We start from the raw sequence: 69,917 nt of genomic DNA, 5'->3' as shown, positions 1-69,917 counted from the left end.
ATTTATGTCATGTTTAACGCAATGTGTTTGTAAATTTTGAAAACGACTCAAATTTTTACACACGTCTGTATAAATTGTAGCATCAGTATTTAACACGAGTATTCTGTGTTATATGTACAATAGATCTGTTGTAACTAGGTTTCTACATATCAAGTATTATTGAATTCCTTTAAAAGCGTAATACGTTTGTTTATTTTGATATTTTTGTCTGTTTTGTACATAATTTTACAACGGTCTATCGGTCTTTCTCTTACCTCATTCCAATTCTCAAACTAACAATTCGATAGAAAAGCGAGACGCGCAGCGTAAGAAACAAATTTCTTACTACGTCAAAATGCATAGAGAACATTATTCTTTTATTGAAAGTTAAAGAATTCCCTGACTTATACTTAACTGAACTAATTTGTTACGCCCTATGAAATCCTTTACATACATGGAAACATCCAAACATGCATGAAATTTTATGACTCTATAAACTCATATTAAAACTACTTTCAAATGTTCGACTGGGAACAACTTTCTAAAGTTTAGCGAGCCTTATCATTTCATGGCATTGCTTTTACGTAAATGTGTTTTCCTATTTTAATTGATAAGTTCAGCAGGCCCCCCTGAAAAAATAATGTTCTTAATGACGTCAGCGGTATGGCAAAAAATAAAAGTAGCCACAACATTTTGTTAATTAATATGGTTTCTAAAGACAAGGACGATTTAACAAAACGAGCATTGTTCAAAGCAACACCAAAAGAAGCAAATGTATTTTAATAAACATTTTGTCGTTTTCTTTTAAACAACATGATTTCTTTACCCGTTGAACTTTTAAAGATGTATAATGCTCAAATCTGATATTAAGAAATATTGATATTTTCTTTACATTCCTTTAGTAAATGTAAAATAAACATGTTTTGATTACACACAGTGTATATATTTTGCGTTTTAAACTTCATACATTATGAATAAATACAGTATAAATACATAGTGTCATTAAAAAACTGCCAGTTCATTAAAAAATGACCAACTTCACTAGACCGGTAGTAGGGAATGCAGCTTCCCATGCACAGTTTGTGCATTTCCTTTTCATGTAAGACATTTTAAGTAGGAATATTTTCGTATTTTCGTAGTAACAGATTTCTGCAATAAAAAATATTTTACTAAAAGATGAACATAGTACATCTTTAAATCTATGTTCTTGTGAAGCGCATTGTATAAATATCGGACAGAAATATAAGGCCAATTCCAAAAATACAGAACTTACTACAATCAGCTCAAGCCAATGAATGGACCGAGGCCTATCATTAGATGTTAACAGGCTGACTTATTATATAATCGGTCGCTATAGTAAATTAAAGCCATCAGTATTGTGTGCTGATTAAATGTTAAGAATATTGTTGATAATGATTTTGATTATTATTTGATTTGTAACTGCTTCTGAATTGAGCAATCTCTGACAGGTGTTTATTCTTACCTTTATAAAGTAAAGCAATATATAGTAGATATCCTGAGTATCAAATATAGCAGTGTTGTGTACAATAACCAAACCTGTGACATTTCGAATGTCATAATTGTGACATAATAAGTGTGATTTATTGAAAAATTACTGTTTAATCAGGTGCTCTTTTGGAAAAAATGAAATTTAAATCAAAACTGGAACAATTTAAAATAGTTACGGAGTCAAATTATTTTACAGTACATCATTGAAGATTTCTTGGAAGCAATGATGACAGTCATGAAGACCATTTTGTGAAACTCTGTGAAGAATTATACAAGAACCATGGTTATTATTTGGTCAAAGTAAGTGGCCTTGAAATATATAAGGAAATACACTTTCAGAGTATGCTTGACGGTTTACTAATTATGACATTTTAAACATGAAAGTGAAGCAAGATGACTATCGAGGTCCTTGTAAGAAAGGACAAGTTTGATTTTTCATTTCGTTAATGATAATATACATGGACATTGTGTTTTGGAATAGACGAAATATTTAAGAGCATTTCCAAAAACAAAGAACATTCATTCCTTTGTCTACTTTTAACGGATATTTGGTATCAAAAATGGTTTCATTCATTTGCAAGAATCCGTCACGGTTTTCAACATATGTATTTATTTCATGAAATATGAAAAGTAGATTACAAATGACAATGTCGATTATATTGCCAACAATAACTAACTCGTATTGTTTTCTAAATACCATCAGAATAACAGCCATTTAGGTTGTAGAAATGATTTTAAATAAAGGCAAAGAGAGTTTATAATTTTACACATGTTTGGTCGTCTTTCATGGTAAACATTTATACTTCAGAGTCATACTATGCATTGAATCTGTACGTTTTCGTTCAAAAATTAAATATTACTATTTTAATATAGTCATTATCATATTTTTGTTGCTATTTGTTTTTATTAGAATAATTTTAAGTAATTTTTATTTCACGGGTTATGTGAAAAGAGACGTTTCGATTCCCACATAAAGATAGTTAAATTTGAACAGGAATTTGATTTTGCAAAAGTTTTTTTCTCTTATGACAATGGTTGCATTGAGATTTTTATTCCCATTTAACAAAAACAAAATCACTTCAATTGTATTATTTATGATAAAGGTCTTAAAATCTGCTAACATTATCATCTCCATATTTCCATGCATCTTTAGTCATCCTTTTTGACAAGTGCATATATGTTAAAATTTACGATCAGGATTCAGTCAAGCTATCACCTCAAGGGACATGTTTGTTAAATTTAATATTTAAATTCAACCAGATATAAAGTACATTTTGATACACGTCTTTGCAATAAAAATGCTCCTTGGGGTCTGAGTTAAATATGTTGCATGAATCTCAGCTATCTTTTGTTAATACATTTGATATTTCACATAAACATAAATCAGACAAGGAAAGTGATATTAGAAAAAACTACTTATGCATACTCAAACATTTTGATTAGATCAAGCTAAATTAAGTCTGATAAATATTTAATGGATAGTGTTTTGTGCGCCGGTATCTAAAGTCAATACAAAATCAAAATAATGTTAATATTAAATTTTATTTGATATTCAATGATTTTTTTCAGTTACACATCCATGTACATCTAGGGGATCATAAGCTATTACCGTTACTTTTTATGATAGTAGCGTATTTTGTTTGTACGTTATCCGTGTAAAATCAGACATAATTCCTCATAAACTTTGGACCACTTTACGTTTCATTGACTTCTTGAAAAATGTTCATGTAAAGAAACAATTAAGATTGTATAGAAGACTGCGATATATAATATATCTTATGTAGTTTTCTACATTATATTCCTATCTGAAATAAGAAATTACACGACGCCATGACACGAAAGATCAAGAGGTATATGTAAAACAGTAAGTAATTGGTCAACATTTATGACACTAATTTCTATAGCAGAAATAATTCCGAAACAGTTTATGTTATGTTAAAACAGCACGAAATGAATGTATGCCTTTAACGACTGATATATTGTTACATCTTTATTCTCAACCATATTTAAATGTAAAATATTGAAATTAATGATTTGCGAAAAAAATTGAAATATGTTAAATATACTGTGTATATCATACGTTTAAGGCTAACGGTTAAAACTCGTGCAAGCACAATGCCATTTTATAAGAGACATCAAACCAAAATGACTCAGAAAAGATTTCAACTGCATATTCTTCGCTATGATACATGTTGACCGATTTCCAACTTATCTTCAAATTTGATAGTTGTCTTTCCGCTGAAACTTTAAAGTGACATTATGCCCATCAAGTATAAAAAGAAACAAACAGGTGAAAGTCAAAATAGGTTTACATTTTGCCATATTAATTTCAAATTTCATATTCTACCTGTTATGAATATTCAATAACCCACATGGTGGTGTACGGAAATTTTATTAATATCCTTCAGAATACATCGGTAATGCTCAGTTGATAAAAGGGCGATGTACTCTTTTTATAGTTTAGGCAGTTTATTTGATCCTAAACATTTCTAACTATCAATTATTGGTTAATCTACCTAAAAAGTCAATATTTTGACATATATATCTAGTTCAACTCAAATTGACCATAATGTCACTTTAACAAAGAGGTCGAAATAAACATGTACGTATATGGATAAATAAAATGTTAGATACAGTTTTGTCAATTTTATCAATATTTTAAAATATGAGAATAATGTGGCACAAAAATATAGTTATAATTCTTTTTAATGAAATAACTTGGAACAACATCGTCAAAAGTATAATGTTTTTGTTGGATCAAAACTGAAAAAGCCCGTTAAACGGAAGTTTGTTTCTTTTTTTACAATATACGAAATCGAAGTATTCTGGACAGAATAGATGATAAAGCTCTTCAAACAAACCTATATAATAAATCTCTATTTCTTGATGTCTCTTCAATTTCTTGATGTCTTTATGAATTATACTAGATATAAAGTATATACATCATGTTTGCATTTTCTTTCTGTTTAAGCATACCATACTGAGATTCAGTGTCTAGGCCAGAATTAATCGATGTTTTCTATGTATGAAAAGAAGTTTGCTTAACGCACATTTAGTCACGTTTAACTAATGGCATTCATAGACTAGTGTTTTTAATATATTTTGATAAGAAGGCTTCAAAATTCCTCATCCCTGTTTGAAATTCTACAAATATCTGAAATGCCAAGTTTTTCTTTTCTTGTTTAGGGCACACATACTACTGGTATTTTAGTTTGAGGAAATTTTAAATGCTGCTGTACATGGAATGTTACATACTTGTCACATTAAATGTTCGTAAAAATATTTTGGTGATGGATTTGTTGTTGGTTTTTGTTGTTGTTGTTATTGTTGTTCTTAATTCACACTCAAACAGCATTCATATGTTTTAAAATTGTTTCCAGTTCATCTTTTAACAATTATTCCTTACGGTTGTTATGGATGAGTGATTATGCGGCACTTTCAACCAGCGTCATATAATATAACATTTTAAATTGACCTACTTATAACGTTATCTTGCTATTCAAAATTTAAACAAATTCACATAAAACACACATTAACACGGCACTACTATTATTCTATAACTCTGAAATTATGTTGCGTGTTGTTCACAATTTAGATTAAGTGATATGTATGCGAGTCATCAGAAAAAATATTATGCGTGTCATTTACATTTATATGATTTATCTCAAATTATCTGTCTGTTCTGGAAAAGTCTGTTGCTCCACTATTTACTTTAATTGACACTTATTGATATTTATACAAATCTTTAGGTTGTGCTCAAAATAATATATAATATTTAACCAGACCACGATGTTCAGAAGCCTTACGCATATCTTAAGCAAATCGCCGAAGCATTAAAATTTACATATTTATAATAATGCGACTATCTTAGACATAAAGTATGGGTAGGCAATTTAGGCGATAAGGAAAATTAAAGTTTAAATTGTAGTAAAATACCAAAATGTGTCAGTTTCTCTTACTTTTTAAATAATGTAAAGATTGTGCAAACTTGGAAGATGTATTTGAAATTATTGTGCTGCATCTATCTGTACTGAAAACTCTCCCACAAATGTTCTAATATCATCTAAATATATGTTAAAATCTGGAGAAGACTGGCTCTGTTTGACATTTTCTTTCAACATTTCTGTAGTTTTTTTCCATAAATTTCTTTAATGTTTTCTGTCTATGGTTTATCTGTTGTTGTTAATCATCTGTAGCTTGAAATTCTAAGATGCTTTGCATTGCAACCAAACATTAGATCCAAAGCTTAAATTGTTGTCGACTCATCAGATGTACAGTTGTATGCATATACTACTGTTGGAGTATGGATCTTTCAGTCAGATTTCATCTCCAATGTTCCTAACAAAGCTAGTAACGTTTATTTATATCTTTCAGTTAGTCCGTCAGTTAACCATGACGTGGTTCACCGATGTTTGATTTTTTAGTCTTTTTCATATTAGTAATCTTTCATTAATTCCGATAGTAAATTGCTCATTGTTCTTAATGTACGGCGTTTTGAATTTCTTAGTGTCCAATGAAATGTTTATAGATAGCTTCTGTCGTAGTTTTCACTGAGTTACAGTTGGAGGCCGTTATAACAAGTATGTCGGACATTCCTGTGGCAGTTCCAAGTGCCAAATAATCTATGGGTGACATTACCAAAAATGATTGTCCCCATCCCAATACATTTTGGCCAGAAAAATAAATATTTCTTTAAGTAATGCTAAGGTCCTTTCTCTTCCAGGATGTTCAACATTGTCATGTCGTCCGCTAAAACTTCATTGCATACTAGTATATCATTTCGGAATGACTAGTTTTTCAGTGTTGTTCTCGTATAAGAGTCTGAATAAAATGCCTCGTCTTACTCTCAATTGTTCGCAGTTCTTTAATGGTCGCTACTTATTAATGATGACTCTCAATCTGACTTCTCCTAATTTCTTGCATGTTACCGAATCTTTTGTTCATTCAAGTACAATTGGTAAAGTCTCTATATATAAATTTACTTCGTGTTATTGCAAATAGTTTTCACAATATTGTTTTTAATTTTGATCCCATTTTTTTTTCGTGTGTGATATTATGGTCAGAACAAAGTGACATTTGCGTCTTTGTTGTTTACTCCGGCTCTATATTAAATGCTCCTTAAGTCGAGACACAGCCTTTTACTGTTGTGTCGAGCTAGGCAGAAGTCAAAACATGGGTAAGCGGATTATTGTCTGTGAGTAGTGTAAAATGCAACGATTTTGTTAGAACATTTGCACTATTTGCTTATTGTATTGACTTATCAAGATCAAGTAAATTTCAAAGAGTGTTTTGTCATTAACTTTTTGTCTCTTGATGAAGGAATAATTTATTTTTATACAATGTCTTCAATCTCCTTACGCAATCCCCTATCACAAAACCGGAACAAATTTACATAAAATAAACATTAAAATGGGTAATTACAATATATCAGACGTCTTATTATTAACTTTAACCGTGCTGCTTGCATTTTGGACTAAATTGACATTTATCTCATTCGTGCTGTATGTCTTTTTGTAAATTTATATTCAGGAAGAAAGTTTCAGGCCGGTTCGCTGCAATGAAAATGGATAACATTTAAGACAACTATAGAATAAATCTTTTGTAGAATTTATACGTTTGATAAGAAACCAAAACATTAATATTTTGCAACTAAGATAAAGCTTTATTTCAATTCATATATATTTATGTTTCCCCTCATCGGTAAGAACATCAAGAAAAGAAATGTTTACACTTTTACATATGCTGACAATAGTAACAGACGTTTATATGATTTACCTTGAATTTTGTAAATGGTTTAAGCAAAATGATATTTTTCAATGGGTAACAATATGAATATATAGTGTTCATGTCAATCCACTTCATCGTGATATTGTATAAGTTTTCTTTATGTTGTAATTGTATTGTAACTTGATGAAAAGATAAATATATTAAAGCCAAGAATATGTACTCTAAATTATAATATATAATTATGTAAATATGTCTATAAAATTTTAATTGAATTGATGCATTATGAATTTCTGTTATATCATGACATAAGATAAGAAAGAAAGTATAAGATTTTATTATCAACTGAGGAAGCTTAATAAAGCGAAACATGTTTTGATACTTAATTTGTGTTGGTTTTTTGATCCAATTATTCTATATGTCATATCATAAATAATTTAATAATTGATAATTATTGAGTATTTCATACATGACAACAAACCACTAGAAAATTATATATGAACGTTGTCTGTCAGAAAGTATAAGATACTACATGATCCGATATTAGGTATCTGTATATATAGCAGATATTAAGTTGTTATAGAAAAAGAAATATTCATCATGCTTCTGTTCATACTTAAACACTTTGAATTATATTTACATTTTTTGTCAAAAATATATCTGAACATCAAACTATACATTTTCTATTACTTTCTTTAATATTTTAGAATTTACCTTTTATAGACCAAGTCACTTTATATGTGTTATTTGTGCTCGTACTACCAAAGATGTAGTGTCACTAATTTGCATAAATACTACAATACGACGATACGAACTATAAATTAATAAGCTTGTCTTATAAACTCATGATTTAATGCACAATAAAGTTATTTTACAAATGACCCCGTAAATTATTTCGCTACATAAAATTTGCTTCACATTATTATCAATGTATTTGTTTTATACTCACTCTTTCTTATTTTTTTCTAATAACTAAGTGTTATGATTCATATGCAAAAATTCTGAACAGGAAATGCTTGGTTTGTCAAATTCAACTTTGTTAAATCTTTTGAAATAGCCACCTTGATTAACATACTAGTGCCTAGCATATTATAAAGTTTTGTGTTAATGTTTGTGTCGACATGAAGCATACGTACTACCGACGGTGACTCAAAATATTCATAAATTTACGGCTTCAGCTTCACTGTATTTACTGCCTTAACTCATAAATTTACGTTTTCAACTTTATGAATACACGATTACAACTTCATGAATTCACGTTTTCACATTTTTCAATTTCATAAAAGTCAAGATTTCAACCTTTTAAAATTCATGAAGATGGAATCGAGATTTCTTGAACCTTGAATCGTAAACTTATTCAGATGTAAACTTATTCAGATGAATCGCAAATTTATTAAAGTTAAAGTAGTGAATTTAAAAATTATGGAGTTGTTGCGTATCCATTAAGTTTATGAATTATTACTTACATTTATTTATATTTATATTTAGATGCATCAAATTTTAAAGATGTTGCGAAGATAAATCTTTGGTACAAATCTAAAACAAAAATGTTCCGGTCTGTTCTGATAAATATGTGAAGTTAAAATGTCACTATGTGCACTGCAGAAAAATGACTAGATGAACAAGAACTACGTGGAAGCGGGTCTTTGCTTTAATTGTATAGATAAGCTAGCCTTTGGGGAAATTTGGGGAAAAAATATCATTAAGATTGTGATAACTTATCGAATTCAGCAGTTTTGTACGGAATTTGTTTAAATTTGATTGTAATCTAGTCAAATTTGATTTACTATGCGAGCAAAATAAGACTACTAAAACAGATTGAGAGTGTGTCTATAGGCTTTTAACTTCCCACACAATCGTGCACAGATAATAACTTAAATTTAAAATTAAGTAAGCTTTCAAATGAGCAACAGTATTCCCTAGATGTTTTATATTCAAATATGTTGCATGCTTTGAACTATTAGAATTAAATCAAATGTAAATTGTTTCACTTGAGAGACGTGCATGAACATTTGGTTTTACCTTATATGTATTTTAAAATTCATGACATATTTCTTAATGTGTCTGCTTGCTAAGTAAGAAGACTTGAAATTGGACAAAAAGGCTAGAGTTTAGTTTATTAAACATTAAATGTTTGGAAACATTTCAACAAAAATAACTTACATAAAAAATTTTGCCAAATAAAATGTTACTCGGCCTCGAATTAGTCGATGAAGCTAGTAAGAATATTTATGTCACGGTTTACAACCTTTCACTACTTACGGGAGAGGACTTAAGAGGGCCGAATATCTCAGTCGGTTTAGGCTGCGGTACGGTATTCCGAGAGGTCCTGTCCAGCTGTACATTTTTCTCACCCTGAGACATGTTCCAATTTATTTTCTTTAGCAAATTGATTTTATGGAGAACTGAATGCTCGTAAGAATATCTATTTCTTCCCTAATAATATGATTAAAGTTCTGTAGATTTGTGGTTAATAACTTTTATTTAAAATCGAAAAGTAAATCATTTAAAGAAAAAACAGTTAATATTCAGATGAAATAAGATATATACAACCTCACAGTTAAGGTCTTTTAGATTTAGCTATGGAATTTAGAAACAAATATTTTATACTCGAAAGCGATTGATATAAGTTGCAGGAACTTGTTTCGAGCTTAAATAAATATGTTAAAACCAAATCTGTATAGAGTAAAATCTGGCATATAGTTAAACATAACTTTATAATATAAAGCTTCCACTAGATAAGGTACACATAACGTAAGGATAATTATAAACTTGATGACACTGTCGAATAAAAATACTTTGAAAAACTGTATGTGTTGAACTTTTGTATTTATAGTGTCATTATGCTCATCCAAAAGTAAACTGTGGGTGCACAGGTGAAAGTCAAAATAACATGAAATTTTGCCAAAATTGTGTTAAATTCTATATTTTACTATCATGGTAAAATTTTCAATAATCCACGTCACCCACGGTAATTTCTAAAATGCCGTTCGGAGAGAGTGGAGCATTCGTTTTTAATTAACGGTTTTTTTTATATTTTATCCTAAACATTTTGTCATTATTGGTCAATCAACATTATAGAAGTCAATCTTTTGAAATATATTACTAATTCAGCTCATCTTGACAGCAGACAAAATTAGCATAATGTGACTTTATTACGATGTTATAAATGACTTTTTATTTTGCTTCTGAATAAACGAAATACAATGTTAATGAAAACATTAGATAAAGATATAAACATTAAGCTGTGTTGTCCTTGGCAAATATGAAAACTTTAAATATTTAAATGCAATTTCAACTTTATGTATACGTAAAAATAGATAAATAACCATGAGGCACTGAAATCAATAAAATTTATACGATAATGTTAGACCATTTTCAAACTTCAAAAGCTAGATAATAACAGTTCATCCGATATATATCGCATATATTTCAGAATATGTTTTAAAACACTTAACATGAGATCGATGTTATAATAAGGAGGACTTCTGTTGATCAGACATTTGCTATATCCTATCAGTAGTTGTCAACATGTTTCTTATTCTTTCTTCTTTTCATGATAAATGATAATGTTTTTTTCCTCATGATCAAATAACAATATGACCACAACGATTTAATATTATTATTTTCATGCGTTTATATTCTTAAAATATTAGTATATCTATATGCACTGGTTTTCTTGCATTAATTTGATTGTGAAATATCATTATTTATTATTAGCTCTTAGCCTCCTGGCTGTCACTGATTCTACCGATTCAACCTTTGCAGACCGAGACCAGCCGGTAACAATACTAATTTACTTCAGTATATAAAAACATGGCATTTCATGGTACGAAACGAGAAACAATATCACATGATAAGTGTTATGAGTGAAACTACGACAAATAAAAAGCATAATAAAGTTAAATCTTACCATGACTTTAATGATGTTTGTAATAGTATGGCACATGCAGCCGTATCAGACCGAGACCAGCCGGTAACAATATTATAGATTACAGTATATAAATACATGGCATTTCATGGTACGAAACGAGAAACAATATCACATGATAAGTGTTATGAGTGAAACTACGACAAATAAAAAACATAATAAAGTTAATTCTTATCATGACTTTAATGATGTTTTGTAATATCATAATCCATGAAACCTTTGCAGACGGGGACCAGCTGGTACAGTCTTTCTCTGTTGTCTTAATTTAGTTTAAGACTTTCTCTAAAAAAATGATGAAAAGTGTTGTACTAATCAAACAAGGAAAATGAAATTTTAGATATTGAGCAATGAAAAGATAAATATGATTTTATGATATGATCGTACATTCAGTCATAATATAATATGTAATGTAATATATGTGTGCATTTGAAACCTACGTCTATGTCTGTTTATCAAATTGTGAGAAGTACAGAGAAATGTCAATAGATGTGTTAAACGAAACATCAACATGAAAGTTAAAACTTCTGAATAATAAATAATTTATTTTGAACACTAAAATCCCTACGGTGCTGAGCAATATTTTGGTGGAACATAGAACATAAAATAGACAAATTTTTTTCAATAATGTAGTATGTGTACATTTATAATATGGTTACAAAATAAAGTTTGATGCAGCTTCGTGTGCTTATCTGATACATTTTGTGGATGAATTTTAGGCAGACATTTCAATAGGGTATGGTGTCATGTCCAGAGTCAAAGCTTATATTTTAAAATACAAATTCGTCCATTTCCGCATTAACTTCCTTTAATAACAGTTTCAGTTGAATGTTGGATTAGTAATCTTTCTTAAACTGATTTTTTCCGCAAAGAATTTAAGATTATATGATTAACTTATGTAATTTAAATAAAATCAATGAATTATACAGCACATTTACGTTTATATCAGTCCTTTAATTTTATTTCATTTTGTTACCGTGAAGAAAGGTTTGCATTTTAACGGCATTTAGACTGCTCTAAATGACCTATTAAAGCATGAACAAAGAAAAATATTTGAATCTTTAAATTATTTCCAGTTCAAGTCTATCTGAATGGCATTACAGTTAATGAAGTGTTATCATCTTTTTTCAAATAGATTTGGCTTGTGAATTGTGTTAACATTTAATCACTATTTTAACAAGATTATTATTCACTAATTTTCATACACGGAATGTAAGCATTTCATGCAAAAATTAACAAAATAAACGTAACAGAATGTTTTTTGTCTTAAGTGTCATATTGCATTTAATTCGTGGATATACAAATTAAGGATCTGGCTTTGCATGTTTTGATACTTATAATTAGCGGCGAAGAGTTCGGATTTTTTACGTGTGCGTATGAATTACAATTCAATATTTATATTCCTAAGGGTCTATCTTTTTCAGTAAGAAAATACATGTATCAGGCTAATACATCTTTATGTATACGTTTGGTTTGTGTAAGTAATTGCATCATTAATTGGTATCGACCCCACACATAAGTGTGTAAAATGTATATGCTATTTATTATTACCTTTAACATTGTTTGTGTTTTTTTTATTTTTTCTGACATTCAATCTCAGGAACAGCGCTTCCCAACAATCCTATTCTCAAAACAGCTTAAAAATAGCGATGTAAAAGAAAGAAATATTTTTATTTTGTTACAAGTATCCAGCTCAAAGTTTAAAAGTAGCTTTGGATTATAGAATTATCAATTAATGCAAAATCACAAATTACGCGGATGAATATCATTTTAATCAATGGAAATTGCTCGGCTATTTTCGCAAAGCTACCAATTATTGTGATCGGAATTAAACGCGACCTACATTAGCATTTGTTATTTATACTTTCTGAAAAAATAAAGAAAGGATAGTGACTCTTGAGCTGGGACGAATTTAGCGCAGTCGATGATCGATAATCAATTTCTGCTATAAGTAACGGTCCTATAAATAAGTTAAGCAATCAAATAATTTAATCCACGTAAACAAAGCGCTGTTTTTAGCCACAATTCAGCACGTACATAAACAAACCTGACTGTCGAGTAATGAAATATTATATACATGTCGGACTGTTTGGGCGAGAAGATTTTTGCTAAGTTATTTACATCAGGTTTACCATGAACAAAATATCTCTAAACTAATAAGGATTACAAACACTAATTTAGAATAACTTGGTTTGTTTCAAACAGTTTTCTTATAACTTCCTCTTGGTTCAGGGGTAACACGTTCATATAGGAAGCGAGGGGTCTGGGGTTCAAATCCCAGTCAAGGCAATTCATGTTGTTGTTTTTTTTAATTAACGTATTTTTAGCGATTTAAACATTCTTCCTTAAGGAGTTAGCCACGATATGTAAGGATAAAGTGTGGCTGTCATAAAAATGTACATAAATGATTTCATAATACAAGTTAGAAACTCTGGTCATGCAAAATTCCGTATCAAACTCAAACTGTTATATCAAAAATCAAAACGCAGTCGCTGCAACTCGGTGCCTTGCAAAGATCAGAAAATACGACAGAGCTAGCAGCCCTTTAATTGAAATAATAAATGCTTCAACTCTTAACCACGTGCCGGCCTTATACATGCATATATGAATACTTGGATATAAGAAATTTTGTTTGGTACATAAATTATTATTTATAAAATTTAAATATTTATGACTTAATTGTGGCATTTTAACAACATTTTCAATTCAATAAGAAATATCCTCGTTTTAATTGATTGGTCATTCGGTTAATAAAGGTGCCTCAATTAACATTTCACGTAGCTTAAAACTAAAACTGTCTTGTTCAATATTAGAGTGTTCCATATCTATGAAGTAACCGATGTTTGCCTTATCGCATTTGAAATGTATTATTTTTTAACATAAGTTACACACGAAAAATGTATTTCATGAAGTACTATCTTGTCTTTTGTCCCATTACAGAAAGAAAATGAATTGTACGGAATTCATTTGCAGCAGGACAATATCAAGACTTTCAGAATAATGGTTTACATTTTAGCAATTCCATGATATTCAATAAGATGCGAAATGATTATATCAAACGGAAAACATATTGTCAAGCATACGGTAACTCTTGGCTTGTCAAAGATAGATCCAGCCATGCTATTTTACAGACATCAAATGTATGATTGTTTGATTTTACGTAATGTTTGTGATTAGTCTGACATGTCTCTTACAAATTAGAATATATTAATGCATTTGCTTTGGTGTTAAATCAGTTGTAAAACAAACTTGTTTAATGTTGTCATGCCTGTAATTATGAGTGTAATACGTGTAGTTGCTTCAATTGATAAGTAAAAGAAAAACAACTAACAAAATCATTACTCATTTAAGTAAGGTAATTTTGTAATAACGGAATTCGAAGTACAAATGTAGCATCTACAGTAAACCTTCCTTAACGGAATAATTCGAATTGAGCATCCAAAAAAGTGTTATGTTCGTTACAAAATGTCCCAGTTCGATTATTTATAACAGTAGTAAACAATTTTGACATACAACTAACAAGAGTAATACCTCTTTGAACGACTTCGTGACAACCTTTTTGTGTAAAGGGGTTATATAACTCTTTGTCCATTTCTCTGGGAAATAACCCGAATCTAAAATAATATTAAATAAAATTCAGATATGAGCGAATAAAATATCTATATTTTCAATAAAATACTCGTTTACTAATCGCTACCATAAGCTTTGTTACGCCTTAGTGATTTTACAGCAGTTAAAATTTCACAATCTGTAATTGGCTGGTCTAATTCTGGAAAAAATTCATTTTATTTCATAAAATCATTATTATGACAAAACTGATTAGCCTCCTTATTGCAACAAGCAAATAAGTCGTTATTTATAGAAGACAAATATTCACTAAATTATTCCACTGTAATATTTTTTTCGAAAATTCTTTGATATCCTTTTAAATATTTTCAAAAAGTTTTAGGTTTACCTTTCTTTAAATTTTCTATCTCAGACATTTTCTTCCTGAAATGCATTTTTTCCCCTTTTTTTTAACAATACTTTTATAAAATGACTTATTTTCACACAATCTAATTCTAAATAATTTGTCCTTGAGATATTAAGCCACCTTAAAGATTCTAAATGCATATTTAGTACATTCTTAATCAAACCAATCAACATGCTTAACACACCTTTCTTCTTCAAAGCAATGAACAATTTTTTTTTTAAAAATAGAATATAATCGGTCACTAACATTTCGTAACACATCTGTAAAACTATTAAGTGCACTATTGATAAATATTGATAAACAATGGTGATAAATAAAAAGCTTTTCAGAAATGAAATAAAAGCATTCCTGGGCCATAATGAGCCTTTTTATTTCAAAAGTGGTATTAACAATTTCTGTTTCTTTGCTGCAGTGCTAATATTTCGTCCGCGTCATGAACTGCAAGTCTTCCGCTTTTACGGCGGGGAATAATGTTTGAAGAATGCAATTTAAAGAATATTTCATAATTAACCTCCTTTTGTTTCCATTCATATGTAATAACATAAATGATGTTCATCTTAAATTGTTTTACGATTTCTGTCTGGAAGCAGCATGGATATTCGATACAGACGCCATGTTCTGTACTTCAAACACATTTTCTTGATCAATTGTGACATTTTGAAAAGAAAAGGAAACAAAGTCCTTACAAAATGTGCATTACACACAATAATTCTCCGCACCTCTAAAATATCTAACAATTTTTTATTTGATTTAAACAAGAAAGAATGTGGGTAGCACTTAATTTTTTCAAATTTGGTTTATCATTCCTCAGCGAGGACCTTGGTTAAAGTACACGGTTTTTTCAATTTGGATAAAGGCTTTGTTTAAATATAGAACGTTTCATAATAGCCAAATGTTTCGCCATGCGCCATGCATTTCATTAAATAATGGAAGAAAACAGCAGGTGAAGCTTTTTTCCTTTATTTTTGGTAGAAATTTGTAATATTCACATATAAGAATATAAGCATTTAAGATATTAGCATTTACAATACATGCATTATTTAATCATATATACTTTTAATGGGACAATAAACTGAAAAAAAATCTTTATTACATGAATAGTTAAAGGGTATTATCATGTAGAAATGGTCTTCAACGGCTCAAACTAGATTCCAATTCAATTCTGTTGACGCATGAATGTTGAATATCAGTCTGTTGTTTTGTTTTGTCTGAATCAAACAATGTTCCATTAAGGCTAGCGCGTTTTCCATGAGAACAAAAAACGCGAAGTACGACTCTACGATGGTTACAATATGACAGTACAATGGCGAAGAGCGCCAATACGATGGTGACAATACGACAGTACGATAGCGATCGATGGTCCGTCTTTCTGGCGTATTGTCACCATTGTACTGTGGTACTTTCACCACCGTACTGTCGTATTGCCGCGCTTTTCGGTTTCAGAGAAAACGCTCTGGCCCTAAATTAAAAAACACCATAGACTCATACATGTCCGTTCTTACAATGGCATTGAAAAATGATGACAAAATTCAGATACATAACAATGATAAATATGTCAGTACCGTTAAAACATATAAGATGTTAGTTTAGATGTTATTGCTAAAACATCTATCATACGATCTAGGATTTATCAAAGGTCGTTTATTTTCAAATTTATCCAGTACTTAATGATAAAAATATTAAAAAGATATATACATGTTACCAAGAAATGTTACATTCAAGAACCAAATCATCTAAAGATAACTTTCATTCCAAAATCAATCATCCATCACTCAACTTGAAAAACCAGTTCAATCAACCATAACAAAAGGACAAAAGACAGTCATGAACACATAACACCACAATAGATCCGGTCTGGCCTTTAAGGAGGGAATTACCGTAAACATTCTAAAAAGAGAACTTTTACATTAGATACCAAATAAACATACTTCGGGCAGTATTGCCTACTATAAGATGTGCATTGGGTTCAGAATTTAAAGGACAACATAATTCTGATTAAAAATTTTTGCCAACATTTTCGGTCATTTTTATTTAGTTCCCGTGTATAATCATGTGTGTTTCTATTTCTAAGTAATGAAAACATAACAGAAAACATGATAATTTATGTGTCAAGTAAAATGTTAATTATTAGCATGTTTAGATATTCTTTGAAAAATATGTGTTTTACATGTCTTATAGTAATCGGGTTGTACGAGATCATCAATAGAATCGTCCCAACATTGTAAAATCTGATCTTGTTCTCTGTTAAAATAAACATATTCGTATTGTAATTGAAATTTAAAGTAGTGTCTGCTAAAACATAAAGGAAGCCCCCTCACAAAAGGAAAGCACGGATGACTTCACCTCAATTCTGTTTAACGTGTATATTTATCGGAAAATTAGTTTTATATCAAAAGAGACGGGGAGTCATAATGAAAATGATGACCTGCTTAAATATGTTCTAAAGATATCCCTATCAACGTTGTAAATATAATTATTTCATAGTTTCTAGACCTTTCTGTTGTATCAGAGTTAAATCTATAAATTCTATACATCCATACATGCACGATGCGTTAACTAGGGAGCAGGTATAAGTTAACCGCACCCCAGTTACAGTGCAATGCCTGTCAGCCTTACAAATAGAGCAAACTCGTTGATTGGCTATATTCTATCTGGGGTTTACTTATTGCGACGACAGGGAAAGAGATAACGATAGAAACGTCATATTTAAATGCCAGTTAGGTACATGTGTTACTTTTTTCTTTGGTTTCATACTGTGACAACGGGGATCGTGTTTTTTACTCTTGCCATTAATACAAAAGAGAAAGGCCATCAAAACTCTCTGCAAATTGTTTTATACCCGGGTGCTAGATCCCTTCGTACAGACAGCCTTGTGTTTCGATGCTCTTTCTATTGCATGTTTTACTTTAAAAACATCTCATTAAAATTTAAAAAGATAAGCATTGTCTACACATGCTTCTCATTTGTATGTTATCTTCTTTTTCATCCGGCAGTCGTCCCTGGCAGACATGCTATGTGACCAGTAAAGGTCTAAAGTTGCTACGTAGAGAGATGGAAAGAATTCTTTTCAATCCCTAACATTAGAAAAAGAATTGATTAGTGTAATACATGTACCTGTGTTTGGATTAGATTAGGTAAATATCGTTAGTAAAATCATCAAGAAATTAAAAGGGTCAGTGCAATGAAGATATTTTTAATACGTATTATGAGCAAATATCCCTTTTCTGCAATTGATGTTTATATTCCTGTATTTATGAAATAATTTTATCGCTCAATAACATCACTGTTTTGAGTTCGGATGCGACGAATTATATCACGAGGGGGTAGCCCGAGTGATAAAATGATGAACATCCGAAGGACAAACAGTGATGTTATCAAGCATACACTTTCGGTTCTTCTATCAATGCGGGTCCTGTTAGAAATTATTATCTTACACAATATTGGATTGTACGCTTGTTTATAACATCATTCAACCGGAACTTTTTAGTACCATGACATGGCTAATCAAGTAATTATTTTACATATACATGTACCAATCTTATCAATGTTTATTGATTTTGTGAAATGACAAATAGTGTGACGTGCATTCATATGTGTTACGTTATTTATGTGCCAGGTCCGTGATATAAAGGGTGAATTCTTAAACAATCATCTTTTTCATGCCATTTTATGGCAATCTTATCCACAAATATATAAAAGCATCCTTTGTGTTTTTGTTAAAAGCTATTTTATATAACTTTCTCATTTTACCTTATTGTCTATGAACTACTACCATGCTCTTTTTGCCCTACGCAGATTGTGCAAGCACGAGACAATATTACCTCTTAGCAACGGACGCGTCGTAAACGGTTTATATCTAACGTATATGTATCGTAATGAAGTGAAACTTACTAAATCGTTTATATCAGTTTATAACATCATCTTTAAATACATTGTCGATTATTTTATCCAGATAATTTCATTCCAGACAGAATCATACGTCTTTCTTTGACAAGTGCTAATTCGAATATATTGTATTTCATGATAATTCTAAATTAGTCAAATTGTAAAATCATGTTGTCGTGATATTTGAACATGCCACACAAATGTTCCATAAACCAATGGCACATGGGCACAATAAATGAAGAAGTCCGTCAATACATTTTCTAGTAATAGGTGAATTTTGTTCTGGAACCTGATTTTGCCCGAGTGGATTTAGCTTGGATAGGGTCTCACGTGGTGCGGTTTCGTCAGGTGTGATCCGTTCGCATCTAATGAGATCTGAACTAGTAAAATCGACGAAAGCAAACAAAAAAACAAGATAAAAGATACTTCTTCAAAACCCTTTTATCAAGTACCTTGCAGGATTTGAACTAAATATTTGATCGTATCGTAATCGATACGAGTGTAAAGCAGTATTTTTTCTCTCGGGTCGTTTTGTACATGTTTTTTTTTTTCGGCGCACCAACACAGTATAGCCCATATAGCGCCAAAACAGGAACTATGATTTTGGCTTACCTCGGGGTTCAAAACAACCTCACCTGCTGGAGCTAAGAATTGCATAGACTCTAGTTATGCGAACCCATTTAGTCGCCTCATACAAACATGCAAGGATTAGAAATCTTATTCCTCAACCATTAAAGGCAACACCTCGCCCAGAAATAATTATTATTGAACATATCTAAAGGCACGTTGGTTAGCAATAATGCAATAAAACCAATAACTGTTTGTTGTTGACTGACAACATTTTTAAAGCAGAGAAACAACGCAGTTAGAGTTCAAGTAAGCTATAGGCTATGTGATACAAGGGAGACAAATTTAGTTTATTGACTGTCATGTATTTCAGAACGGACTATCTCCCTTTTAAATTATTGTAATTAGAAAAGGGAATCATCCAATTTTGAATATTTACTATAATTGTAAAACGTATTTTACAGAAATGTGGTAGTGAACAATAATCATTCTCGTATTTTGTAACAATCAAACTTTATACATATTGTTCAATAGATATCCGGACTATCAAGAAATTATGATTCTGTCAGAACGTATACAGTACAGACATTGAGAATATGTAAATAAATTTCTTTATAATACTTACAACAACAACAACAACAACAACAACAACAATAATAATCATCATCATCAACACCATCATAATAATATAATAATAATATGTTTATTTAAAGAAGGTAACACATGCAGGTATACCATCCTTAAAAAAATAAAATATCTTACCTTCTAAAAAATAAATGAAAACACACAAAAAAAACAACATCATCAAACCATAACAACAACTATTTCATTTGTCAATTTATATTTGGTCCTAAAACATAAGACATAAAACATAATGTGATTGTTTTGACAAACGCTCCTTTTAGATATAAACACCATTCATGCAATTTCCATTTGGATGTTATTAACAAATGGACATGAATATTAAGTATTATAACAAAATGACAGAATTATAAAAAAATATGTTTTTTTATCTTCAAGATATGTTGTGTATATATATTAATTTAATAAAAGTTGACTCTCGATTGCTTGATTTCCGCAAATGTAATTTTACTAGGATTCTAAATCATGTGATATGTCTTTGGTTATCTAATAAAACTAAACTAATAAATATATATCAAACGATATTTCTGGTACAGATCAGTATAAAGTTATTTATGTTTATGGGTACATCCTCGTTTGTGTGATATCATTAACAAATCATGTATGAATCAATTTGCTAATTTCTCCGCTGAGCATTGACAATAGCCTAAGGTTACGATTGTTTCAGGACAATCTGATTGCGTTATTGTACTGATATGCTGTTCTCCCTCGGGTATAGGCTTCATCTGACCATTAAATGAATTACTGCTCAAATATAAAAGTGTGTTTATAATACTGATTGTAGTTTCACTACGGCAACTACGGAAAAGGATTTACATCAAATAAACAACAATTTCATAGCGCTATGAATAAGATAGCATATTTGAATCATGTTGTATAATATTTGATTAGCAAACCACAAAGCAACACGCTTAAAAATAATATTTCTTTTTAACTCAATTTATTTTTTGTGAGTTTTAAAAACAAACTTAATTTCAAAAACATTATTGTGATATTATTGTGTTTAACTAATATTTCAATTTTAATTTCAAAGTTATCTTCTCGACAATTTACAAATACGGAGACAAATGGACACATAGAACTAAAAAGTCAGACGAATATATAATGGTTACCATGGAGTTGCCATTTATGTACTTCTACCTAACTATTCATTTGATAGTTGCAATGAAACGTGACTTAACTTTATCTGATTTAAGTGAGCTTAAGAAAATTCAAAACATGTTTTGTGAAGGACAAAATACATGCTTGTATCACCCAGCCATTCCGGAATTTCTTTTGGGACAGTCGGACACGACAACGATGGAAACTTCCACAGATTTTGCCTCAATTTGGAGTAATTTACCTGTAATACCACCCGTACGACCGGGTCATGAATGTTGTGAAGAATGCTCATGTGATATTGACAATTGCTCCACTACTGGTTCTTGTTGTATTGAAGCAGTAGAAGAATTATGGCCAATTAAAGAGACAGACGTAGTGATGTCTTGTGTGTATCCGCAGCTACGACCTTATAATTATATAGAGTTAATCTATCCGAACGTTGACACACTAGTTCTAATGTATACAGAATGTCCAAGGTTTAACACTGTAGATTTAGAGACTGTGAATAAATGTGAACAATCGGATAACTATCAAGACATTGAAACTAAAATCCCTGTTACAGATAATACAACTATGATCATTTACAAAAATCGTTTTTGTGCACTTTGCCACAATGTTTCGGTAACCACCTTACACTATTGGGAAGTTACACTGGAATGTTTAAGAAGAATATTAAAACCACGAAATATCGGCTCAGTTATTACTACAGTTTTAGAAACAGAGAGTTGCAATCTAAAATATTTTAGGCCACAATCTCTTGGCATTACAGGACCGTTTTATCAATGTCAAGATGTTATTTCACAATGCAATGTTACAGGGCATTGGCAGACGTATAACTCTGTGTTAGAAGCAGCCTGTCTAGCATATTCCACCATCTACAATTTCAAATACAGAAATGTATTCTGTTACTTGTGCAATACAAAAGACACCATTGGTGTCAACTACTGCAGTAGAACACCGCGGCCACATGTTTTTGTCGATTTTGTCGCGCTTCTGAAATTTCAACCCGAACTTAGTCCTACGACGCCAGGTTTAGAATCTCAATTGACATGCTCACAGAATCAGCTGTATGATCCTTTGAAGGTAAGCAACTTTATGATGATTCTGGTTTAAGCCTGGGTTATGTGTATGTTTAAATTTCACAATTTTGGCTGGTTGAGGATTGAACCTAACGATCAATTGTTATTTGTTATTAACAGTTTACAATAAAACGTTGAATTTTCTTTTTATTGAATGCATATATTTCATACCAGTCATATTATTAATAATAATATTAGTCATATTTTTACAGTTTTAAAATTTTTGGCGTAGATGATTGCTTGTTCTTTGAAACGCGTTAACATTATTAACTATTATTTACCTTAATGGATAAATGTGTACATACCTGGAGTACTGATATATTTGCATATAATTAAACTGATTAACATTGATAGTTCTCATGTGTTTTACATGTATTTTACCAAGCGTAACGTAAAGATATTCATTCAAATGATGTTTTGTAGACACTTTTACTGCTGATTTGCACATAATTACACGACAAAATGAGCATATTTACCTTGAAAGCCGAACATTAACGACATTTTAGTTTGATATTAATAATTATTTTCTTGTATTTGCAATCGTCTTCATAAATCATTGTTCATTTCCAGAATCTTTGCAGAGACATAGAATGTTTATTCCCGAGGACGGTAGAAAATGGGAAGTGCATTAATCTTGTTGATAGTCTAGCAGGGATTGAGTTTGGTTTATATCTGAGGATGACACCTTTACAGGAATCTGAAGGAGATACCTTTACAGTACTACGGACTATTGCAAAAGAAATCAAAGAAAAAATAAACTCATTGATAAATAAAACCATTGAACACAAGTGTATGTTTTCTTTTAAGGTATATACAAAAATAAACTTTGTGAATGAAGGTTACCCTCTAAATAACAGTACACAATTTGATGTACAATATTTTGTTTTATACGTTGAAATGTCGTGCGGACGATTAAGTACCATAAAACCAGATACAGTAGACAAACTGCTGTCATTTGACAACACATCTCTCACAACTCAATCTCCATTTTACAACGGAACTGTCAACAGATATCACGTTCAAGTAGATCAGTACAAGAGCAAAGCTGGTTCTGTTACACGTGATCGGTTTTATAAATATGTAGATGATCTAAATGAAATATTTGTTGAAGATATTCCACCAAAATATAAAAGGTACCCATTAATAGTACTTAGTGTTCCTTACATGTGTCCCTCGGTTCAGATAAATAGTACTGAACTTAAAATTGTTGGATATACTGAGTATATTGCTATTGAAGAATACAATACAACTGTTGACTTAAAAGAAATTAATATTGAAACAAATTCCGGCGGGGAATCATTCTCAATTCGTATGTGCACAAGCTTATTTGACCGTATTGTTCAACCGTTCAATGCTATGAAAAAATCTACACTTAAACCTTTACAGACTACTTGTGGTGAAGAAACATTTTCTGCCAAAACCATTTTAACTTTGGTTTGCACAACTATAAGTATTTTCTGTTCAATCGTTACTCTTTTAGTTTACCTAAAATTTAAAAAGTTTAAAACGCAACCTGGAGTAAACAACATAGTTCTTTGTCTTGCCTTGATAACTGCACAATCTCTGTATCAATTTGGCAGCGGACAGTCGTGTAATGTTTCAAAATTATCTTGTCAAGTTATTGGTGCATTTGTCCATTTCTCCTGGTTGTTTCTTATGTTTTGGATGAATTCCTGTTGTATTCACATGTTCCGTGTGTTCAGATTAAGTCAAACAAAGATTGCTGTGTTTAATGTTCAGAAAACAACAATGGTTTATGTTTCAATATGTATTGCATGTTCTTTATTCATCGTAGGAACAAATGTAATTGTATCGCAAATTAGCAGTGATGGACTTGATATTGGCTATGGTGGCACATTATGTTACATAAGTCAAGGGCACATGGTAGCGTTCTTGTTTGCTTTACCGGTAGCTGTTATTATTCTGTTAAATATTATACTTTTTACTATAGTTATATTGCAGATGAGGAAAACTTCAAAAGTTCAAAATGATACAAATAGACAACAGTTTTTACATATTTATGCCAAACTTTCGACTTTAACGGGATGCACTTGGGTTTTCGGTTTTTGCAACTACTTTCTAAACATCGCTGCTTTCGATTATATATTCATAATCCTCAATGCTTCTCAAGGGGTGTTTCTCTTCATTGCATTTGTTGCTAATAGACGGACACTGAAATCAATACTTACGGGAAAGGACCACGAACAAACTGTTAATAAAAGCGCAATGAGTAACATTAGAGGTAATACGGATTCATCATCATTACAAAATTAAATACAATGTATAGAGAAAATTGTATTATATGTTATGAGGATAATGAGCATATGACCTTAAATGATGACATTACAGTGAAAAAAACGGTCTCGCACGCGAGACAAAATCAAAATTTGCTATGAACACGGAACATGAAAATGACAAAAGAAGGCGAACGTGGATTTTGATTTATTGCAAATTTCCGTGTCTTTATTTGACCTATTTTTAAATTTGTTATTATGTATTGTGATTTCTGAAAGATTTAGATTTAAATCATCAATATTAGACTGGTGTCCGTATCTTATGATATCAACGTGCAATTTGTAAAAAAATGAGGGAGGAAAACTGTACCAGGCGTACTTAAACCTTCGACATTATTTTTACTTGCAAGACATCCCTCTACATAAAGATTTATTCACTAAAAAATGCTTTACCAGTCAGTTTTATTGGTATTCTCTAAATTTTGTAGTAATGCTCCGTAAGGCTGTATTAAAATATCAACGTGTTCATAACATCATGAGAGCAATATCAACACTCAATTATTAAACATTTGATTAATTGTTCTAAACATAGATTATCAGTTCTATTTATCATTCATAGCCTTACATTTATCATTCAATACAGCTTTTATGTCAAAATGAAATAACCGATGGTATCATTCAAATCTTACTCATTGGATGACAGTGAATTCCATCAAGGATTAATCAACTAACGAGGAATGTTTAGAAGGTTTTGTAATTATTTACATTTAATCATTGTTTGACAGATATCGTGACTAAATATCACCCCGAGATATATATTAATTGTCCTTGTGTGTGGCATGTATGTGATTGTTGTTGTTGTTGTACAATTTATTTGTTACATTTTGTCAAGAACTGCATACAAGGAAACTATTTAAACATTGTTTTACTAAAACTGTATATATAACATAACTAGTACTGTAAATATCTTATTTCCATATGTTTTATAATTGTACTGGAAATGAGAGAGACATTTGACTGTATATAATGAAATAAAATGAATATGAGAATAAAAGAACAAGTCATTTAAAATGTTTAATTTTTGTTGTTGTTTTTCTTCTGTGATAAATGCAAATAGTCATTGCCAGCAGTAATAGTCTTCCATACGGTGTAAGTTAAATGGTTATACATGTAATTTTTATTTCAAGCCTTTCAACATACTTAATTCACTCAAAAGAACAAATAAAATCAAAACTAAACAATTAACATGATTTAAAGACCTCTCATTTTATAAACAGGTATCTTACTAAAGTGTGTACATGTACGCAGTGAGGAAAGAAAAAGGTTTAGTGTTGCTTAAAAAGTAGCAAAGTAGTTTATTATGATTTAAAATAGAGAAAAACGGGATCGATAACGACAAAATTCCAAATGATATAGGTTCGGTTTGATTGCGTCTGTTCATGGACAGTAATGGAAAGTGCGGGCTACTGCCCATACCCCCTATCACCGGCTTCGGCAAAATTCAACAATCAGACATGAAGGGGTTTGGATAAGTACTGACAAAGCGGCGTTCGGCATGCAGATGATGAAAAAGCTTGAAATGTACGTTCTACGGTCGTAAGAACATATGACAGCAAATTTTACTGAAATTGACAAGTAATCGTTAAAAATACAGTATTTAGAAAAGAAACATTTTAAATCCATTTAATACAAGACGTAATTACTTTCATTTGCTTCTAGTAAACCTTACGTTAGCTCATAACGTTGTGGAGACGAATAACGGTTTGCATTTGTGAGAAAAGATGTAGATATAAATACTAATAGCATAGTTATCATTTTTTTCCAAATACAATATCAGAAATTTGCTATGATATGAACATAATTATATTTGTTACATATTTTACATCTGATTTGTGTCCATGAACTTTATGGGCATATCTCGTATTTACACTTCAATTTGATATACATGGAAGTGTTTTAACTTTTCCGATTCGACTGATTTTAACAGATATCAGTTTTGTCCAATAATATATGCATCCGTTGTTCAATCGCTTCTATATCCTGTTAATTAACTATTTATCCACACTTATTACATTAGCGAAAATAGTTTTAGATAAGAATTATGGAGATCTAAATAATACAATTTCAATTTTGAAACATAAATTAATTTCATCATAAAATAGAAACATGAATTTAATCCCCATCCCCCATCCCGCACCCATTAAACATATTCGACGCCATTAAGAGCTAACGACAAACACAGTATCAAATGGTCCCGGAAATAAAAAAAAATATTTCTAGGCTGCTAGGTTATTATTATGAACAACTTTGGTTTCAACCTTTGTGGAGTCCTGTAATATACTTAATCTACTACATTTTAGCCGTAACTTTAAAGTAGAGGATTCTTCAACTTATGTTACAATACCAATGATCTTTTTAAAGTCTGAAAATAAGGTTTTGTGTTTCAAGTCATAATATCGGTCTCGTCAGCCTCGCGAGAGTGAAAAGACGACAAAGGAGCGCGGTTTTCTAGTACTTACTCTTGCGCAATGCTCTTTATACAACAACTAAACTTTGATGGTAGCTCCTATTAAATGGCAAATATTAACGTTAATCAGGTAACAGAATATCCGTGCCTATTCACATACTTTCACTTAAATGTCATTTAAAATAATGATAATAATTTTTTAAGATATTCATGTGAATCTGTATGATTTTCAGTCGCAGATACTCTAAATATTTCAAATAATTTGCACATGAGATGACCGATGGTTTGGGGAAAAATCATTCAGTTGTTGTTGTTGTTGTTGTTGAGGGGTGTTTAAGTCGCATTCCATATATAAAACAGAAAGTCGCAAGTTCATGCGTTCAATCTTCCAAATAAAATTTCAAATAATTCTTGTTTATTTTGCAGATCTGTCGCAATTAATCATTTTATACTGTGTTTACTAAGACACATTCTATTTATATACCAACCACTTTATGACCAGGATTTGCAAAATAATGTAACAAGCAAGCGTTCGGGGGTTAAGAGTTGTATAAAACGGGGAAGTGAATTATAAGGTATGATTTTCATTTAAAAAAAAAACAATAATGTTCTTTTACTTATTGTAATTTAAATACAAGTAGCAAATGCTTCTGGAAATAGCCCGCTTAATTTAGGCTTGTGAACTCATAAAACACTTTATGCCTGTCTAGATAGTAATCATATATGTTTGCATGTTGTTTGCATGTTGTTTTTGTTATACATGTATTTGTACTTATATTTTGCGTAGTTTAATATGTTTAACCATGAACAATTAGTAAAAGCAAAAGTAAAGAGGATTGTTTCGATTTAGTAATGTAGTGTGTTTACTTTGGTGGTAACAAAGCTAAGACGAAAAGTTTATAAATATTCACATAATACTGGTGAAGTTAATTTATTTGCAGTGCACTTCAAAAAAGGTAAATCATGCGAGTGTGGACAGTATTGTAATATTTTATTGACCAAAGTCTTTACAGTGAGGCATTGTAGCGTATACATAGCTTTTATCTGGCACCCCTATGTAGTTTTAAATTTTATATTGTCCATTTAATATCAACCATATTTGAATCATTGAATAGGCGCTCGTTGATAAAAGTTTAAAAGGAATCAATACAATATACATGTATACTAGCCAGTCTGTTTATCTTGTAAATTACCGAACTTGGTAAAAAAAATAACACGGTCACAGTTAAACGGAATAATAATTTCTGTTCTTTTTATTTAAACGCAAAATATCGACAAGCAGCATTATAGTACAAAAATTTTAACATCGTTCATTTATAACAGTAGTGGTGGAGGTTATCACCGTTGTTGTCATTTATAAACATTTTTTGAAAGAATAGAAGAATAGAACATGAAGAATTAATGAAGTACTTGCGTCAGTTCATGATTTATTATTGTTAAATATTAAGTGGTTCAGTCTAACAATTTACAAACAATCATACTTGCACTATTAAAGTAATATTTTTAATAGATACGTTTTAACAAACTTCATAACATCATCCGTTTAAGATATTTGTTCAACTTTTTATCTGCAAAACTTCATTAAACTTTGCTTTTTGCCATTGTAAACGATAGCATTTTATTTGTTTAAAATGCTCTTCTATTTTGCTAATTAGTGATTTAACATTTTTTAAGTTTAAATGATTTTTCTTCGTATCAATTAATTAATTAACACTAAATGTAAAGTTATAAAAGTGTTTTCAAAACCTACTTTCCAGGTGCTTAGAAATGAATACTTTTCTGATATCTTTATTGATTGGACTTGCGGTTCACGGATTCCTGATTGAAGGTCAAGAGTTAACCGATTACCTTTGGGATCAGACTAAAGATGAACGCCAGGCTGCCCTAGATTCCGTCTTCGTCAAGGCTATAAGTAATGTAACGCTCGATCCCGTTGAATTTGGTATGATGCTTCTTATATACAACATACACTGGCTTCCCTTAAACTTTTGATATACCATCAATAAAAATATTTTCTTTATTGCATTCTGTTATTGTCGCTGTTGTTGTTGTTGTTATCTTGTAACGGGCTAAAATAGCCGTTTGTTGTAATTGTTAAGGGAAGTTAAATTATGATATTTAGACATATGTACTTTTTAAAATGTCTACATATATAACCACACGAAAATGATGAAAACAACGTTCTTTATTTGCTCGTAGGGTAGGCTTGCCTTGCCTTAAATGAACACCACAATGCTATATAGAGTACTCAGTTACTTAAATTAGCTTTAGAATAGAGCGCCGATAAAACACCAGGGCTAATGTAGCCTTGGTATTTATTATTAATATTTGAGACGCGTCACGAAAAAAAAACAACATAGTGCGTTTGCGACCAGCATGGATCAGGACCAGCCAGCGCATCCGCGCAGTCTGATCAGGATCCATGCTGTTCGCTTACCAACCCTTTTACAAGTAGATAAACTGATAGCGAATAGCATGGATCCTGATCAGACTGCGCGGATGCACAGGCTGGTCTGGATCCATGCTGGTCGCAAATGCACTATGTTGGTTTTGTGACGCGACCCATTTCTATTTCTTTAGGTGCTTATCTTGTCCAGGATGCTATATATCTATATTCGGTGAAGAAAAGCATGGACATGGCTGCGTCTAGAACAAATGAAGAAACTGTTAAAGGGTTCTTACAAAATTACGCTTCCAGACGATACACAAGGTGAGCTGTTTAGTATATTTTCTGTAATATGATTGAACGCTTGAGTAATAATGTATTGAATGAATTGATGTTAATAAAAGAGTATTGTGTCATTCATTGTTCTAAACATAATAATTATTCTTCTGAAGATGTAAGTAACATTATTGTCTGTGTTGTTTTGTTGTGTTAGTTTGTTTTTGTTTTGTTTTCCACACATATGTGAAGGTATGTTACGTTAATTGATAATGAAAGTTCAAAGTTATGATAGGATAAGAATATGAATAAATTAATCCATCGCATTTTATACAATGATAAATAGTTTAAATACACTTGAATTCGTGATAATTCACAGTTAATCTACTTATTCAGAACTGCAATCCCTATAATATGTCCATTTACTTTTTCGTTTCAATACCAGCCTGTACACTAATGCCCTCAAAGATTGGCATATACAAGACCCCAATTCGATCATTTTGGGAAACGAATGTCAAGACTACGTGGATCACCTGTTCAACGTTGCAGAGACCATGGACCCCGTTTATTTCGTGGTTGCTAATATACCCTGTGAAAAACTGTGGCCATGGATCGGAGAACAAATCGGAGTTGGCAAGGTAAACACACACACGCACGCACGCACGTACACCTAAGCAATCAATACTGAAGTAAAAAAATTATATCTCTCAAACCACCTTCTAAAAAGAGACTGTAACTTATAGAGCTAAATGATTTACCGCCTTCCATAATACAGCCTCTTTCATATAATTTGGCTTTAATTCTATGTAAGTGAAAATGGTATTATTTAATGAATTATAGCCTTTTGTAAGATCAAGTGTACTTTTAGGTTATCTTCGTGGATTGAGTTGTATTTGTAAAGACAATTTGCTTAATTATGAGCCTAACAAAAAGTGTAAGAAATTAACATATTTTTATCAGCACCATTTACAATGCAGTTTACTAATTCTTTAAATGATTTTGCGAGGGCATTTCCTATGAATAGAAATATATCAATGACCTACATGTCTGTGATTCATATATCTAAAGATTTGACTTTTAGATATGACATTAAAACTTTATTTTACAAATAAAATGTTCATGTAGATCATATCATCGAGAACTTCTGTTTAAGCAAACGATGCTACCGTCATTTTCAGAGTTGATTTGTATTTGTGCTGAAAATAATCATGATAAACTTTCGTCTATTTCTCACAGAAACATTTTGGCATCTATAATAAGTGGGTGGAAGAAAATTGGCCAGGATCCTAACATTAATGTTCACCTTGAGTTTGAGAAGGTCGCAAATGACGCATTCATCAACGGTAAAATAACAAAGGAGAAAGCACTGGACGTGTACAGAAAGAGCATGCGAGGAGAAGTGGAATTTTTCAATTCAGTGTAAATATAAACGTCTGATTTAAAGTTAAAGAATTCTTGGATTATGCTTGTAAATACAGCATATGCTAAGCAGCTTTTTAATTAAAGTTTTAATCGGCAGTGTTAATCATGAATAAGCACATAGGTATAAGTTACTCAGAAAGTTTGTATTTTCAGAAACTATAAACAAATGTAATTTGTACAAAAAAGCAGATCAACAGCAGTTGCGTAATTTATTTGGAATTTACATGTATATCTATCTATAATTCTTTAACCCTTTACCTCATATATACGCAAAACAACGCACTTTCGACCCCCCCCCCCTTTTTTTAGGCCTCAAATAGTGAAAAAAAATGTCCTTTTAAGGCCCCAAACAAATGTATTCGTTTGAGAAATGTTGCTAAAAAAATGAGCACTTTTTCGGCACCGCCACCCATCCAAAAGATACATCAGGGGGTTGCCAGAAGGGGGATGTGCCCCCTTCTGTTAGGGGGGGTTTGAAGGGAGTCCCCCTCATCGACAAGAAAATTTTGGACTTGTGAGAGGCTATAATGACCCCAGGTCGATCATAATGTAACGTGTAACCAACGCTGAAAAGCCTTTGACTCTATCTCAATCCCTTGAGAAGTTGCAGCACTTTGAAATAAATTTTGATGGAAAAATTGAGGCAAAATAGTGATTTTTGGCAATTTTGAGATGTCCCCTCGTTGCCATGGTAACAGGAAATTTAAGACTGAGCATGTCGTTACAAAGGCAATGGTCCAGTCAACATTTGTGCCAAGTTTGATTAGTATTGAAGCATTTTTCATAGTTTCATAGCAATTTGAACTTGTAACAGGAGGCTTTTCAGTGAAAACGGCCACTTTTCACAATATGCTCATGGAGAAAGGGTTAAAAAGATCAATATTTCTTTAATACCAGTACATATTGTTCTATATTAAGTATAATATATTAGTAACACATGCTAAAGTATGGTCCAATAGAGAGAAAATCCGTATTGTACACAAATGCTGTCCGGGATGACTTTGTAACCGTATTTGGTTATGCAGCGGTTAAAATCTACACTAAATTTTTTTTTAAACGAGGAGGTACTTCGAAATAGGATTATTGTATTGTATGTAATATTTGTTTTCTTTAGATTTTTCTAAACACTTTTAAGATTGAAATCTAATCAAATTTAGTCAAATTTAAGTTCCAGCTGAAGGTACTCTAGCAGTTACTCTATGGTATTATTATTTTCTCTCGGAAACAAAATAATTTAAATGTAAAATAGAGAAAAACTGAATCCCTAAAGAACAGCAAAAATGACAATGCTGTAAATGTTTCAGGCTCGGTTTGATTGAGCCTGTTCATAACCGAAACTGGAAAGTGCAAGTTACCGTCTATTCACCCAAGCACCGGCTCAAGCAGAATTCGACATTAAAACCCCAAAATGGTGACATATCGAATCAAGAAAAGTCCGCAGATGTGTTTGTTCGGCAATTTATACCTTTTTTACTTTATTACAGGTTATCTCCAGGCAAACAAACGCAAGAGGTGCACGATGAGTTATAAATAATGAATTATTGCATTGCTGTAACATAGATATATAATTATACAGGTTGACATTTCTATACAGACACAGTGCAGTCCAGTTAAAGGAAAAACAATATCAATAGAAATGTATTGGAAACACCACCAGCTAATATTTTGCTAGTAATGAAAATATCTGTTACATTGATATTTACGGGACAAGAACTGTTACACGGAGGATAAAGTTCTTATGATAACTTGTCAGAAGTCCTACTGATAATTAATTGTCACAGAGTTTCGCCTTCTCTAGGAAAGCTTTTGTATATACCGAAGAAACATCGTCAAAAATAACTGTTTTTATCTTAAAAAAAAGAGTTTGAGTTGCTTAAATTGATGCTTAAGCTTGCCTTACATATTGTATTATGTGTCAAAAAACACTTTATAGTGCATTTTTCATCGCCTATTGTTGAAAATCTGATAGTTTTGAGTTAAATTTCCAAATTATTTGCTTATTCGTACATATTGACTTGTTTATTTATAATCTTCTTCCTTGACATACTGAATTAGCAAACATATAACTTTTGGACACACCCAACTACGGAAAGAATATCTCGATGAAAACTGCATACAAATCCAAAACAAAGATGGGTAATATAGAGGAGAGTCAGGAGGGAAAAATCACATTTCGATTTTATATTTATTTTTTTTTAAATGAATTTTATATAACTGTTTAAAAAGTTGAAAACTAACCCTGCGATTGACGCATTTTCACAGTCACATCTGGTGTTATGCTTCACATCTGGAGCAGCGGAAATTCACATATACTTTTTACCGATGCTCATTTTTGACATTCATATGGGGTTCCATCCCGTGTATATGTATTGTTTAAAGATCCTGTATGTTGTATACGACGTGAAATTATATATAATTTATGTAAATTATTATGCTTATAAAACAATTTTCAAACACCGAAGAATATGTAAAATATGCACTGCAAATATTTGTACTTATTATATGTAACCATTAGAATATATGCATTCTGTTCTTATTGATAAATTTGACTTGGACATTACAGTATCGAACATTTTTATAACCTCCCTTTATTTACATGAAATGTTAAACTCAGTAATATCTTTATAAATAATGCTTTTTAGAATTTACAAAATTGATAAATCTTAATTTGAGCATCATATTTATCATATAAACCATAAAAAAAACTTGTGTTACAGGATCTTTTACAATTACAGCGAAAGTAGCAGAGTTTCTTCCACTAGGATATTAACATAAGAGAAATGCCCCTCAAACATTGACAAAAGAATTTACGTTTTACTGTGAAAACAATGACAATGTGCATAGTATTACTTTCGTACGTCTGGATAATCATTCCTAACGTTACTCAGTTTAAAGCAAAATATATTGCATCCAATCTTGAGTACATAACAATGTATGAAGATATCTTCCGGTCTATGGAGAGTCATTCCAGTCAGATGCCGGTCTATGGAGAGTCATTCCAGTCAGATGCCGGTCTATGGAGAGTCATTCAAGTCAGGTGATGCTTTAGTGGATTCAATAAAGAAAGGGTGACCTACATCTATTATTAAATACTTACATGTAATTTGTATTGTCATACCATTGTAACAGAAAAGTCTACGTCTCTATTGCAAAAATTGACGCCTTTTACAACTTTACTTATCGTTTGAATACCTGAAGATAACGTACCACCATCTCATTACATTTAGATATAGGTAGTGCATACAACTTCATTATTATGCTGAATTCCTTTTATATGCTTTTGTTTTGTCTACTTCAGACCGAGTACATACTTATTTAATGATCTCTTAAACTGCCAGGAATAATGTATACATGAAAACACCATTCTTGAAAATTGAATTCAAAGCGCATTTTATCATGTAAATCAATGATCTATATCAATCATTTTCCAGTCTGCGAAATCTGCGATAGCAAAAAATGCTATAATTGAAAAAAGGCACAAGAACTGATTTAAGAAAAAATGCCTATACAATCTGTCATGGTCCTAAGTTTAAATTTCAATGTAAAACTTTACTTTTAAGGATAAATAAATATGCTTTAAAATGTGTTCTTGTTGTTGATTTTTTTTATTTTCATTGCTAATTAGTACGAGTAGTACTCTAAAATTTATGATATAAAGTCTTCCTAAAACACTTAAATGTTGATTCTTATGTTTCAATTTTATGTGATTATGTCTAGGTAGATTCGTCGCATAAGCGGTGGATAAAATATGGCCGTTTGCTATTGTCGGTAAGAATTATGACTAAATTTTACTTCATGTTTTAATGTTTTACTGTATTGATTATAACCGAATCGTTATATGTATTTCTATCGTACATGTAGCTTAAGTTTTGTGTAGAAATACTAAAAACCTTGAAAAAGAAACAAAGGCCAAATCCCCGTGAACAGCAATGCCTCTTTAAAGTCGTGGCATAGAAAGAGGGATAGCTACTATAATTTACCCAACACATGTCCCCCTTTTTTCACATGTGATCTTAGAAAACTGATTTGCCCAATTTTTCTTCTTAACTTCAGTTAATTGGTTTCTTCAAAGTTCAAATTAAATTTTCATAAGAAAATTTGAGACAAATGATACTAAAATCAGCCGGAACTGGTAGTACCCATCCACCCTTTTTTGGACCTGAACTCAACCAGAGCACGATTTGAGGCCTAGAAGCTAATACGTACGGTCTTCCTGCAACAACACGCGCCTGGGTTAAGTTAAATCGTCAACTTGTTTTTGGCTGGTCAGTTATAGGAACATGTATATCACCGTCTTTTTCAATTTTCATCATGAACGTTTGCGAAAGTCATAAATCACATGAAATACATGCAAAATTATTGCATGACTTTAAGAAAAAAATCAATATTTTACCCTACCATTTACATATACCTTATATGTCCTCGTCAATCTTAGTTTGAAAATCAATGATATTTGAAAAAATATCAGAAAAGGACGGAACTTTTAATTTATTTATTTTTTATTTATACAAATAACATCATCACATTCCATACAATTTCCAAGCTAAATTTTAAGTAGATCTACATAAATATCATCACATTTGTTTCTAAGATTATAAGAAACTATTCATACTTTATTCATTCAAAGAGTGAATCAGTTAATTTGTATGATCAGTTCAAAAGTTTACTTCTGTCCATTTAGTATTTCAGTTTTATTACCTGGTTTATAATTAGTATAGATCTATGAAATATCTTATTTCTACCATTTTTAAAATAAAACTGATAATGGGATAACATTGGTTGAAATCATTAATTATACAAAGTACAAAAAAAACATATAAATGGTAAATTAATTAAATTTCATTTAACATTCCTTGGTAAAGGGAACACAATCATCTCTCACAATTATGAAACAGTAACAAAATCTGAAATATTACATGTGTCTCTATTTTTTGAAAGTCATAAACTAAAGATAGCTGCAGTCCCGTGCTTAAATGGTCTTGGGTTTTAAATAGTCTGGTTCTCGTCGTTCTATAAAATTTATTGAACGGAGAGAAAAGCCAGGAAATCCAGACTAGGGTTTTAAAATGCATGAAAATTGATACGGTGTATAACGGGATATAGTCATATCAATAAAGCGTCTAAGTCCATGACAACCGTTACGTTTAACACAATTTTTGATGACGTATTGTACAATAACAAAATGAAAGCAAGTGCACCAATTAGGAAAATTAGTGTTAATTAGAACAAATTTGCACCATGTCAGAAAGGTAACATTCAGAAAACTTGATATCATTTTTATTGCGCTGAATATGTTCTATATGTATGTCACATTGTAACACAAAATCTAAAAGAAATTAGTTTACTAAAAGCGACTCCAAATTTTTAACTGATCCTGCCACATAGACCATACAATCATGTATGTTGATATCTTTTTTCCCCCCAAAGAAACAGCTTTTATATTACAGTTTTTTAACAAATAGGATAGAATGGTCACTGAGATTGACTAATAATTATATGTTGCAAGTCATTTACTACTGTAAATTAATCAGGCTTTATCAAATTATTAACGGATTAACTGATTAAGGCCTAGCTGACCATTAATTACTCGTACATGTAAAGCTTCAAAATAGTCAATTAACTGATACAGAGATGGCATTTACCATTTGAAATTGTAAATAATGTGTGAGCATATTTTACATGATAAGGAAGTAGGCAAAGCCCATGAAGGGGGAAGTCTGAGGCCTGCAGGACAGGGCGGACCGTGAGACAGGGCGGACCGTACCAGGGCGGACCGTGACTCGAGACTCGGCGGACCATATTTTGGGACAGGGCGGACCGTCGCTTGAGACGAGGCGGACCTTGATTTAAAAAAGTATTTTTATGTGGGTTAATGTAATAAAAATATTCAATTATTGATGTTTTTATTCTTCGTAATAATATTTCAATTCAAATATAAAAGTAAAAATATAAAATAAGTTTTAAAAGTTCATGTGTAATTGTATATTAATTTGCTGAATGGACGATGTCACTCGAGACGAGGTGGACCGTGATTTAAAAAAGTTATTAAAGTATTTAATTGTGGATGATTTTGGTATTCTTTATAATATTTCAATCTAAACCTTTCTATGTAACATATATGTAACATATATATACTGAACCAAAAAGAAACTTTCGCAAAGTATGTGCTAGTTGTTCAAGGGTACCACTTAGATGTACACACTTGTTTGTATACATGTAGTAGCTTGTAAAACTCAATCGGTCAGCTTATCTCTGTATAAAAGCCTAATATATTTATTCAACGTAAAAATTGAGTTTCAAAAGGATTGAAAAACTGTACTAACATATCTACATTCAAACTTGGAGAAAGTTTCTTTTTTGTTTCAGTATATTAGAGTAGTTTCATACTTTTTTCTCAAGAAAATTATTTGTAACTGCGTCGACTTACGCAGGTAATAATTGACCAATTATCAGGTATTACAATGCCATTGTTTGTATAAGGCGCTTACGCTGCTAAAATTGACAAACTTTATTAAACAATTAGACACATAAAAAACATATATTTTGTTGTACAATACACGAAATAACAATGATAATGAAATGAATTACATCACATTAAAATTATTTGGAATACGTACAACACAATAACAAAAAAAAATAAAGTGACATATTTAAAGAACAAAACTATTTTATTAAAATTTACATAATAAGCACAAACACATGAAATAAAAAGAACACTGACATATAATTTATTAAACAATAAGACTTTTAAAACTTACTGTATATAATATTTTTACTTTTATATTTGCATTGAAATATTAATACGAGGAACAAAAACATCAATAATTTAATGCTTTTATTACATTCCTCCACATATAAATACTTTTTTAAATCATGGTCCGCCTCGTCTCGAGTGACGGTCCGCCCTGTCCCAAAATATGGTCCGCCTAGTCTCGAGTCACGGTCCGCCCTGGTACGGTCCGCCCTGTCTAACGGTCCGCCCTGTCCGTAATTCAGTCTGAGATATAAAAAAAAAGATTCCTTCATTTTTTTATTTTACATTTTTTCTGGAACATACGATATAGTACATCCCAGATTTTTTGTTTTAAAAGCATCATTCGGTATTTCATGAACCGCTTCTGTTTGGAAGGAAAGAATCATACTAGTGAAATGTCTATTGGGCTAGTGAATATTCCAATGTGGTAGCCCGACCAGCCTATTGGATTCAAATCCGAATTTTATACACTACCATAGGATATATATATTTATTACATTGTACTGGCAAATGTTTATTAACTTATACTTAACCTTTACTATCATTTTTATAATATATACACATACACACACAGAGCAAATACATGTATATCAGTTTTAAATGGTACTCTTACAGGGTGTCATAGAGGCAGTTGTTGGTATTAAAATTAAAAAAAAAATATTTTCGTTGAATTCGATTTACTTTTGCACGGGTCAATAACCAATCATAACTCCTTCTGCCTTTCTCCACCATTATTCGAAACAATAACAAAGCCATTTTGCCTTATTTGCCATCAATCAGCTCACCTCTATGATTATTCTTTAGCTGAAAAGTTGTGATGGCCTTAGTAAATTATGTGCAGCATTTTGTTGTGAATTGTTTCAATACATTAAGTGGACAAATTTTTCATTAGGTCTGAAAATAATCTGAAAAGCTTAAATCAAATGTGCAGAGAGACAAAGAGTATGACCTGTGACAAACGCATGTTTAAAGATAGCTTGTTAATTGATTTTACTTGGCTCAGAAAATACGAAAAATAATTCGGACAAACTAAATTGTCATGTTTGCAGAATGAACTTCCCCGAACCGCAGATACGACTTTGGTCCTTTATATAAGGACTCTCTTACATTGCATCAAATGTTGTCCAAACGTGTCATATAGGTGTCCAAATACAAGTTTTAGCAAACAGTAAACAACGATCCAATTTGGTGAGATAAATAAATATTTAAAAAAAGATGTTTTTCACTCTTTATTTGGACAAGTGAACTTTAGCTGTGTACAAGAAGAAATTTTAGTCCTGTTCAATTCATCCCACAACTTGCTGGAACACAAGCAAGCCCATGCAGGGTAACACAAAAAAGGGTCAGGGAGGGAAATGTTAGTCCCCGGAAGGGCAGTGCTGCCTTGTAAATGCGAGATTGGTATGAATTAAACAAAAATGATATGTTAAGACCCCCTTACATCAACCATCATGCAGTTATTCGCCTTGTCTTTAAAACTTCATCAAAATATTTTTGTATCACTTTGTAAACAGACCAAACCATATCTTCTATTTATACAACCCAAGCATTCTTCAATTTAATATGGGGTGCAGAACAAAATGTGTATTTTAAACATAAAATTTTTGGTTCTGGTGCAAGAAATACTGTATTTATATTATCAAAGAAAAAAGGGAAATACATGTACTTGCTTATCTTGACAATATGAAGTCGTTAAACAAGGGACATAATTCTGAAGGCTATAAACTTCGAGTTATGCACCTTTAGTGGCATATTATCGTTATTTAATGTTACACATAACTTTTGTTTATTGTAGCATTACAGACAGTGGTCATGATACCAATTCTACGTTTGGTACAAGTCACACAAATACGTCAGAAATTACAGGCACACTTGGGAAAATAAATACCAACAACAAGCATTTCAGCTATAATTATGATGATACTCTCCCGAAGGTAGTAAGTTAATGGTTTGTTATAACATATTTTTTTCTTAGCATGTCTTCATATTTCAATGGACAGTTGTAATTTGCATAGTTGCATGAAGAGAAAAAGGAAATAATTTTACCATTGATATTTTTTTTTCATAGTAACTGCTCATTAGAAACTATCTTTATGAATTCATCTAAGGTGTGTCTATATACAGTTCAGAGTTCACACTAAAGGTTACACAAAGTGCCCTTGAAGTGCACTAGATGTGCACTTCAATGTGCACATGTATTGCTAGGCCTTTCTTGATATGATATCAAGTTTGTGTATCAGTCAATGTGTCCCTCACACCCAAACTCATGGATGAAGTATAGGGGATAGTGGGGGGAAAATGATCAATGTTTTTTATCATCTGATTGTCCCCACACTAATGGGCCAATGTGTTGGCTTTGTCTTGGTGCCTGAACAGCAGGGAAATATCCAGCCTCCAGTGCAAGGCCATTTAGTGGGGACTTTACCATCTGGCTGAATGTTCCTGCAGGATAGGTGACCTCAATACCACACCTTTGACAATCCAAAACTAAGTTTGATGTTCCCTATGATTTGGAGGGCTGGTGTTACATGTGGACAATTGATGCATTATTCATGCAGGAGAGTCGCTCTTAATTTTAACAATTCAAAATTGACTTGTCCCTTGTTAATTTCATGGTTTAACAGAGAAAAAAAATTAATTGAACTGTATTTGGAATAAGCTTGAATAGACCTTGTTGATGTACCTGGACTGGTTTCACACTGTTGCGATACATATAACTGATGACAGTCTCAGAATTGTGATATATACATATAGCTTTACACTACAAAATTGGCTATTTGCGAAGTTCTCATAATTTCTGGTTTTTTTTAGTGTCAAGTTACAGGTAGATTAAAACTGGAATATCAGGTTAAAATAATATTATTTATTTTTCAGTTGCCTTCACATAAGTTCCGATATTCTGTATGGCATGACCTCAGACAGACATGTTTAACTGGAGACCAATTACATGCTCCAAGAGTCAGAGCTGGTATGTTTAGTTTAATATATACCCTAATACTATTAGAACCTATGTAAGGTATTAAAGGGAGGACAATTTTTAGCACAACTATTTGTAAAACAGGGAGAGCATTGGTTCATCACACTAAATTGGTAAAGTTTTTGTGTACATCTTGGTATCTCCACAACTACTATAGGGAATGGGTTAAAAATTATTACTTGCATAGGAGATTACCTTCCATGGTCCATTAGCTCTACCATGATTTTGACAGAATTATGGCCATTATTCTTCTTTAGCTTGAGCTTTGTTAAATAATAGTGGAGCCCCCTGTCCTACTGACAGCTGTTGTTGTTTGTGTGTTTGTTGTTTTTTTTTTTAGCTTACACCAAATAGTATTGTATGGTTAAAAGAATGAACTCTATGGAGGTCAATCTATAATGCTAAATATAAAGATAATAATTATTACTGTTTAACTCCAGAGTAAATATAATATTATTGTGATATAAATATTTTAGGTCCACCAGAAAAAGAGAAACAATTTAACCGTGTGATTGAGGATGGTCTACCTATCCACCATGATTTGTCAGGTAGGAGGAGACAAAATCATATGAATGAGTTGGAAAACTGGGAAAGTGCAGAAGTAAGTGAAATAAGTACCTTAATAGTTTCTCTTTAAGAAAATGCTAAATGCTTAAAATGGGTTAATTGCTTGCTGCAGCTTTGTCTTAATTTCTTTTATGTTTACTTCACTAAAATTTTATAATCATGGTCTTGCCAAATTTTGAATATGTATATAATATTCTGTTGTTAATTTTAGGGATTTTTAGATTAAAATGCTAAATTTAAGTAGCTGGAAGTAGTTAATCTGGTTGGAGTGTTCCAAACATTCAGGTGACCAAGAACTGTTGTTAAAATCAATGGCCTTTAGGTGGTGTATAACATAGATCTATTCAACATAGAATTCACATACCATATCACAGACAGTTCAAGAAGAATTAACTTTCTTTACTTAAAGCTGCAAGCTGAGTGACATTAAGCCATTTCTTTATTTTCTTAAAACCCGATTCCATTACAGGGATATTACATAAATTTAAAATAATCATTAGGATTTCTTAATATACTTTTAAAGTATTTTTTGTGTCTTGACACTGTAAAAGTGAAGACTGGGCAGTTGATAATATATAAACTTGTTGCCAAATGTTACACTCATAAGTTTTTCTTATTATCAGTCTCAATGTTTATAATTATGAGCCGCGTCATGACAAAACCAACATAATGTGTTTACGACCAGCATGGATCCAGACCAGCCTGCGCATCCGTGCAGTCTGATCAGGATCCATGCTGTTCGCTATCAGTTTCTCTACTTGTTATAGACTTTGTAAGCGAACAGCATGGATCCTGATCAGACAGCGCGGATGCGCAGGCTGGTCTGGATCCATGCTGGTCGCAAACGCACTATGTTGGTTTTGTCATGACGCGGCTCTTATTATGATCATAATTTCAGGTGATCAACTTGTGTTATCAGGAACTGTGTCACGAATATCAATGGAAGAATTTTTACAGGATTCTGGCAAAATGCCAATCTGCTGTCACAATTAACATCTCCTACAACACCATTGTCAGCTTAAAACAAATCAAATTTTCAAGGTATGATGTTTAATTAACATTTGGACACCTTAGTGCAATAACTGGTTAACTCCAATTAGATTTAGAAGAACTTAACCCATTACTGCACTAAGATGATGATTTATAGCTTTAAATGAATAATACTAAACATACAGTGTCAAAATATAATGTATATACAAACATCTTTGAATTTGCTCATCACCGTTTGAAAAAAAGCAGTATTTTTAGTGCGTCATCGCAACAATTTTGAATGAGCAGCTATCGAAAATAAATTAGAAATTTTGCCAATACAAATGCTCAGATTTTTCAGAAACAGTTCAAAACCTGTTAAAATAGGTATGAAATATTATTTTTATGGAAGCTATTTGAGGCTTTGTATCGTGCTACAAACAGGGTGGAAGTTTGATATCGTGCGAGACCAAAGCTCAAACAAGATATTAGTTCATCCATGCTGCAAGTAGTAAAATACCTGACCTCAAAAAAGTACTTCAGCATAATTTTCCTGTCAAAATATACCTGTAAATTTCAAGAGTAAGAGAGATTTAGTTACTGGACTTTTAATAGTTTTTTTTTTCACAAATAGAAATACAGCTGTCAAGTTGTAAAATTCATGAATGACAGATGAATTAATAATGCATCAATATTGCAAAAGAGGTCACACCCTATGACGTATTGGTTCTTGCTTTCATAACTATACTATTAGTTTGTAACACTCATAGCAAGAGAGAACCATGAAGAAAAAAAGTTTTGCACTGCCATTATATGGTACCATACTGTCACTTACATAATACATAATTTTCTGTCCTTTGAATGGTATTAGGGCCTATGATTTATGAGTATTTTAGAAAGGAAATGTATAGGGGTATACTAATATTTATATTTTTGAGATGCAGCAGATGATGTATTACTCATTTGTTTTGTTTGTTTTTTTACTTTTTAGATGTGAGTACATCAATATGCATGCAAACTACATAGGTTCTATAAAGGTATGTAAACTTAATAAATAAAAAAGACTGTAATATATGAACAACATATTTGGAAGAACTGGGTTTGACAGATAATTAATGCCTGCAATCACCTGCATAGATTTTATCTATATGTATGATACCAACAATCAGCTAAATGTTAAAAACTAACCTGTTACAGAGGTCATTTCTTGAGAAATCTATTCAGTGTCAGTTATTATACACTTACATGTATCATCCTTCATCATTGATGCAAGACTGTCACCAGATTATCTCAATAGTTGCAGTATGACTTAAAAACAAAAAACATGAAGGACCAAGTCTTGTCTATACTTTTTATAAGGTCTTATATCATATCAACTTTATCGAGCTTTATTGATGGGAAAAGACCTTGGGTGCCCATTCCTGCATTATTTCATGCATCAGTGGGTACCTGAATAAAAAGTACTGACTTTTTGTAAGATAGCTGGATATCTTCCTCAAATGAAAGAATCCAAAGTCCCTGTAGAGATTCCAACCCACAGTGATGAGTGGTAACTAATTTGAAAACAGCAACCTGAACCACTATAGCCATGTAGGTGCCTAATATAGAATGTTCACTGTATGAAAAACTCATGCCAATATTAATGTTATATCTTAAAATGTTGTTGCTTTTGATTATTGTGAAGGGAAAAATGAAAGGAAAGTACTGTTGTTCTATTTGTTATCACTTTAATAATCTTCCAACTTTTCACTGTATTGAAATCGGAAATATATATATATTTATATTTTTTACCAGGACTTCCCATCTTTGCCTAAAGCAAAGAAAATAGTTGCAACAGATAACAACATAAAGACATTGGATGGGTTACAAAGTCTTCGTGGGACACCTTTAGAGGAGTTATACCTCAGTGGAAACAACTGCTCCTTTGAGATCAACTACAGACAAAAGTAAGGCGCTCAAATGACTGAATTATTTCTTAGTTTTGTGTAACATTGGTTCTGTAATTTTATATTAACCATTTAGCATCGTGGCTCTTGATCCCCATTTTTATTGACAATTATTGGAACTGTTATGCCAAAAAAAGTTGACTTTTTCCCATGTAAAAGAAAATTCCCTACAATGAAAAACATATTACATGGTCGTTCAAGTGGTAAAAAGTTAAATCAAATGAAATATTTTCATAAAATTTATGAATGATAAAATTACGGTCTTTCCATAATCTATAATCTTCTAGTTGATTTACAAAAGAGTTGTGACATAGAATGTCTTTTGATATTTAACATACCTGAATATTGTATGTAAACAGAATGAAATGTTCCAGAATCCTGCAATATTATAGGGTTTGTGACTGTTTAGCAATGACTTTGTGCATGCACAATTCGCTTTTGAGGAAAAATACAATAATTTTTTCACTCATATTTTTAATTTAAAATAATTCCTTTAACAAAAACTTTGTAAATTGCAGGCAGCAGATAATCAAATTCATATATTATTATTATAAATAGTGAAAATAATTTCATTGCTTATGATATCAAAGCCTAGGAAAACTAGCATGTTAGATACAGTCTGCTTATGACGCTTTTCTTCAGTTGTGAACTTAAAAAGCAGTAATGTTAGACATTTCTTTATTTTATACATCACAAACTTGAGCTATGAAATTCAGGCTACTTGTATTTGGTGATTGATCTCTGCCAAATAAATGTGATGAACCCACTGGCTAAAAGGCTGACATTACGAGGTTAATATACATCTTTGAGTACAATACTGAAATCTATTGGATATTGTACACAGCTGTCAAATATATATTAGAAGAGGTGCTAGCAGAATCCTATAGAATCAGTATTGTACTGTATTGAACTTTGGTACTTTGCCTACAGTAATGTTTGGACTCTTGAAAATAAAAATAAGGCTAGATGGAGTAAAATAGTGATTTGATATGGACTTTTTGTGCTGGATCTGATAGTGATTTAAATTTGGAGTGTTTAATAACAGCTATAAACTCCAGTTTTGATTTTCTGTGCTCATTATTTCAGATGTTCAGGAATGTATTGACGTATATATTTTATATTTTTCAGAGTATTTCAGACCTTGCCCAATCTGAGAATTCTTGATGGTGTTGCAAGATTACCTAGTGACAGTGAATTTGTTGAAGATGAGACCCAACCAGATAATTCCAGATGTACAATTTTATGAACATTTCATACGTAGTTGGACTTTCCAACATTTACAAATTGTATCTTAAATAAGATGCATGAGCAGCCTTGATTTAAGTTACATCAAAGATAAAGCTTTAATTATCAAATAAAAAAAATATTCTGCTGTTTGTCCAGTCTGCAATAAAGATTTAATTAGGTTACCTTTTAAGGCATCATAAATCAAAATTAATTGTGCATCCTGCTGTGTAATTTAAGAGATATTTTTTTCAGACAATCTTTACATTTTGAAAATCAAAAAGAAAGAAAAAGAGTAAGTGAAGCTATTTCATGGTGCACTCGGCTTTGGTTATCCTTTTTGTTGTCATTTGTGGTCTTCTTCTGTATTGACTAAGCTATTACTGTGGCTAAATCTTGTTGAGTTCTTCTTGCCACACTAAATAAAGGTCAAAGGTTAAGGTCACTTACTTAATTCACATTTAATATACTTGTTCATTATCAAAGTGTGAAGACATAGTCTCAAGAGCAGATAATTCTAAAATAATAGTAAGCAGTTTTTTTTTACTTCTAAGATGTTTTTACCAATATTAACCTCTTAGTGAAGGTTATTTTCTCAAAAACTATCAAAAGATATTCATTTTTAACTTGGAATACTTGTTCAGATCAATATTGGAATGCTTTCTAAAGAGCAGATAACCCAGATGGTTATTTTTGCTTATTGATCCCCCTTTGGTATATATTCATGTTTTTCTTTTTTGGGGGGAAGGGGGGGAGGTGAAAACAAACAAACAAAAAGAATGTACACAAATTATTAGATTTTTTCTTGCTCGCTTAAAACTTTGTGCAGGATCTTATAGGTGTTAACTGATTACTGAATTACAATAATGTGTGATACCTGCAGATCAAACATACTATATTGTTACCATTTTAGATATTATACTTTGAAGCCTAGGTACTTGCCTTGAAAACACTTTTATATTCAAGAAATTTCCAACATTAAATTATTGTACTTTTATTGTTTAAATATAATCATGCACTGAACTGCCTTAGAAACACAGTGGTTTTGAAATTACAGTGATGTTATAAATAATGTAAGGACATGAATTTCTTTAAAAATCAGTCATAAAAATAACAACAATTGTAACAAATAAATGAAATATTTAGTCTGTGAAATATTATTATTAACCTGTGAAATATTAAATCACTTTAATTAATTCTAAAGAAACAAATTGAAATGAAAACAAATTCAATTCAATTCATTGTACATCTTTATAGGTGAATTCTTATTGTGAATTGTTATTGATATGCATTTGAAGCATTTTTATGAACAGCATTTCTTAACTTGAATTTATTAATTGCAGTTTTACCATATTGCATTTGTTAAAAGTCTTGTTATTGTCCCTTTTTTTCTTCCATTTTTTTACTAACTGTAACATGTTGTAGATTTTATATTGTTAGTCTGTGATTATGCAATAATATTTGTATGTCTGGAACATACCATGTAAATAATGTCCTTTAACTCATTATGATGTTTATGTGTTAATTTTAGTCATGTTTTTTTACCTTTTAAAATGTATAAAGCTTTATCTATTCCACCTGTAGTTTACAAAAATTTTGTTTAAATTTGAAAAAGTTAAAATACAATATGCCAGTCTTTAAGAAATATATTTACTTTTGAGAGAATGGCACATGTACAAAAAAAATGCTTAACTGTTTAAAACCTACTTAAATGGCAGCATAACTTTTTGTTCTAGAACATTTTACTCTGTTCACATACAGTTTCATATTTGTTAAATATCGGAAATATTCTGCTGTAACTCTTTCTAGAATTTACCATACAAATATGGAAACATTATGATATCACCATTTTCAATGGTTAAAATGTTTCAATAGGTTATAGCTTTATACATTTTAATGATTATCATTTTGAAATATTATTTTGTTTTTTATAATTCCCCTTTCACCTTGTTATTTATTTTATCCTTTTTTTGTGTAGAAATGTTTTGATACATTATATATATATCTCATCCCTTTACTTCTTATCCGTCCAGTTTTTATATTAACCTTTATAGAATTTTGTTCTCTATTTAGTAACAGACATAATGACTTGCCCTCCAGTAATAAATTACAAATGTTAAAGGGACTCTCCTGATGTTATTCCTTTTACATGACAGAACAAAAATACGATATTCAATTGATTTCAGGGCATATTTCTAAATTATCTTTTGAATATCTTTCTGTTTTAAATGCCCCACCTGATCTATGGAAGAAAATCAAATTTTAAGTTTTTAGGCTTAAGACTTTTGTACCTCAGTGGAGTTCCTTTAAAATAAAGTATAAGGTATTAATTGTCTTAAGATTGATTCTGAGTATAGTAGATTCTAATATATTTCACTCAGTGGACACCAACTATTATGTTTTCACTCATGGATACCCCACTTATGAAAATATTACATCTGGTGTCCACTCAGTGAAATATATTTCAATCTTACATGCAAAACAAACAAATTTCTTCTCTATATTAGTATGAAGTATAAACTTGTATTAAAATCATTGAAACAGATCTGATGATAGGTTGAGGAAATATATTTTTATATGCCCCAAAGAATTTCGGGCATATTATGTTATACCCCCTGGCGTCCGTCCGTTCGTTTGTCCGTCCGTCCGTTAGCAATTTGGTTTCCGGAGCATAACTTAAGTTCCATGTGGCCCACAATATTCAAACTTCATAGGATGATTGTCCATATTGGGTAGAAGACCCCTATTGGTTTTGGGGTCACAAGGTCAAAGGCCAAGGTCACTATGACCTTACAACTGAAAACAGTTTCCGGAGCATAACTTAAGTTCCATTTGGCCCACAGTGTTGAAACTTCATAGGATGATTGTCCATATTGAGTAGAAGACCCCTATTGATTTAAGGGTCACAAGGTCAAAGGTCAAGGTCACTTTTATCTTAAAACTGAAAACAGTTTCCGGAGTATAACGTAAGTTCCATTTGGCCCACATTGTTCAAACTTCATAGGATCATTGTCCATATAGGGTAGAAGACCCCTATTGATTTTGGGGTCACAAGGTCAAAGGTCAAGGCCACTATTACCTTAAAACTAAAAACAGTTTCTGGAGCATTACTTAAGTTCTAATTGGCCCACAGTGTTCAAACTTCATAGGATGATTGTCCATATTGGGTAGAAGACCCCTATTGATTTTGGGGTCACAAGGTCAAAGGTCAAGGTCACTATTACTTAGAAATTGAAAACAGTTTCTTGACCATAACTTAAGTTCCATTTGGCCCACAATATTCAAACTTCAGAGGATGATTGTCCATATTGGGAAGAAGACCCCTATTGATTTTGGGGTCACAAGGTCAAAGGTCAAGGTCACTATTATCTTAAAACTGAAAACAGTTTTCGAAAAAATTCACTTTCAGGCATATAATGTTCCACCTAGCGGTGCTCTTGTCATTATTGATTTGACATGTTTTTGATTATAGATTTTCCATTAATGTTTAAATTGGAGAACTTTAAGGTTTTTTGTTGGTTTTTTTCTGTTAAGTGTAAAAATTTATGGTTTGTTGCAAATTTCCCCCATTTTATAATATTATATATGAATATATCGGATGGCATGTGATATTAGTTACTTTTTTTCTTCTTGTTTTTTTAAAAGGCATTCTGGTAATGCACTTATGTTGTCATATATATTTAAAGTATATTTTTACGCAAATAAAACTATTTCTCTACGAAATGTTTGTTGTTTTTTGTGTGTGTTGTGTACGAACATCAAGAAATAACTGGTAGTTTTAATCTCAAAAAAGTACTTACAATGTATATGCAGTGTCTTATCACAAAGTCATTCATAATAATAAAATGATTGGTTAAAATACAAAAACGGTTTTTGTAAGTCATAAACACCAGGCTAGTGCCAGCTATTTGACGTCATGGTTGCAATTCTGTACATGTTAGAGGCACATTGTGCCTCAAAAACCCATAAATCAATTCCTTAGAAATATCAAACATTCTTTGAAATGTTTTAATTAATTGACCTTTGAGTATGATAGATGTTTAAGAATTGAAGAAAGTAGCGTTGATCGTGCAGTAATGTGTAATAAAGGTAGAAAAATGTAAGCAAAGTAGTATTTTGACTTCCATACAAAATAATATTTTTACTATAATTATACCAATTGCTAAGATAGCAAAAGCTGGTTCATCTATATGGCAAATTAGCAATTTTTTTCGCATAACAAAAATGAAAAGTTTTTGAGAAATGAAAGTCGTGACATCTCCGAGGCATAATAAAATTGAATACTGTTACCAGACTTCACACCACTATATATATTATATGAGGAAATATTGTTATTGCTGTTGCACCAAAAAATACTGAAATTTAACTGTATAATTCTGCAGTGTAAAGTGTACATGCTAATCCGACAGAAGAACTCACCCAAAGACTAAAGTTATTGCAATTTTTTATCTGTTGAAAACTATTCATTTTCTTCTTCTTCTTCTTCTTCCAATACTGTACATAACCCACTCTGGAGCATTGACGTACAGGGTGTATGTACAAAGTGTTGTGCGGCGAATAAGTGCAGATTTAAAAGAAGAACATGTTAAAAATAAAATCAACTCCGGCATATTAGGGCCCCATGACTAGTCCTCCCTTGAAGGCCTCAAGGTTGACTGCTGTGGCTAGGTGCTCTGGAAGCTGGTTCCACAGGCGGATGGCCGAAGGTACAAAGGAGAACTTCATGGTGTCTGTTCTGCAGAATGGGACATGGAATCTGTGTCCATAGCCATGGCCACCAAGTGTCAGGGGGTGGAAGTACTGTGCAGCTGGGATGGCTATGAGGTTGTGCGTGATCCTGTAGACCATCACTAGCTTGGCATTGGAGCGGCGATGCTGTAGAGTTAGCCAGCCTAGGTATGTCATCATTGCAGTGGTGCTGCTGGTAGTTTTGTAGTCGCCTTTTACAAATCGGGCAGCTCGCCTTTGGACAGCTTCAAACTGGTTGATGTTGGTGGCTGTGTGTGGGTCCCAGACTGTGCCTGCGTACTCCAGGATTGGTCTAACAAGTGTCTTGTAGGCCTGGGCCTTGATGTCTTGTGGGCAGCTTGTGATGTTTCTTCTGAGGAATGATAGAGAGTTGTTGGCCTTTTTGATGGTAGATTCTGTATGTATGTTCCATGAAAGATTATTAGCGATGTTGACACCAAGGTACTTTCCACTTTTGACAGATTGAAGAGTTGATTGATGGACCTTGTAAGCATAAATGATGGGGCTTCTTTTCTTGGTGATGTGTATGACTTCACATTTGCTGGGATTGAAAGACATCATCCACTTGCGTTCCCATTCCTGGAGTCTATCTAGGTCTTCTTGGAGGGCTAATGCGTCAGCTTCTGATTTGATTTTCCTGTAGATCAGGCTGTCGTCAGCAAATAGGCGGCTGATTGAAGTCACGCACTTTGGTAGGTCATTGATGTAAAGGAGGAACAGTAAAGGACATAGTACTGTCCCCTGGGGTACACCGGATGTAACTGGGGAGGATGCAGATGAATGGCCTTCAACGACAACTTGTTGGCTGCGGCCAGACAGGAAGCTCTCAATCCAGCTTCTGACTGTCCCTCTGATGCCGTAGTGATCTACCTTGGAGAGGAGTCGTCGGTGAGGCACAACATCGAACGCCTTACTGAAGTCTAGTAGTATGGCGTCTACTTGTTCCCCTTGATCCAGGGCTGATGACAGGTCTTGAAGAGTAAGAAGAAGCTGACTTTCAGTTGAGCGTTGTTTTCTAAATCCATGTTGTTGATCTGAAAGGATGTTGTGATGGTCAAGGTGTTTCATAATTTGGCTATGTAGGATGTGTTCTAGGAGTTTGCTGCATACTGATGTGAGAGAAATGGGTCTGTAGTTGGCAGGGTTGCTACGGTCACCTTTTTTGAAGATAGGTGATACATTTGCCTTCTTCCAGACTGAAGGTACTGTTCCTTGTTGTAAAGAGGCGTTGAACAAGAGGGTGAGAGCCGGAGTAATGTCTTCGGCATAGTCCTTCAGGAATTGTGTAGGTATATTGTCAGGACCAGAGGCCTTATGGGGGTTGAGGCTGAGGAGAAGTTTCTTAACGCCCTCAGCTCCTACTGTGATGTGAGGCATGTCTGGGTATCTTTCTCCGTCCATGGCTGGCACATCTGTTGTGTCTTCTGTAGTGAACACCCCAGTGAACTGTTTGTTCAATATTGTAGCCTTCTTACTCGGGTCGCTGTGAGTTACACCATCACATTTTAGTGGAGAGATTCCCGTGCTGTCAGACCGCTTTCTGTGGCATATACTATATCATACCTCATACATTTATGAAAATTTAAAAGTGGGAAAAAATGTTTTGAATCGATGTTCTTGTGTTTTTATCCTGTTTTCTGGCTCGCAGCAGGAAGTTTTGCAAATATTCATACGGGCTATACCGGAAAGTGCCACGTGCAATCATTATTGCGGCTATCACATACAACCCTGGCACAAACCGGATACTTTATCACTAATATAGATTACTCGGCAGTGGAGTCAAACTGTTACGAGCGGTCACGTCAATTTAGACCAACAATGAGTACAATTGATTTTAACGGACTTTCAACGAATGCCAGAAGTTCGATATCTTAGTCAGATATATTTGGTTTGATTGTTTTAAAGATTTTTTTATAACGTCAGTTAGTTTAATGTTATTTCAGTCAGTGTGTTTACAATTGTTTCAGCGTGATATTGATGCATGATGACAAACTTGAAACAATATGAACCGGATATTAGCAATAGTTTCCTTTTTTATGTATACATGTACTCATACACGTTTATTAATGATTCTAATACAACAAACACACACGCGTTAAGTAAGAACATAAAGTCACGATTTTTCACATACAGCCATGTTCATTCAAATAGCTGTCAATTTCTTATTTACTGTAAACCAATTTAGATTCGCGGATATAAATTTCCCCGTTTTGTCGAGGATCGACATATTAGCAAATATTTTTTTCTAGTTAAACTTTCCCAAATTTTTGAAGACTTGCAAGTGCGAGAGAGTGTTAATAAAACGTTTTATCGGGCATTGCTCGCCCAAAATCATCAAAAAATAGATTGATTTAGACTCGCATGTGCCTACCAATATATTAGCAATAAATAATCTTATACTTTTGGCGAGTGTAATTAGTCGTTGGGTTACAGTAACATTTCAGTATGTAAGAAAATATCAATGAACAGAGGCTGGATTATAAGATATTTGTTCAAAATCAATTCCACACGTGAATTTAAAGTTCTGTAATATGGTAACTATTAGTTCGGGCATTGTATTTAGGACCAGTCTGTGCAATGCCAACGACTGATTGGTCGTCCACTAGTTCTTCGTGACTCAACAATACATGTCTATCTATATTATTCTTTCTTCCCACTGTAAAGGTAGACGAACGACCTCTCAATGTATTTCTATCTTCACTGAACTCTAGGTAATCAGGTTCTACTCTTAACGCTTGAAGTTTTGTATCCAGCTCCTCAGGCGCACTGACTGTATTTCGTCTCAGCGTTGAATAATCAGCACGTGACTCCGGCGACAGTGTTTCATTACGCAACACAATGTCGTCATGGTTTGAAGCAAACCGGCTTTGTGAGACGGTTTCTGAGAACGGGTCATAAAAGTGGATAGAATCTTCTGAAAATTTCGAAGCTTTGCGGTTTTGCTTGTTTGTTGTTGATGCTAGTTGGTAATCGCTGAAGTTTTCATTTATAATTGTGTTATTGTAAGTTGCCATTGACCAGATGTCCGTCTTCTTGCGTTCCAACTGAACCTTTGCCCTCCTGTAACAAAGTGAAGCAAAAATGAATGATAGAAAGTAAATATCTGCATTTACCAGAGAAGGGTCTTCACTATTTGATTGATTAATTGATTGATTGATTTATAAGCCGGTTTTTTGTGTAATAAATTCCTAAAGAATCCTGAAGACTATCAGTCATTTGATTGATGGGTATACATGGTATATCTTTATGTATCAAGCCGGAAATCTTCATGAGAGATATGGAAGAGAGGTATGAACAAGTTGGATAACACATGTATATTAATCTAATAAATAAAACTTCAGTTTCACTTTTGGGAATGTTTATACTGTCGAAAACGATTAAAGTAAACTACTAGTATATAGTTTCATTAACTCACTTAGGTTTTATTTAAATGAAAAGAATATCAATAAAAAACAGCGTAACACTACCACTTGTGACGTAGCCTATAGAAACACAGCACAGACCCAAGTAGAGTCAGTAACACTAGACCGGCACATACTCCCGATACTATTGCTGGAAAATAAAGAAGAAAATGATTAAAAGCTTCTTACTTGAATTTACACGGTTTAATGCAGTATACTTTCTTCAGAATATATTCTTCTTGAAAGACCCCGATTCCTACAAGTCTTTAACAAGAATGCCATAACGTTTCATACTATAACTAAAACTATGTATTCCATGTATCAAAATAAAACAAATAATTAAATTTCTTTTATTTTTACTCATACATAAGTCTGCATAGAGCGTTCAAAATACATGTATACTATTTTGTAAAGCGTGCTTTAATCGGTTTATGAACTCAAAAGATATCCATATATATAATTTGTTAAAATATATATACAAAAATAGCCCCTACTAGCAATACGCAGAAAGCATCACGTTTTCAGCTTGGCATTTGAAAACTTTAGAGTCTATTTATCCATACATGCAGAAATAATCCTGACTCTGATAGAAAACTAAAGGGGCAATTTTGTAATACTTTAAATGAAGACGTAAATATTCTTTAATTTGCATTGTGTATATTTACAAATTTAATTTTCTTAAACTCATAAAATATGTTCTTATTTTAAAACAGTTAACTAATATGTGACAAGTATATTTATTTACCGATCGTTTCCGCGCAGTCATCACTTATTCTTTTCACTACCATGGCGGACCCGTCCACATTTGTACTAACGGCCATCGTGGAGACGGAAGAGTTAAGTGTTGCATTGGCTGAATATACGAAGAAAAAGTAGGATTTGACATTTCGATTTTACACACAAGTTGTACTTTGAAAATTTATTGTCACAAAATTGCAACATATGTATATTGTGTGAAAAAATAAAACATACATTTTACTAAATCTCAAGTTTTTATGGTAATTTCGTCCGCTAAATATAAAATCTTATTAGCGATTTAACAAGATTTTACTATATAATACATGTCGTCCACTAAAACTATTATCTTATTAGAGATTAACAAGATTTTACTATAGAATACATGTATTATACATTCTATTATCTAATTACCGAATAACAAGATTTTACTATAGAATAATATGTCGTCCGCTTAATATATTATATAATTACTGATTAACAAGATTTTACTATAGAATACTCGTCGACCGCTTATAATATATTATACAATTACCGAATAACAGGATTTAACTATAGAATACTTGTATACCGCTAAATATATTATCTTATTACCGATTAACAAGATTTTACTATAGAATACTTTTCGACTGCTAAATATATTATCTTATTACCGAATAACAAGATTTTACTATAGAATACTCGTCGACCGCTTATAATATATTATACAATTACCGAATAACAAGATTTAACTATAGAATACTTGTCGACCGCTAAATATATTATCTTATTACCGATTAACAAGATTTTACTATGGAATACTTTTCGACCGCTAAATATATCATATCTTATTACCGAATAACAAGATTTTACTATAGAATACTTGTCGACCGCTAAATATATTATTTTATTACCGAATAACAAGATTTTACTATAGAATACTTGTCGTCCACTGAATCTATTATCTTATTAGAGATTAACAAGATTTTACTATATAATACATGTATTAAACATTCTATTATCTAATTACCGAATAACAAGATTTTACTATAGAATAATATGTAGTCCGCTTAATATATTATATAATTACCGATTAACAAGATTTTACTATAGAATTCACGTCTACCGCTAAATATATTATCTTATTACCGAATAACAAGATTTTACTATAGAATACTCGTCGACCGCTTATAATAAATTATACAATTACCGAATAACAAGATTTAACTATAGAATACTTGTATACCGCTAAATATATTATCTTATTACCGATTAACAAGATTTTACTATAGAATACTTTTCGACCGCTAAATATATTATCTTATTACCGAATAACAAGATTTTACTATAAAATACTTGTCGACCGCTAAATATAAATTTTTTTATTACCGAATAACAAGATTTTACTATAAAATACATGTACATACTACAATATGAAGACGTATTAAAGTCGAACAAGTAAAATGTGTTGTCATGATGTGTCATGATGTTTTACATTATTAATATCGACTATATAAAACACAAAAAGTAGCCACAAATGTCGAATTTTCAAGACCCTTTTATTTGATAATAATTCATATAGTTAAAGTGAAGTTATGTAACCATGAGACCGTAACTGAATAATGAAATTCACTTGTAAACTTACAGGAAGGAAACTTAGTTGAAATGTTGTCATTTGTGGTCCTTCTAAAGGTAGTACTTTTTTGTATAACCGGATGTGACACTCTAGTAGAGGTTACATCTGTGAAGACTCCTATGGTAGTAGATGATGCATTAGTTGTTACTTTAGTAGTAGTTGTTCCAATTTGTTCTTTTGTCGTTCTTTTAGTGTGAACATTATTCGTTTTTGTACTTGGTCGTACCGTACTTGTTGTTTTAGTTTGTTTTGTAAAATGTGTGCCTTTGTTTTCTACTGTCGTTGTTCCAGTTACGGGTTTGGTCTTGGTCTCCGTTACCGCTGTGGATATTGCAGTCGTTTCTGGTGACGTCATCGTTACATTACTTCTGTCGTAAGCTGCTGCATCGGTTGAATTGTGAGCATACGACACATTTTCAGGTACGATTGTCGACATGACTTATCGTTCTTATTTTCTTTTCTTTTTTTAGAGTTATATATTTATAAATTCCAGTTTTATTTCAAAAGTTATTTTCTAAGCACTGCAATAACGCAGTCATTACTTTCGAAAGGATTTGATTTCAAGATCCGTTTAATTAACACTCATAGAAAAGGAACGAAATTTACTCCAAAAAAAAGAAGAAAAAACTGTCGCTTTAATAATCAACCTCTCGGAAATTAATAAATATTCAGCTCAAGAAAAAAAATCATTTTTATCCAACATTTGTAATTTTGCAACAAACAAACAATGTACACATCCGTATTTTCAGGACAATGCGGAAGGATGCTGTGTTGACATATATACAATAGTTTCAAGTACCCACTTGAAACTGTAAAATAGTGGCTATATGTGTGAGCCGCGTCACGACAAAACCAACATAGTGCATTTGCGACCAGCATGGATCCAGACCAGCCTGCGCTTCCGCGCAGTCTGATCAGGATCCATGCTGTTCGCTATCAGTTTCTTTACTTGTAATAGAGTTGGTTAGCGAACAGCATGGATCCTGATCAGACTGCGCGGATGCGCAGGCTGGTCTGGATCCATGCTGGTCGCAAACCCATTATGTTGGTTTTGTCGTGACGCGGCTCATATATTGATAAACATAATATTAAAAGTACACAAAAAGAAGAAGAAAAAAAGTCTTCTTAAAGTCACATGTAGATCTTTACAAAGTTATAAGAAAACTAGAAATGTGTCCACAGGACACAAATGCCCTCTTAGTCTACATGGACGAACGGACAGGGTGACGGCCGAGGGCACATCTACATGACTCTGCCTCCAACCTCCCAAGAAAGGGCAGCTTAAAATCGGTTGACTTACTTTTTTATTACTGAAGTTTACTAACATACTGGTCTGCTATATGAACGTCAAACATTTATGTTTAACTTTTACAATACTAAATTGTGTGTGATGGACATTTATATTTACTGCTTGTAAATTATAAACAGTATATTAATAGTTTAAAAGATTTCATCATCAGCTCCGACTGGACTGCGTCTATTCTCGCCTTGTCACCACGATACAAAATTGTTCTTCAAAATGGCCCAATTTATGTCATCCCTAGTTTGATTGATTTATATTTCAAGTGCATTAATTGCTTCTGTGTAGTTTTGTATGTTTTATGATGATTTAAAAAGTTGTTTAGCGTGCATTCTCTAGGCGGAAGGAGTACTACCAGGTTTTTAAAGTGGACTATTTAAAGTTGCGGTCTCACTTACTCCCGCTCCCCGGTAAGTTACTGGGATGATCAGGGAAGATCCGGGATGAAATTATTGTTGCGGTCACACTTACCCCGGCAGCACTACGGTAATTCCCAACTAACCACCCAGGATGCACTCCAGACCATCCAGGCAGAGCCCATGTGAAGCTACGTTCCCGGATGACGCCGGAAGAGCCCCAGTTGACCCAGGCAGAGCCCCGGTCGATCCAGGCAGAGTCCAGGACGATCCAGACAGAGCCCCGGTGAATTAAAAACGCGCGAAAATGATTACATTGATACATAATTTTTATTTAATATAAAATCCATTGTTCCAGAACTGTAATTAATGATGATTTTCTGAAAAATCCTTATGCAAAACTGGATAGAAGGGTAATTGGAAGGGTATCCTCCGGGGCAGCTATAAAAAGTTCAGTGTTGTAATATTTTTCTGGTCCTTTTGGGTCATTGATGCCAGCACTATTAAGTGTTGAGAATTGAGTACCGCTCAAGCCGGTGCTGGGAGACGTGAGGGATCTTGTACTCATTCATTATGTAAGTGAGACTGTAGCTTAAACAGTCACAAAATAAAAATTATCAGAAAAAAGTAGATAGCTGACAGTAACATGTTATATGTCGGGCCGCCTTTGACTTGGATAGTGTTGAAAAGACAGTACTTAATTCATCAAAGATTATAGAATCTAGAATTAAGACTTAAATGTGAATATGTAATAAAACACTAAAAATATGGGTAAAATTTAACAACCTTATGTTATAAAGAAGAGCGATCAGTGTCCTCTGATGATAGGCAATTAATCAGTTGATTGACCATTGTTCCTCATATGTTGCAGTCACTTTATAGCATGTTGTAGCTAAGAACTGTGTTGCAGTAAACACAAAAACCATCAACAGGCTTACCTGGAAGCCACATTTTACATCGGTTTCTGCATGCGACAAATGCTTCAGTCACTGAAAATTGTCTCACCGCTTTGGTCAAAGTGATGACTGATAAAAATTATTGCTTAGGATTAGACAATCTCAATGTGACCTTAACCTTTGACACAACGACTATATACATTCATTATCAATAGCATGCATCTTCTAATATGAGCAATGTCACAACTAAGTTTCAAATATAGCAAGTTTATAAAGTGACTGATATGACAAGGATTTTGCACATAGTGCCACTGTGACCTTGTCTTTTGACCTAATGACCTTTAAATCAATAGGGATAATCCACTAGTGATGACCAACCACCGATTGTAGGTCAAAGCAGTCCCTACTTGTTAGTCAGACAAGGATTTTTTTTAGTGACATTTACCCTTCAACACCAAATGTTAAGACTAAAGGCTTAAGCATTCTATATGCAATGGTGATCTTGATCTTTGGCATCATAATTTAAATCATCTTCTACTAATGACCAACCTTCACACCCACATATATATAGTTGACCTTAAAAAACAAGAAGGGTCATCTCGCAGCCATGTTCAACTTTCACCACCAATTATAGGACGTAAGTCAAAAGTTTTCTATACATCGACAATGTTTTAGTGGTCAAGTTATCGGTCGGACAAGCTTTTAGTCAAGACAACAGTAACCTAGACCTCATGACTTCAAAATCAAAGTGCTTTAGATCAAAGCGTTCTTTACTTGTTTATCACAATATTTAAGTAGTCAACTTATTGGTCAGACCAGTTTTAGTCTAAACCCACGGTGACCTAAACCTATTGACCTTAAAATGGGATTTTCCACTAGTCAAGTCCAACTTTAACACCAGATCTTGGTACTGTAAGCTAGTGTTCCCTAATTAATGGTTAGACACACTTTTAATGATCAGTGTCATGATGACTGACCCACTAACCTTAAAATCAATAGGGGTCATCTACTACTAAGGATCAACAAATTTTATGACTGTATGGCAAATTGAATTGAATTCTGGTCATGGTGATAAGCCTTTGACTTTCTGACACCTCAAAATCAAAAGGGTCATCTTCTAGTCATGACGAACCTCCAAACCAAATCTTGTAACTGTAGGTGAAAGTGATTCCTACTTATTGGTTGTAGTCAGAGAATGCTTAATTAACTAAATATAAATTAACAAGAGGGCTCGAGGGCCCTGGATCGCTCACCTGAGAAATAGGACAAAAAGTTTAAGTGGAGCCCCTTTCAAGCCAAAATTAAAACATCGCGAAAAATACAGTACATATAAGGAAAATCAATGACCCCTGGGGCCGGGCCAATTTTGACCCTAGGGCTTTCATTTGAACAATCTTGGTAGACATCCTTTATGCAAAATATCTAAGCTCCAGCTCTTTTGAATTTTCACAAAAAGAGTTTTTAAATTTTAACTATAAACATGTAAATATAAGGAAAATCAATGACCCCCTGCTGCCGGGCTAATTTTGACCCAAGGGCTTTTATTTGGACAAACTTTGTAGACATCCATTTGAATATGTTTCATGCTTAATGTCTATGGCCTTGCTCTTTTGTTTTTTTTTAAAGAAGATTCTTTAGGTTTTAACTATAGACATGTATTGAAAATCAGACCCCCGTCCGGAGCCTATTTAACCCTGGGGCTTTAATTTGCCAAAATTGTTAGACACTCACTATGTGTTTCATGCTTAATATCTAAACTCTAGCTCTAGACCTATGGGTTATTTAAAAGAAATTTTTTAAAGTTTTTACTATAGACATATAAGGAAAATCAGTACCCCCAGGATGGGGCCAATTTTGATCCCAGGGCTTTTATTTGAACAAACTTTGTAGATACTCATCAAAAGATGTTTCATGCTTAATATCTAAGTTTTAGCTCTTTGGGTTTTCTACAAGATTTTTTAAGTTTTTACTATATACATATAAGAAAACTCAATGACCCCCTCCCCCCGGGTTGGGACCAAATTGACCCCAGGGATTTTATTCGAACAAACTTGATAGACACAAACTAGAAGATGTTTAATTCCAAATATGTAAGCTCTACCACTTTTGATTTTCTAAAAGAAGATATTTTAAGTTTGTTTATTTTTGGTTGCCATGGCAACCAGAGTTCTACATGGAATTAAATTCTTTGAACAAATGTTTAAGGTGACCACCAAAGGGACATTCCTGTGAAGTTTGGATGAAATTGGCTTAGTGGTTTATGAGGAGATGTGGTTTAAAGTAAAGTTTACGGCCGGATGGATGCCGGATGAAAAGCGATCACAAAAGCTCACCATGTCACTATGTGACAGGTGAGCTAAAAATAACATTAAAACACAAAACTATGAGGTTACATTTATTTGACGTTTTGTCCTTCAAAACATTGATATGACAATTAAAAAACCATTCCGCATATAAATATGAGGCAAATGGATATCTAAAATAGTCATTGTTAAGAAAATTCAACTTGTGGATCATTCTCGTTACAGCTAAATGTTTTATTAGGAATATTTTATATAAATACATCATTACAACAAAGTGCCAACAAACTTTTACTATTTAACTCCTTTAAATCAAAATATATATTCTTTCTTTATTTCATCATACAATTATGATCAATAATGGATTTTTTCATTCCACTGTTAGTGGGAACTAATTTCATGAACAAGTTTTACCATAATATAGTATTCTATCTGAAAACTAAAAACATTTATAGCAAGATTTATACACCTAATAAGTAAATGATTGTATTTTCATTCTAGCCATGGCTAATAAACATCTATCAATTCAACAATGCAACTGCAAAATACTATTAAAAATAAGTGCACCAAAAACATGTAACAATACAGAAATCTGTTTATAATACCTTTATAAATGGAAGAAAAAAAGATCAATACAAAAACAACATGTTATTAAAAAGCACTACAGCAAATATTAGCTATATAACAGATACAGTAAAATCAATAAGAGAAATTAAAAACAAGGAATTGTTGCTTTTATTGCTTATTAATTCACAACTATTTAGTTTAACCCAAAACAATTGGAAACAACTTTTGTATAGGTCTCTTTAAAAACTATTACAATAACAAAAGAGCTGTTACTGCCTTGACTTTCGATGCTAGAAATTCTAATAATAAACCTAAAGTTATGTCTAATTAATGCCTGAAATTTGGAACAATTATTGTACTTTTGTTATTTCCGCCACTATAGACTGGTTAAATGTTTTCAATCTATGATCATAGAGCCTGGTTCACAGCTTTAACAATACAGTTGGCACTGATTCCATATTTTTCCATCAGTTCTGCTGGTTTACCACTACGTGGTATTTCTGTAACGGCCAACTTCTTGATGGTTATATCTTTCTCTTCACAGAGGGCGCCAGCCACTGTATCTCCAAGACCTCCTGAAATACAAACAAGCAAATTCGTTGAATTTATATCCCCCGCCGAGTACTGGTTATTATTTACACAACAACTGAAGACATAAGGCTTTATTTATATATTAATCATGGCATAAACAGTAATATTCTTTGAACTTGATAAATATTCAGGGAAATAACAGAGCCATAACTTTGTGTTAAATAGTAAAATCTGGAAATGCCAATGAGATTTATGCATATTACATAACTAATCAAGGGCCATAAATCTGAGTTATAAGTATCTGACTGGAACAAGGCGACTATATGCACATCTCGTCTTAGTACCCCATAGTTTCATTGAATTCCAGCCGGTGGTAGCAGAGAAGTAGCGAGAAAACAAATATTTTTCTATATGGATACTGCATAACTAATCAAGGGCCATAACTCTGAGTTAAAGTGTCTGAACGGAACAAGCCGATGATATGCGCATCTCCTCTTGGTATTGAAGGTTCCCATAAAGTTTTGTTGAATTCCAGCCAGTAGTTGCAGAGAAGTAGGGCGGAAACGATTTTTACTCTATATGCATACTACATAACTAATCAAGGGCCATAACTCTGAGTTAAAGGGTCTGACCGGGACAAGCCGACGATATGCGCATCTCCTCTTGATATTGATGATTCCCATAAAGTTTCGTTGAATTCCAGCCAGTAGTTGCAGAGAAATACTCCGGAAATGATTTTTACTCCATATGCATATTGCATAACTTATCAAGGGCCATAACTCTGACTTAAAGTGTCTGACCCGAACAAGCCGACGTTGTGCATCTCCTCTTGGTATTGAAGGTTCCCATAAAGTTTCGTTGAATTCCAGCCAGTAGTTGCAGAGAAGTAGCGCGGAAACGATTTTTACTCCATATGCATACTGCATAACTAATCAAGGGCCATAACTCTGAGTTAAAGTGTCTGACCGGAACAAGCCGATGATATGCGCATCTCCTCTTGGTATTGATGATTCCCATAAAGTTTCATTGAATTCCAGCCAGTAGTTGCAGGGAAGTAGCGCGGAAACGATTTTTACTCTATATGCATACTACATAACTAATCAAGGGCAATAACTCTGAGTTAAAGTGTCCGACCGGAACAAGCTGACGATATGCGCATCTCCTCTTGATATTGATGATTCCCATAAAGTTTCGTTGAATTCCAGCCAGTAGTTGCAGAGAACTACTCTGGAAACGAAATTCGGACGTACGGACGAACGGACGGTCAGATGCGCATCTCCTCTTGATATTGATGATTCCCATAAAGTTTCGTTGAATTCCAGCCAGTAGTTGCAGAGAACTACTCTGGAAACGAAATTCGGACGGACGGACGGACGGATGGACAACGCCAAAACTATATCCCCCTCCCGATTCCATCGGCGGGGGATAAAAAATAAACTTTCACAATAAAATATGACAATTATTTCATTGATAGAATATATTCTATTCTATTTACTTTATGCAAATTATTTTATGCTATTAATTTACATTCATTGTGATAAACTACAGATATCACCTAAACAATGTGAAATATCCATAGTCTGAACCCAATTTTTTGTTGGTTTTTTTTTTTTCGAAGGGGGGGGGAGGAGGATGGTGGGGGTGGGAATGGGGTTTTACATCACACCAACACAGTTTAGATTATATGGCGACATTCCAGCTATACTTGTGGAGGAAGACCTCAGTTGCCCCTCTGTACATTATTTCAGGCACAAACTGTGTGACACTTATCAGCTAGATGGATAGTTTTCCGACTTGTAAAATCCGATGACATTTGGGCAACTCAAACCTACAGTGGTGAGAGGGAAGTGGTCTGAAGTAAAGGGCCTTAACCGCTTGGCAATAGACATCTCCTAAAAAGTCAAATTTGATCTGAACTAGTAACTTCAATTAAATAATTTCAGATCATTTTTTAAGAATAAACATGTATATCAATATTTTAATTGTGCAAAATGAAAATTGTATAAATACATTTAACCACAATGGACTATATTTCTTCATTATATTTTACATTTGATTTCAATTAAATTCTGAGTACCAATGTATATTTCTTCATTTTCTTTTGCATTTTTCCCCAATTTCCAATCTTCCAGTGGATTTCAAAATTCATGTTTTTAGGCATTTGGACCTCAATAGCAATCCTTTCAGAATAAAGGGCTTTGATACTTGATATTCTTTTTTCTTTTAGGCAATACAGCAGGGCACTAGACAACTTTTGGGGACATGTACCCATACCCTCAGGAAGGGGAATTTTGCGTCATTTTAAGACAAAAAGAGGAATTTAAGTCATATATGAGTTCTTTAAATTTAAGTTTTAGACTAACTCTTGGCACTATTTTCTACCATTACTTACAACTGCTAGTATATTTATTACTATAGACCTATCAAATAAAACATATAACATGAAGTTGTTCTTGATGTAGGCTATCTCACTGTAATCTTTATTGTTTTCTTATTGCATTTGACTGACTCAGACATCAATCAGAGCTTCAGATACATGTTTTTAGCCAATGGTTTTATACCCCTCGAATTCTAAAGTGAGGGGTAAAATGCAAATTCTGAAAAACGTAAGGGGTAAATTAAAATCTATAACAAGCATATTGCATTTTTGTTTATGATAAAAAATTCAAACTGACAGTTGCTTTTGTTGTTTTTAAAAAAAAAAAAAAAACTTGTACGAAAAATATTGATTCAGTGCAACAAGCTCTGGAGAGGCAGACTTTCCTAGGCAAGGGTATGTTGAAAACACAGCAAAATTATTTCCTATTTTAGTCATAAATGTTTTCTTATTTTTAATGTTAAAAATGTATCACACTATTTTGCAATCTGAAGCACTGGTCAGTTCTTATCTATTTTCTACATATTTTTGCATGTTCTTTAGATTAAAACAATTATAACTAGAAATGTGTCCATAGGACACAGATGCCCCCACACGCCACTGTTCTGTCAATCTTATGACTCTAGGTCAAATATTTTTTGGACTACATGTGCCACAAGTTGAAAACTAAAAATCAACAAAGGGCCATAATTCTGTTAAATTTGGTCGCAGCAAAAATTCCTTCCTTAACTACCATCTACACATTAAGGTTGTTCATCCCTGGAAGTTTAAGCAAAATCTGCCATCCGGTTTAGAAGGAGTTGCGTTCACAAAATTTCTACAGAGTAAATAGTGAAAAAATCAACAAAGAGCCATAATTCTGTTAAATTTGGTTGCAGCGGAAATTCCTTCCTTTACTACCATCTACACATTAAGGTTGTTCATCCCTGGAAGTTTAAGCAAAATCTGCCATCCGGTTTAAGAGGAGTTGCGTTCACAAAATTTCTAAATAGTATATAGTGAACAAAATCAACAAAGGGCCATAATTCTGTTAAATTTGGTCGCAGCAAAAATTCCTTCCTTTACTACCATCTACACATTAAGGTTGTTCATCGCTGGAAGTTTAAGCAAAATCTGCCATCCGGTTTAAGAGGAGTTGCGTTCACAAAATTTCTACATAGTATATAGTGAAAAAATTAACAAAGGGCCATAATTCTGTTAAATTTGGTCGCAGCAAAAATTCCTTCCTTTAATACCATCTACACATTAAGGTTGTTCATCCCTGGAAGTTTAAGCAAAATCTGCCATCCGGTTTAAGAGGAGTTGCGTTCACAAGATTTTTGGACGTACGGACAGACGTACGGACGGACGTACCAAAATTTGATGTTTATGAGGCAAATGAGCTCATAAACACCACCTGGACCAACGTCCATAAGCAAAATAAGCTCATAAAAACAAAAAAAAACTCTTAATTTTAAATTTTATGAGTTTATGTTCTTTATTTAACTACGGAATGAAGCTCATAATAATCAAATGTTGGCTCGGACATACGGACGGACGGACGGACACTCGGACGGACAAGTGCAACGCTATATGCTCCCACTCTGTGGGGGCATAACAATGAAAATTGAAACAAGATATGTTTGTAAAACATGTATGCCCCCTATCAGCAGCCAATTAGTCATGTGATAAGGTTATTATGCATGACGTCTGACCCAGTGATCAAACAATTAATAAGGGTTATAAAGTATCTACTGGTCATGACCTTGACCTTTGACCCCTTGACCCAAAACTCAATAGGGGTCATCTGCTGGTCACGACCAATCATCATACAAAGTTTGAAGTTCCTAGGCCTAGGCGTTTTTAGTAAATTGATCAGAAACCGTTTTTACCTACAAGGTCAATGTGACCTTGACCTTTGACCCCTTGACCCCAAAATCAATAGGGGTCATCTGCTGGTCATGACCAATCACCATGCCAAGTTTGAAGTTCTTAGGCCTAAGCGTTCTCTTATTATTGATCGGAAACTGTTTTAACATACAAGGTCAATGTGACCTTGACCTTTGACCCCAAAATCAATAGGGGTCAACTGCTGGTCATGACCAATCACCATGCCAAGTTTGAAGTTTCTAGGCCGAAGCGTTCTTTAGTTATTGATCAGAAACCGTTTTTACTTACAAGGTCATTGTGACCTTGACCTTTGACCCCTTGATCCCAAAATCAATAGGAGTAATCTGCTGGTCATGACAAATCACCATACCAAGTTTGAAGTTCCTAGGCCTAAGCGTTCTTGAGTTATTGATCAGAAACCGTTTTTACTTACAAGGTCATTGTGACCTTGACCTTTGACCCCTTGATCCCAAAATCAATAGGAGTAATCTGCTGGTCATGACAAATCACCATACCAAGTTTGAAGTTCCTAGGCCTAAGCGTTCTTGAGTTATTGATCAGAAACCGTTTTTACTTAAAAGGTCAATGTGACCTTGACCTTTGACCCCTTCACCTAAAACTCAATAGGGGTCATCTGCTGGTCATGACCAATCATCACACAAAGTTTGAAGTTCCTAGGCCTAAGCGTTTTTAGTTAATTGATCAGAAACCGTTTTTACCTTCAAGGTCAATGTGACCTTGACCTTTGACCCCAAAATCAATAGGTCATCTGCTGGTCATGACCAATCACCATACCAAGTTTGAAGTTCCTAGGCATAAGGGTTCTTAAGTTATTGATCCGAAAGCATTTTTACCTACAAGGTCAATGTGACCTTGACCTTTGACCCCTAGACCCCAAAATCAATAGGGGTCATCTACTGATCATGACCAATCACAATCTCAAGTTTGAAGTCCCTAGGCCTAAGGGTTCTTTCATTATTGATCGGAAACCGTTTTTACCTACAAGGTCAATGTGACCTTGACCTTTGACCCCTTAACGCCAAAATCAATAGGGGTCATCTGATTGGTCATAACCATTCACCATACCAAGTTTGAAGTTCCTAGGCCTAAGGGTTCTTTTGTTATTGATCAGAAACCGTTTTTAATTAAAAGGTCAATGTGACCTTGACCTTTGACCCCTTGACCCCAAAATCTATACGGGTCATCTACTGATCATGACCAATCACCATACCAAGTTTGAAGTTCCTAGGCCTTAAGGTTCTTTAGTTATTGATCGGAAACCGTTTTTTATGTACAAGGTCAATGTGACCTTGACCTTTGACCCCTTGACCCCAAAATCAATAGGGGTCATTTACTGATCATGACCAATCACCATACCAAGTTTAATGTTCCTAAGCCTTAAGGTTCTTTAGGTATTGATCGGAAACCGTTTTTACCTACAAGGTCAATGTGACCTTGACCTTTGACCCCTTGACCCCAAAATCAATAGGGGTCATCTACTGATCATGACCAATCACCATACCAAGTTTGAAATTCCTAGGCCTTAAGGTTCTTTAGTTTTTGATCGGAAACCGTTTTTGCTTTTAAGGTCAATGTGACCTTGACCTTTGACCCCTTGACCCCAAAATCAATAGGGGTCATCTACTGATCATGACCAATCACAATCTCAAGTTTGAAGTACCTAGGCCTAAGGGTTCTTTCATTATTGATCGGAAACCGTTTTTACCTACAAGGTCAATGTGACCTTGACCTTTGACCCCTTAACGCCAAAATCAATAGGGGTCATCTGATTGGTCATAACCATTCACCATACCAAGTTTGAATTTCCTAGGCCTAAGGGTTCTTTTTTATTTGATCAGAAACCGTTTTTAATTAAAAGGTCAATGTGACCTTGACCTTTGACCCCTTGACCCCAAAATCTATACGGGTCATCTACTGATCATGACCAATCACCATACCAAGTTTAAAGTTCCTAGGCCTTAAGGTTCTTTAGGTATTGATCGGAAACCGTTTTTACCTACAAGGTCAATGTGACCTTGACCTTTGACCCCTTGACCCCAAAATCAATAGGGGTCATTTACTGATCATGACCAATCACCATACCAAGTTTAATGTTCCTAAGCCTTAAGGTTCTTTAGGTATTGATCGGAAACCGTTTTTACCTACAAGGTCAATGTGACCTTGACCTTTGACCCCTTGACCCCAAAATCAATAGGGGTCATCTACTGATCATGACCAATCACCATACCAAGTTTGAAATTCCTAGGCCTTAAGGTTCTTTAGTTATTGATCGGAAACCGTTTTTGCTTTTAAGGTCAATGTGACCTTGACCTTTGACCCCTTGACCCCAAAATCAATAGGGGTCATCTACTGGTCATGACTAATCACCATACCAAGTTTTGAAGTTCCTAGGCCTTAAGGTTCTTTAGTTATTGATCGGAAACTGTTTTTGCTTTCAAGGTCAATGTGACCTTGACCTTTGACCCCTTGACTCCAAAATCAATAGGGGTCATCTACTGGTCATGACCAATCACCATACCAAGTTTGAAGTTCCTAGGCCTTAAGGTTCTTTAGTTATTGATCGGAAACCGTTTTTGCTTTCAAGGTCAATGTGACCTTGACCTTTGACCCCTTGACCCCAAAATCAATAGGGGTCATCTACTGGTCATGATCAATCACCATACCAAGTTTGAAGTTCCTAGGCCTTAAGGTTCTTTAGTTATTGATCGGAAACCATTTTTGCTTTCAAGGTCAATGTGACCTTGACCTTTGACCCCTTGACCCCAAAATCAATAGGGTTCATCTACTGGTCATGACCAATCACCATACCAAGTTTGAAGTTCCTAGGCCTAAAGGTTCTTTAGTTATCACTCGGAAACCATTTGGTCTACGGACCGACGGACCGACGGACCGACAAGTGCAAAGCAATATACCCCCTTTTTTTCAAAATGGGGGCATAATAAGAATTAACTAAAAGTAAACAAGAAAGTTTTATGCCTTTTCTGAGAAAGGTATTTGTTTTAGAGGAAATTGTCTGTAACTGTAAAACTCAGGGTACGAAAATTTTGGTACGAAAATATTTGAGTACAAAACAGCAAATAGAAAGGGAGAAATACGTTTTTTCCAACAACAACTGACAGATATTAAAATAGTTTTGTTTATTTTCTAGCAGAAGAATGACAATGTATGTCTTTTCTAAACAAATTGAATATAAGGAAAACTTCTACTATGATTATCTGCCACATTAATTTTACAAATAATTTTACGGGAGTTACCTCCCTTCTGTACATTTCTCACTTCCTGCTACTTTCGGTTTTAACATACAGCGTTGTTGACTTTCAATCCATTGAAAGTTAAACAGAAATATATTTTATTCTTATGAAATCACAACATCACCTTTTTCTTAAATATCAAACATTAGGCCTAACACTAAAATTTTTTTCTTTGAGGGGAATGTTTTACTGAAATAGGGGGAAAAAACATATGATTTTGAAAGCGGAATGGGCCCCAAAAATGGCCAAACGAGTGCCCTGTACAGTAAATGTACTTACCCTCTGAATAATGGTCCTCCACAGTAATTATTTTACCTCCAGTTTCACGTGCATTAGCTAG

At 32.8% G+C, this 69,917-nt stretch overlaps 5 protein-coding genes across 6 annotated transcripts in view; 3 read left to right on the top strand and 2 right to left on the bottom strand.

Annotated features, from left to right (window-relative positions):
* Positions 1-21,233: 21,233 nt before the first annotated feature.
* Positions 21,234-24,703, top strand: LOC132724110 (uncharacterized). The gene is made up of 2 exons (XM_060708924.1): positions 21,234-22,391; positions 22,958-24,703. Exons 1-2 carry the CDS (start codon positions 21,312-21,314, stop codon positions 24,659-24,661), a joined length of 2,784 nt encoding a protein of 927 aa, XP_060564907.1. The 5' UTR covers positions 21,234-21,311; the 3' UTR covers positions 24,662-24,703.
* A 2,854-nt stretch (positions 24,704-27,557) lies between these two features.
* On the top strand, positions 27,558-34,757 carry LOC132724109 (uncharacterized). Its single transcript, XM_060708923.1, has 6 exons — positions 27,558-27,663; positions 28,846-29,030; positions 29,669-29,798; positions 30,196-30,388; positions 30,987-31,169; positions 32,657-34,757. Exons 2-5 carry the CDS (start codon positions 28,856-28,858, stop codon positions 31,038-31,040), a joined length of 552 nt encoding a protein of 183 aa, XP_060564906.1. The 5' UTR covers positions 27,558-27,663; positions 28,846-28,855; the 3' UTR covers positions 31,041-31,169; positions 32,657-34,757.
* A 1,520-nt stretch (positions 34,758-36,277) lies between these two features.
* LOC132724108 (protein tilB homolog) lies at positions 36,278-47,010 on the top strand. Of its 2 annotated transcripts, none has more exons than XM_060708921.1 (8): positions 36,278-36,421; positions 39,722-39,860; positions 40,801-40,894; positions 41,380-41,504; positions 42,369-42,511; positions 43,431-43,476; positions 44,234-44,385; positions 45,514-47,010. In XM_060708921.1, the coding sequence occupies exons 1-8, from the start codon at positions 36,411-36,413 to the stop codon at positions 45,629-45,631; spliced, it is 828 nt and encodes a 275-aa protein (XP_060564904.1). In that variant the 5' UTR covers positions 36,278-36,410; the 3' UTR covers positions 45,632-47,010. The 2 variants fall into 2 exon arrangements, with proteins under 2 accessions (XP_060564904.1, XP_060564903.1); XM_060708920.1 differs by having other exon boundaries at positions 39,722-39,863.
* Positions 47,011-52,833: 5,823 nt separating this feature from the next.
* LOC132724107 (uncharacterized) lies at positions 52,834-56,844 on the bottom strand. The gene is made up of 4 exons (XM_060708919.1): positions 56,119-56,844; positions 54,505-54,612; positions 53,826-53,910; positions 52,834-53,418 (listed from the first exon to the last, which is right to left on the bottom strand). Exons 1-4 carry the CDS (start codon positions 56,543-56,545, stop codon positions 52,875-52,877), a joined length of 1,164 nt encoding a protein of 387 aa, XP_060564902.1. The 5' UTR covers positions 56,546-56,844; the 3' UTR covers positions 52,834-52,874.
* A 4,199-nt stretch (positions 56,845-61,043) lies between these two features.
* The window catches only part of LOC132724106 (transketolase-like protein 2), a 9,056-nt gene continuing 182 nt past the window's right edge, over positions 61,044-69,917 (bottom strand). The window contains exons 1-2 of the mRNA XM_060708918.1: positions 69,857-69,917; positions 61,044-62,103 (exon numbers count right to left, since the gene is read on the bottom strand). The exon at positions 69,857-69,917 is cut by the window's right edge and continues 182 nt beyond it. Of these exons, the coding sequence (XP_060564901.1) occupies positions 61,937-62,103; positions 69,857-69,917 (228 nt within the window). The 3' untranslated portion in view covers positions 61,044-61,936. The remainder of the gene's footprint in view (positions 62,104-69,856) is intronic.

This window comes from Ruditapes philippinarum, unplaced genomic scaffold (genome assembly GCF_026571515.1).
Source record: "Ruditapes philippinarum isolate M1 unplaced genomic scaffold, ASM2657151v2 ctg4197_1_1_1_1, whole genome shotgun sequence".
NCBI classification, from domain to species: domain Eukaryota; kingdom Metazoa; phylum Mollusca; class Bivalvia; order Venerida; family Veneridae; genus Ruditapes; species Ruditapes philippinarum.
Note: the sequence above shows the minus strand (reverse complement) of the source record. Positions and strands in the feature narration are given on the sequence as shown.

Coding starts and splice junctions, on each gene's coding strand:
- LOC132724110 (XM_060708924.1), top strand. CDS start 21,312: ATGGTTACCATGGAGTTGCCATTTATGTACTTCTACCTAACTATTCAT. Junction 22,392..22,957: donor AGCTGTATGATCCTTTGAAG/GTAAGCAACTTT, acceptor GTTCATTTCCAG/AATCTTTGCAGAGACATAGA.
- LOC132724109 (XM_060708923.1), top strand. CDS start 28,856: ATGAATACTTTTCTGATATCTTTATTGATTGGACTTGCGGTTCACGGA. Junction 29,799..30,195: donor GCTTCCAGACGATACACAAG/GTGAGCTGTTTA, acceptor TTTCAATACCAG/CCTGTACACTAATGCCCTCA. Junction 30,389..30,986: donor AACAAATCGGAGTTGGCAAG/GTAAACACACAC, acceptor TATTTCTCACAG/AAACATTTTGGCATCTATAA.
- LOC132724108 (XM_060708920.1), top strand. Junction 40,895..41,379: donor TGCTCCAAGAGTCAGAGCTG/GTATGTTTAGTT, acceptor TAAATATTTTAG/GTCCACCAGAAAAAGAGAAA. Junction 41,505..42,368: donor AAAACTGGGAAAGTGCAGAA/GTAAGTGAAATA, acceptor TCATAATTTCAG/GTGATCAACTTGTGTTATCA.
- LOC132724107 (XM_060708919.1), bottom strand. CDS start 56,545: ATGTCGACAATCGTACCTGAAAATGTGTCGTATGCTCACAATTCAACC. Junction 54,613..56,118: donor TTCAACTAAGTTTCCTTCCT/GTAAGTTTACAA, acceptor TCGTATATTCAG/CCAATGCAACACTTAACTCT. Junction 53,911..54,504: donor TGACTGCGCGGAAACGATCG/GTAAATAAATAT, acceptor TTTATTTTCCAG/CAATAGTATCGGGAGTATGT.